The 72089-nt window shown below is 42.2% G+C and overlaps 1 protein-coding gene across 4 annotated transcripts; it reads right to left on the bottom strand.

The window, feature by feature from the left end:
- Window positions 1-38267: 38267 nt before the first annotated feature.
- LOC133834863 (oligouridylate-binding protein 1-like) lies at window positions 38268-68347 on the bottom strand. 4 transcript variants are annotated; one of them, XM_062264633.1, is made up of 5 exons: window positions 68094-68347; window positions 67703-67805; window positions 66923-66997; window positions 65634-65690; window positions 38268-38567 (listed from the first exon to the last, which is right to left on the bottom strand). In XM_062264633.1, exons 1-4 carry the CDS (start codon window positions 68138-68140, stop codon window positions 65676-65678), a joined length of 240 nt encoding a protein of 79 aa, XP_062120617.1. In that variant the 5' UTR covers window positions 68141-68347; the 3' UTR covers window positions 38268-38567; window positions 65634-65675. The 4 variants fall into 4 exon arrangements, with proteins under 4 accessions (XP_062120617.1, XP_062120615.1, XP_062120614.1 ...); XM_062264631.1 differs by lacking the exon at window positions 38268-38567 and adding an exon at window positions 48944-49167; XM_062264630.1 differs by lacking the exon at window positions 38268-38567 and adding an exon at window positions 58188-59383 and having other exon boundaries at window positions 68094-68345.
- Between the last annotated feature and the right edge of the window lie 3742 nt (window positions 68348-72089).

Here is a 72089-nt window from a genome sequence, read left to right as displayed (position 1 = left end):
GGGTCTAATTCTTGTGAGTTTGCTCTCCATATATCGCTATTGCCATGGGTTCCCGTGGTTTGGCAATTGTTTGAAGGGAGGTGTTGTATGTAATGACCCAAATTTGCTAATAAGGCTTAAGGGCCTTGATTAGTGTGCCTAGAGGGCATAATGGGAAATTATGTGTGACTTTAATGACTAAGATGCATGATTATGATTTAAAGCATGTTATATGACTATTTGAATATTTGAGATGTATGACTATGTATATTAGTATGCATGTAGGCCCTGATTAGGTTAGAAGGGCATAATTGTAATTTTGGCCATTATGGGTGTTGACGGTGAAATCTCGTCAACGAAATTAGATCGGAAAACTCAAAGGTAAGTTATGTGATGTTTATATAAGAACTAAGAATAAACTTTAAGGAAAAGTAAACACAGATAAATGATGGAGCAAGTCCTGGTATATTTCTCAATAGCCTCTCCTTACAATGAATTTTCCAACCCCTCATTCTGAGGGGTCAAGCCCCTTTTATAGCTGGGCTCTAATGGCCCCTTATACATGGTGGTCCCGTGAGACAAAATAGTACAAAAGTACCCTGTCAGGGTAATAGCACAGGTGGCAGTGGTGTGGGAAGAGTGGTGGAGCAGAGGATCATAGTGTCAGCCTGGTACATAGTTAGAGGCGTGCATATAGTGCCTCCACTCTCTGGACTGATCCGTACCTCCACTACCTGTGTGGTACAGGTGTCAGGGTCATGCTCCTGTCCTCCCCATGGTTGTGCGTCATGCACCCGTACACGTACGGGTACCATGTACCCAATGGTTATTCCTCGTCCTACTAAGGGTAGGGAAGCTAAGGAAAAGAGATAAGGCTTCTTCAACGGGGCCTGCTGCGTGTGTGAGGAGGCATGATGCCTACAAATGAGATGAGGGGCTTTTCTTGGGAAACCATAACTTTGCATCCCCCATACTACGAGGCTCCTGATACATGGCCGAAGGGTGTTTAGTGGAGGCTATGTCTCTTGAGGCCTTTGACGTGGCCAGTGAGCGAAGCGAGGCACACGTGGCCCTTGGACGAGGCCTTTGGGGGCGAGGTGAGGTGACCTTACTGCGAGCCCTTGGTGCGCGCAGGCGCGAGGCGCGCGGGGCACGCGAGCGCGAGGCGAGCGGGACGCGAGGCGCGAGGCGCGCGGGCGAGAGGCGTGCGTCGCGAGGCGCGCGGGCGCGAGGCGCGCGGGCGCGAGGCGCGCGGGCACGAGGCGCGAGGCGCGCGGGCGCGAGGCGCGAGGCGCGCGGGCGCGAGGCGCGAGGCGCGCGGGGCGCGCGAGGCGGCGTGCGCGCGAGGCGGCGTGCGCGCGGGCGCGAGGCGGCGTGCGCGTGGGGTGCGCGCGCAGGCAGCGTGCGCGAGACGCTTGGGTCATTTTGGTCAATTTGAGCAGGGTCATTTTGAGCAATAATTTGAGGGTTCAAATGGACTTCAAACATGGTTGCCTTGGACCTTCCGGAGACCTTAGGCATTAGATGTGGGTTCTTTACCGGTGTTGAATTTTGAGCATCCACACTTGCCCCCCAGTCTAGGAGAGGACCTTTAGGTGCTCTGGTAGACTATTCTCTTTAATTCTTATATCTCCATGCGAGGCTTATACTGTGGCTCAGCGATTTGCCGACTCAGCTCTTAACCTTTCCATGTCTAATGCCGAGAGGGACCGTCTTGCGGTTCGGGTCTAGGAGCTTGCTGAAACCAGGTCTATGTTAGAAAGGGCCTTGGCGAAAATTTCTTCCTCATCGAAAAAGTAGGAGAGGGAAATTGCCAAGGCCACGATGTTGCTGGAATAGGTCACCAGCCTAGCAGCCGAACTCCAGGGTGCCGAACTCAGGGCCCTTAGAATGTCTCGCAATGCTAGGCGACCCTTTGGGATCTATGTTTGGATGCGTGAGTCTATGCATGCCGGACACGAGAAGTTTAGCGAGGCCGCCCCCATGCGATTACTTGGAGGCAGGGCGCGATGTCTCGCATAGAGACGATGCGCGTAGGAGGCCAGTCGTGAGCCTTGCGTAGCGAGGGTTGCTCTCTTGGATGGAATTCACAAAAGAAGAATTCCTACATTCACAGCTCTGGTGCCCTCGACATCTCTTAGCGTCAAGATAAGCGGGGCCTCGCCATGGGAGGGCCTCGTGCCCCTGTCCTCTCGTGATGCGTAGTTTGGCCTCTTAGCCTAGCTAGGCCATACTTCACGGCTCGTAAGGTGATGCTTTCCTTGGGACAATCTTCCAGTTTCACAAGACTTACATGTCAGAGCCTGATAATGTGACTAAGCGACCTTTAGTCTTGTATTTTAACCATGCACTGGAGATTTTTTATTTATTTATTTTTTTTTTATATATTTGTCATGCTCGAGGTCCTTTGGAGGCCATGCGAAAGGTGGTTCGATAGGTCTCTCTTTGGTGGACCTTGATCGTATCTATAAGGATATATTGACCCCTTGGGTTCTAGTTATCCTTTTATATGTTTTTGCGCGCGCTTATTATATCTTGCGAGAAGCGTCCTTCTCGTCATTAGGCATAGTACTATTTTTGCAAGCGTCTTCTTTGAAACCCTTTTTGCAAGCGTCTTCTTTGAGACCCTTTTTGCAGGCGTCTACTTTGGAGACCCTTTTTGCAAGCATTTACTTTGGAGACCTTTTTTGCAAGCGTCTACTTTGGAGACCATTTTTGCAAGCGTCTACTTTGGAGACCCTTTTTGAATTTTTGAGGTGATCTCCCCTCGGGTCGGGACTTTTCATGGCTAGATGGTCTTCGTTCAATCTCAAGCTTGGTTAGCGCCCCCTCTAGCACAACGCCCCCTTCTATATGGAATCTTCAGACGTATTGGTAGTAGGGCAACTGAAGGAAGGTTCGCTTTCTTCCACATATAAGTTCTTATGGCCCTCTTCCACACGTATGTACTTCTGTGCTCTTTCGAAGAAGTCTTCCAAATTCGAAACTTCTCTTTTGAGCATGCTACCCCACAACTTGCTTTCTGGACGAACTCCGGCTGTAATAGCCATCTTGTGCTCCGCTTTGGTTAAACCTCTCACCTTTGTAGCTTCTATACTGAACCTATGGATGTAGTCCTTCAGACTTTCATTCTCGCCTTGTTTTATGTTAGCGAGGCTGGTAGTTGGCATGACATAATCACAGGCTGCATGGTGTTGTTGGAGAAATTCATCAGAGAATTGTTGCCATGATTTGATTGTTCCTGGCCTTAGCCTCTTGAACCACTTATACGCCACTCCTTTAAGCGTAACGACGAAGCAATGACACTTTGCCCTGTTATTGACCCCCCTTAACCTCATCAGACTATTGAAGGAGTCTAAATGATATTTAGGGTCAACAGTACCCTCGTACGGAGTCATGCGAGGCTCTCTGAAGCCAGTGGGCATTCGCTCAACCTGAATCTCCCTTGTGAAGGGTGACTCACAGTCAAATTCTTCATCATCCATGTACCCCCCAAGTGCAGTGGTGATCTTGCCCCGAGGGCTTCGCATTTTGGTGTCTAGTCCCCTCCTCTTTTTGCATAAGGAGTTTTGCGTGTTCTCGGGCTGATCCCTTGCCTTGGTTGTGGCCCTCGGGGGAACCGCGGGGGGTACGTCTCTTACTTCTGACCTCTCTCCATGGGGCTCTTTTCTTAGGCCAGGGGGTGCTTCTTGTGAGGGGACTTCGGCCTCGTTCCTACGACCATCATCTTCCCTCCGCCTTGGCTCCTGGGGACATTTCATTGGCCTAGGTCCCTCCTGGTACTTTGTCTGGGGGGTTTTACTGGTGGAAAGTTTGGTTCCCCATTTGTCTACGGGGACAGTGCTTTCCCCTTTTTCATACTCCTTCCCTTTACGCTTAGGGAGGGGTATGCTTGACTTCCCTTGTAGTAGGTCATTTAAAACCTCCTGCATGTTCTCTATCATGGTTTCCAGCCTTCGAGTCTTTTTACGCAACTCGTGAATCTCGCCCTTGTAGAAGTGCTTCCTTGAGTAGGAACTTACCGGGCGTACCCCGGGACCCTTGCCTAGCCAGTGTGTCGAGGGACCGGGGTCCTGGTGGCCTGAGCGTGGGGTCAACCGGGGCCGATTAAGTGGATGCACTAGTGGTTCTGAATGACCTCCGTTGGGCTGGATAGCTGGGGACGATGCTTCCCTCTCCTCCCCTGGGGGAAGAGGTTCTTCCGGCCCACCTCCATGCCCGGGCGGAGGGGAGTCTTTCTTGGAGGCCCTTCGCTCTACTTCGTCTCGGTGAGCCTCAACCTCTTGTATTTGCCGTAGGCGTTTTGAACGTCTTAGCATCTTTCTTTTTTGGAAGTGATGGAAGAACACTGGCTTGATCCTTGTTCTTCCCACAGACGGCGCCAAACTGTTGACGGTGAAATCTCGTCAACGAAATTAGATCGGAAAACTCAAAGGTAAGTTATGTGATGTTTATATAAGAACTAAGAATAAACTTTAAGGAAAAGTAAACACAGATAAATGATGGAGCAAGTCCTGGTATATTTCTCAATAGCCTCTCCTTACAATAAATTTTCCAACCCCTCATTCTGAGGGGTCAAGCCCCTTTTATAGCTGGGCTCTAATGGCCCCTTATACATGGTGGTCCCGTGAGACAAAATAGTACAAAAGTACCCTGTCAGGGTAATAGCACAGGTGGCAGTGGTGTGGGAAGAGTGGTGGAGCAGAGGATCATAGTGTCAGCCTGGTACATAGTTAGAGGCGTGCATATAGTGCCTCCACTCTCTGGACTGATCCGTACCTCCACTACCTGTGTGGTACAGGTGTCAGGGTCATGCTCCTGTCCTCCCCATGGTTGTGCGTCATGCACCCGTACACGTACGGGTACCATGTACCCAATGGTTATTCCTCGTCCTACTAAGGGTAGGGAAGCTAAGGAAAAGAGATAAGGCTTCTTCAACGGGGCCTGCTGCGTGTGTGAGGAGGCATGACGCCTACAAATGAGATGAGGGGCTTTTCTTGGGAAACCATAACTTTGCATCCCCCATACTACGAGGCTCCTGATACATGGCCGAAGGGTGTTTAGTGGAGGTTATGTCTCTTGAGGCCTTTGACGTGGCCAGTGAGCGAAGCGAGGCACATGTGGCCCTTGGACGAGGCCTTTGGGGGCGAGGTGAGGTGACCTTACTGCGAGCCCTTGGTGCGCGCGGGGCGCGCGGGGCGCGCAGGCGCGAGGCGCGCGGGGCACGCGAGCGCAAGGCGAGCGGGACGCGAGGCGCGAGGCGCGCGGGCGCGAGGCGCGCGGGCGCGCGGGCGCGCGGACGCGAGGCGCGCGGGCTGGAGGCGCGCGGGCACGAGGCGCGAGGCGCGCGGGCGCGAGGCGCTCGGGCGCGGGGCGCGCGGGCGCGAGGCGCGCGGGCGCGGGGCGCGAGGCGCGCGGGCGCGAGGCGTGCGGGCGCGGGGCGCGAGGCGCGCGAGGCGCGGGGCGCGCGGGCGCGAGGCGCGAGGCGCGCGGGCGCGAGACGCTTGGGTCATTTTGGTCAATTTGAGCAGGGTCATTTTGAGCAATAATTTGAGGGTTCAAATGGACTTCAAACATGGTTGCCTTGGACCTTCCGGAGACCTTAGGCATTAGATGTGGGTTCTTTACCGGTGTTGAATTTTGAGCATCCACAATGGGCATAACTGTATTGATATATGTGATAATTGTCGAGACCACATTATTATGTGGATATATTTGTGATCTGTGACTCGAGACGATCCTAGTGAGCAAAGTAGCAGAAAAGTCATGGCGGGGATTTATACCCGACTCGAGGTGAGCTCAGGGGTATAAATGAGAATTTAGTGAATATACTGGAGTCTATCTTGACATTGAGGAATATTATTGGTGGTTAACTAGGTATCGGGAGTTAAGCGGGAAATATTAGAGACACTCGAGGAGTTAGCGGGAATCGGATAAAATGACCAGAATGCCCTTAAGTGGACTAAAGGATTAGAAACAAAGGGGAGGGCATTAAGGTCATTTGGCATGTGAGGGATAGATATGTTGAGGCTTTATGTTAGTGGGAATTGTAGAAAGTTATAGAAGTCTGAAAGAGAGAAAAGAAGGAAAAAAGAAAGAAAAGAGAAAAGGAAGGGAAAAACAGAGTTGCACTCTCTTGGGTTGGTTTGTGGTTCTCTCACCAATTTTCTGGGATTTTCTTGGAGCAAAGCTCAGAGGAGAGCTGGGATAGACTGAGCATCAAGGATCCTAAGCTAGGTTTGAGGAATTGGCAGAGGTTTAGCAAGAGGTCATCAACACTTGAGGTAAAATTCTGTAAGTTCCTTCAGTTCTGGTTTTGGTATTTAGCAAAGATATCTAAGCTGTGTTGATGGGGAATTCTAGGGAAGTTGGAGCCAAGGTTTGAGGAGAATCAATTCAAGGAGGTCTAGAGACAACTTGGGGTCGAAGTTCCATCAAAGGTATAAATTCCAAGCTCTAACTTTGATGTTCTACTGGTTTCTGCTGAGTTTTAATGTCTAGAAGTGGCTATGGTGAATTTTGAGTTTGGGGATGCATGTGCTTGAGTTCTAGGTATTTGGGGTGCTTGGGATGAGTGGAGTATGTTCATAAGGTTTTTTTTAAGGTTGGGAAAGATTTGGAAGAGTTTTGGTTGAGGTTGGATCGAGGAAATCGCATGAAGGGAAACCTCGGAGTTGGCCTATCTGTGACTAGCGCTACAGTGCTAGCCTTTGGGCGCTGTAGCACTAGGCCAAGCATGCTGAGGGGATTTTGCTTCTGTTTGTAGCGCTGTAGCGCCCTCCCATGAGCGTTGTAGCGCTACCCCGCCTTCTAAAGAGGATTTTAGGGTTAATTGCAAGGGTATTTGACCAAGGGTTTGGGGTTTGTTTCCACCACCTTGTTTGGTGGAACTAGGACTTTCTGGGGGCTCGGGATTAGCCCCGAGGCTAGGTTTTGGACTTGAGGTTTGATGATGACTTTGGCCTATGGTTGTGTTTAGGTAAGCGCTAGGGCTCGAGGGGGATCGTGCTCAAGGAGTCGAGTGATCAAAGCTAGCGTATCGAAAGGTAAGAAAACTGCACCTGGTTATATGTTTGTGATGGGACTAAGTGCTCCCGATATTTGTATCGTGTCAATGATGGTATTACGCCATGGGACATGTAAAAGCGGCCTAAGAGTGTCGTACATAATATTTGCGCACAGGGCGCGGCTTGGCCACTGGTAGCCGAGGACAGCTTAATATTCACTGAGTTCGGTTTAAGCGGGCCGGAGTCAGTGGGATAACGGAGGGAGCAGCCTGAGAGTGCTAGCCCTAGTTGTCATTTGTGAAGTGATATATGATATGAGTAGATGTGTTTAGTATGTTGAATACTTGATTATACTGAATGATTATATGATTGAGAACTCATGATGCAACGTGAGATATTGATTTGTCTGTTGATTGCTTATGCTCTGTTGTTGTGTTTTCTTGCTGGGCCTTGGCTCACGGGTGCTACGTGGTGCAGGTCAAGGCAAGGGCAAGTTGGACCAATCCTGAGGTGGAGAGCTGCGGGGTTGAATGTACATAGCCAACTATTCGATCACCATGGTCGAGGAGTGGATCAGGACAGGGATTGCCTAACTATTCGTTTTGCCTTAATATGGCTTGTTATTGTATCTAAACTTTATGACTTTTGTATACAGTCTTTAAACTTGATCCTTTTGGGGATCCCGTGTAATTAAGAAATGCTTCTTAATGAAAATGTGGCTTTTGAGACCAAAACATTTTTAACCCTAGTTCCTTTATAGTTTCAGCAACATGTTTTAAATAAAATGACTTGATTAGCAATTCTGGCACTTTATAAACACACAGTGTAACGGTCTTGGCTATCCAGGGCGTTACATTGTAACACTCTCTTGCTTCTCTTTGTTCTCCTTTCAAGCTTGCCACTCCTCCTGGTGTTGGGAACTTAATGGACAGGTGATAAATTGAGGTCACTGCTTTCAATTCCATCAAGGAATGTCTCGCTAATAACACATTGAATGTCGAGGCATAATCGACTACGATGAAATTTGACATAATAGTTGTTTTTCTGGGTTGCTATCCCTATGTGAGGGCTAGCTTGATCGTCCCCAGAGGTTGTATCGAGTCTATAGTGAATCCATACAGGGACGTGCTGCATGGTTTCAGATTCCTAATACCTAGGCCCATCTTCTCTTAGGCAGCGCGATATAATATATCTATAGAATTTCCATTGTCCACTTGGACCCGGTGTACTCTCATGTTGGCTAAATGGATGGTCAACACCAAGGGATCGTTGTGAGGGAAGTGCTCTCCTCAGGCATCTTCCTCTATTAAAGTTATCAAATAATTTTCCCTCTAAAGCTCTTTGGGGGACGTAGCTCTACGCTCATTGTGCAAGGAAGCGGGCTTTTCCTGACCTCTTGAGCATACCGATCACTTCCTTTTCTTGAATCTCCACTGAATCAAAGGCATCTGAATATTGTTCTAACTTCCACTTGTAACTTTGGGGCTCGTTCTTGAGCTCGTGGCAAGACTGGCCGATCCTCTGGTCTAGGGTTACCTCTCCTGACATATATGCCCAGGTTCCCCTAGCGTATGAGCTCCTCATTTTCACTTTTAAATGAGTACACTCAGTAGTTATATGGCCTAGACTTTGTGGTATTGATAATACTTGTTTGGGTCCCTTTTGGACTGAATTTCCTCATTGGTGGAGGTCTCTTGAATAGGACCTTATTTTTATTTGTGAGGAAGATGTGTTCCCTGGTATCCATCAGGTTTGTATAGAAGGTATACGGTGGATGTCTGGGCTCAGCTTTGTGTGTGTGCTTCCTTTGTTGGTCATCTTTCTGCCATTCCTATGCTATTTTCTTCTTTGCAACGATCGAACCATCATGGGTAGAGGGTTTTGATAAAGTCTCACTTCCTCCTACCTTGAGGTTCTCATGACCATCTTCGATTCGGATATACTTTTGTGCTCTCTCATAGAAGTCGTCTAGGTCTACGACCTCTCTCTTGAGCATATTGTCCCCTAACTTACTTCTTTGATGTACCCCGACCGTGATGGCCTTCTAGAATTCTCGTCTAGTGAGGCACCCTACCATGGCTACTTCCATATTGAACCTATGGATATAGCTTTTTAGGCTTTGGATTTCGTCTTGCTTTATGTAAGTGAGGGTTGTACCACACATAGCATATTTGCAAGCTGCGTGGTTCTGCTGGAGAAATTCATCAGAAAACAGCTGCCATGACCTGATGGTTCCTAGCCTTAGCCTCTTGAATAATTTATATGTAGCTACTTTTGTGTAACGATGAAGTAGTGAAATCTTGATTTGTTGTTGACCCCCCCTCAACTTCATTAAATCATTGAAGGCATCTAGGTGATACTTAGGGTCCGTAGTGCCCTCGTAAGGGGTCATGTGAGGGTCTTTGAAGTTGGTAGGGAGTAGCTCAACTTGAATTCCTCTAGTGAAGGGTGACTCACAGACGAACTTCTCCTCACTTATGTGCCCACCAAATGCAGTGTCTAACTTGCTCCGAAGGCTTTGTATTTCAGTGTCTAGTTCCATCATTCTCTTGTTCAATGAGTCTCAGAGGTGCTCAGGCTGAATATTTTTCTTTGGTTACATTCTTTGGAGGAGTCCCGAGGGGTGTCATTCTCATCTTCGACCCCTTTCAATTGAGCGTCTCACTTACGTCAGTTGGAGCTTCTTTGGAAGTGGTTTTGGGGTTGTATCTTCTGTAGGAGGGCTTCATGCTAGGTCATTGTTTTCTTTCTCTTGGTTGTACCATTGGCGTCAAACCCTCCTTATGCATGGAGCATGGGGTATTACTAGTGGAGAGTCGTGTTTTTCCATCATCCATGGGTATGGTGGTTTCCCTTCGTGCCTGACTTTCCCTTTGTGTTTAGGGAGGGGTGCATCTAACCTTCCATGTAGTAGGTCATAGAGGACTTCTTGCATGTTTTTCAACGTAGTCTCCAACCTCTGGTTTTTTAGGTGTAAGTAACATATTTAATCATTGTAAAAATGAGTTCGGGAGCTTGAGCTCACCGAGAGCATTCGTTGACTCTTCCCATGCCTACGCTTGGATGGGCCAGGGTCATAGTGGTTCGAACGTGCATCCACCAGAAGTCTTGGCATAAGGGGGGTTGTACGACCCTTTGCTAGAACAGTGGGTGGCACTGTAGGGTCCGTGGTTGGGCGAACGGCTGGGGATGACACTTCTTCCTCCTCATTGTTTGCCCTAGACAACTCTCTCATGCCTGCATTTACTGGTGCAAGGGGGTGTCTCATTAATGCTCTCAATTGAGCTCTATCTAAGTGAAATTCTACTTCTTGGTGGTCTTGTAAGCGTTTAGAATTCATTGCCATGATTTCTTTCTAAAATCAAGGGAGAATTAGGGCTTGTCGATCATTCTTCACAGAGACGATGCTAAACTATTGACTGTAAAAACTCGTGAACGAATTAAGGTTAGAAATCTCAAAGAATTAGTGAGAAACTTATAAACTTAGATGAACTTAGAAAAACTTAAAGAAAAATTTCAGAACAACAATCGAAGAAGACATGTATATTGCTATTAGAATAGTCTTATGCTACAAGAATTTTCCCAACCCCCTCCTTGGTGAAATGAGGTTCCTTTTATAGGTGAGCACTAGTGGCTCTTAATACATAATAGTCCAAAGGGGAGAAAAGGGTGCAGCGGCAGGCTGCATGTGATCGTGGTGTAGGTGGTAGTTGTGCTGGAGGAGTGGTGGTCAGACCCGGTACATATCAAATGCCAGCAAGTAATACCCCAGTCTTTGTACTAATTTGTATCACCACTACTTGTCTCGTACGGATGTTAGGAGACTGGTAGTGGAGCTTTCACCATGTACAATCTTTGACTCATCTTGGTCGATACGTACATTACGTACCTATACGTGTACCATGCACCTAATGGGTATTCTCATATTTCCACCATATGCATGTGCTTCAAGCCTCTTTGTATTTTGCTAAGTATTGTATGACTTATGGTCATGATTGGGATACATATGTGAGGTGCGCCCCGCTGGTGACACCTACCATAGAAAATAGGGTACGACCTCGTTAGCAAGGTGCACGTTTCCAAGAGGCTTGGGAGGCAATGACCACATGTGATGGTCTATGGAGGGAAGACGTTAGGGGCCTATAGGGACCATAGGTGTGAGACCATGTTGTTGGAGCCTCGGTGCGAGGCCGTGTGGTCAGATGCGAGGTGCATTCCTCATGAGATCCTCGGTGTCACTGGAGCCTTATCGTGAGGCACAAGACTGGTTGCAAGGCGTGTGACTCACGAGATTCTCGGCATCGCTAGAGCCTCGACGCGTGGCGCAAGACCAGATGTGAGGTGTATGACTCACAAGATTCATGGCATCGCTAGATCCTTGACACGACGTGCGAGACCGGATGCGAGGCATGTGCCTCACAATATTCTCGGTGTGTGACTCACAAGATCCTCGGCGTCACTAGAGCCTCGACGTGAGACTAGATATGAGGCGTGTTACTCGTGAGATCCTCAACACGAGGTACGAGACCAGATGCGAGGCATGTGACACATTAGATCCTCGACACAAGACCAGATGCGAGGCGTGTGCCCTGCGAGACCCTCAGCGTGGGGTGGGAGGAAGGCTTAGGATTTTGTAACGTCACAAATTACCCTATAAGGCTTAGGGCCTTGATTAGGGGGCCAAGATGGCAAACTATGGAAAATTATGTATGTATGTGATATTTATGTGCATCATTGTATGATTATGTGAGTTATATTATAATATGACTTAATATTCATGTTTTGGTGTATTAAATATGATTGTGGGCCCGTTTCTTATCAGAAAGGCAATTTTCGTAATTTGGCCCGTTATGGGTATATTTGGCATATATGTGATATATGTGCGGGACCATATTATTATGAGGATATACCTGCGTTACTCAGGAATATAATTATGTGGGACCATGTTACTCAAAAGTTACAACCTGCTGACCTAAGCGACAAAAATAGGGTTTTACCCTAGTTCCTCTAAGAAACATTGGCCGGGTGGTCAAGCGGCCGCAGATGTACACGTCGCTACCTAAGTCCTCCAACTCATGGCTGGTCCAACTTCCCTTTCCCCTTACCTGCACCACATAGCACTCATGATCCAAGGCCCAACAGGAAAACATAACACATGCTCACAATCAGCTAATTATACATTACCAAACTATAATAAGCATACCTAGCAGTAATAACCCTACTCATGCATGCATACCATTCATATAAATTACAACAGCGTCATATGGGGGCCAGTTACCCTAATTTGATGATTAGTGAATCATATTAGGGCCCGTTTCCCAAAATACATGATTAATGAATAATACTGGGGCTCAGTGCCCTAGGATATGGGACTAATAAGTCACCCCGGGGCCCCTTTCCCTATCCTCTGTATAACCAGCCTTGGAGCTGGCCCAACGTACCTGGCGCTTAATTTTCCACGACCATTGGGTCAGACAAGTGTATGATGTGCTCTTGATTAGATCTAACCAAAATGACCAGCACTCAGCGTGATATTTCCACCCTTGACTCATAAGTCAATGCTTTTTTACTAGTGCTCAACACTATTGCTGTCCTTGACTCATAAGCCAATGCTTTTTTTCCAGCACTCAACGCTATTGCCGTACATGACTCATACGTTAACCTTGTCTTAATTATATAATGCTAACAAGAATTCATCATATAACAAATATCTATATACAGAGCATTCAATATGCTTAATCAATCATTCACATGCATAATCATAATCATGCACATTTATAGGGGCCCATGCCCAATCAAGACTATATTCAATGTTTGCGCTAAGCCCTAATCATGTACATCACATATTGGGTGTAGTTTTCTTAGCTTAGGTCCGAGTGTAAAGTAAAATAAGAACAACCCTCAAGCACGATCCTGATCCTGAGCCCCTAGCGATAATCTAGTCACAAACAAGTATAGAATCCCATCCAAAACGAGTAAATAAAGGCTTCCGGATAGAGTCCTAGCCTCCGGGACGTCGAATTCTACTAAACCGGGTAGCAGGATCTGTAACGTCCTGCTAATTAGGGTCCATTACCAGGTGTGTTTTGAAACCAGTGCTGGACTTGCTAAAAAAGTCATTTGGACTAAACATGTGATTAAGCCACTATGGTTTGGGTATTAAAACTTTTGATCAACGTATAAGTATTTTCATTAAGATAGAAACACATTCTTTACATGGGATCCCAAAAACATTAGTTTAAAAGCTTATTACAAAACTCAGATTACACAATAAGCTGACCTAGGCGGCAAAAGCTGGGTTTAACCCTAGTTCCTCTGAGCATCTCGTCCGTGGTGGACGAGCGGACTGAATATGTACATACCACTGCTAATTCCCTCCGACTCATGGCTGATTGAGCTTCTCTTTACCTTTACTTGCACCACAAAGCACCTGTGAGCCAGAAGACTCAGCAAGAAAACATATTCAACAAATCACTGAATAAAACAACCATTGAACAGTAATAACTGAAGTCAGTGCATTCATTAAACCCCATTGGAGACCATAGAGTCACACAAGTGCATGTTGCACTTTCTTTCAAGTTGTTGGCATCCGAGCCAGTCAAGTGCATGTTGCACTCCCAGGGTGGCCCAGCCATGGTGGTCTGCACTACACGTGCATTACGCCAATCTTAGCTTATAAACTAAGTTCTTTAAACCCTTGACTTATAAGTCAAGCCACCACGTGCCTCCAACTTATAAGTTGAAACTTTGGGACGCTCAACTTATAAGGCGAGTCGCCCAGAGTCCATCATATTCTCAACTAATAAGTTGATCCCCACTCAACACTCTAATAATACTCTAGTTTATAAACTAAGCTTCACAGTCATAATAGACAGTCACATGTTTCATATAACATACTTATCAACAATTACAATGCATTATAATACATTCACATAGCAGTCATAATCATAATCATAATTATGCACGTTACAACGTACCTAATCTGATATTCACAAACATAATTATAATCATGTTCATCACCTTGACTAAGCTCTAAACATGCATTCACATAGCAGGAGCAGTTTTCTTACCTTTGGTCCGTATTCGAGTTACTAACGATGGCCCTTTGAGTACGATCCCCGATTCAAGCCTTTAGTGTAAACCTAGTCACAACTGTAATAAGGAAGTTCCATCAATAACAGGTAGATAAAAGCTTCCAGACCAAATCTTAGCCTCTGGGACATCGAATTCCACTTAGCAAGGAAGTAGAATCGAACCCGAGCCCAAATGGTTAGGTTCCCAATCTAAAAATCCCATTTAAGCCAAATTTCCCCGTAGGGGATGCGGCCCCTCACACCCGAGTCGTGGCCCACCTCTAAATCGAGAGGCTCGACCTCCCTGGAATCCAACGCGCACCGCGGTGCGCCCCTGAGGCACCGCGGCCTGCCCCTGCCTCCGAGTACTGCTGGCTCGAAATTCCTCTCGCAGGCCGCGGCTCACCACCACGAACCCAGAAATTCCTGGGTTTCTCTTGAACTGAACCTAGACAAAACTTAACCAAATTCATCCCACACCTCCAATTCAATTACCACAACTTATACACTCATTCTCACCAATAAAACTCAACTAAGTATCACAGTAAAACTCATCAAACTTACTGTACGCCCTGTTTTTCTCACGGGCTGATTAGCGAGCCGAGCTGCGGCCTAATCATAGTTATCTCGCAGACGTCCCGTAGACCGGAGCTTCTGTCATTAGGTCGTACCTACTTAGCTCAAGGAAACTCAAGGGTTCGCCAAGATTGCACAAGACTTGACCCCGGATTCTAAAGGCCTATGGTCGAGTTAAGTATCCAGCTCGTGGTACGAACTGGGTATGAAGGCTATGACCCTTTGTAAAGTCAACACACGCAAGGTAAACGTGCATATATCAGACATCACGTGTCTGATATGCCCCTGAGTTCTCGGACACGCAGCAGGAACGTGCGTATTCAGACACCCACGACTGGGTTGGGCCTTGCGGCCCATTATCTCCTTACCTATCGATTTGACCATACTAATGTGTCAGGTTTAGGAATTAATCATGAATGTCACAGAGTTGATGTGATAGATAAGAGGGTCACGGGATGACCTTCTTACCAACTCCCAGGTGCCTTCTCCTATAAATATGGAGACCCTGGGACTTAATAAGGGTTGGATTCTCTATTGTAAAAAAGACCCTGTAATCAAATATCCAGTATAGAGCAATAATACTGACTAGTGGAGTAGAAGGATTTTAACCTTTGAACCACTCAAAAACGTGTCTTGTGTCACCTCTTTCCTTTTCTAAGATCTTATATCTGTTTCGGTTCACACTTAGCACTAATCCCTTTCTCTTCATTTCTTAATTACCTGTTGGCGAAGAACCGCGTCAACAGTTTGGTGCTTTCATTGAGAGCAAGTCTAATTCAGTGCTGTCGCAAACATCCGACTATGGTGACAACTCGATCCAGGCACGGTAACGAAACAGAGCAACATGGTGGGCAGGAGGCTCATCATACTGCCATCCCTGGTGAACAAGTTCCTGAAGTCCAACAGCAGCCAGGAAAGCAGCCGGCGGGCCAAGATGATCCTGGTAGTTCGGCGCCTCGACCGCCTAATCCGAACCCCTGTTACTATACTGCGGTGGAGATGGAGAACGCTCAGCTGAGGAGCCAGTTAGCAACAGCTAGTCAGCAGATTAAGGATATGTTGGCCCGACTACCCCCTCTCACAACCAACGCTAACGTCGGAGAGAGGCAAGGTGAGGCTCCTAAGTCTCGCCAGGGTAATCGGTCCAGGCATAGCCATTCGGACAGACTTCCAGCAGCCAACTCCACCCCTTCATCACACCATCGAGAGGCAGACTTCGGAGGAATGCCTAGAGCCGAACAACAGCAATACAGCCGTTCGGTCAGGACGTCGACTCCTAGCTCCCAACCATCCTCGAGGACGCCCAGAGGAGCTCCAGGAAATTCTCGAAGGAGATACAGAGCGGGCTCACGACATCAGCCCGTTCCCAACAACCATCTTGCGCCTCGTCCAGATCGCCAGGTGGGCAGGGCCGAAAGGCCCCCACCAAACTTGATCCGTCCTGACGGAACTAGGATAGCCTCTCCAATCAGGCATCCTCCTTCTCCAATCAGATATCCGTCTCCTCCTCGGCCCGTCCGAGACATCCCAGCCTATGGGAGTAGTAGGAGAAATCTGCCATCGGCAGGACCTTCCCGGCGTAGCAGGGCACCGAGGGAAAGCCCAGATCCTCAGCACCATAGGCGGACTACAAGCCTATCTAGCAGGAGCCATTGGACCGGCAGTCGCCGGAGTGATCTCTCTGGGGGAGACCTGCGCCAGCATCTAAGTTCGGCGCAAAGTCATCAAACCACCCAGGGAGGCGACCTACGAGATCGCCTCAACTCTCATAGAGGGGAGCAAGTAGGAGGGGATGACCATGCTCGATCAAGGGGGGCTCTGTTCGAAGTACGTAACGGAGGGAATGTCCCAAATAACCTATCTCAAGATAGGAGGGGCAATAACCCACCAAATATGTATAATGGGCCCGGAGCTGTTGAACAGCCCCGGAATAACCAAGGACTTTAGGACCAAACCCTCGAGTGCTTGACTCAGATGGAGGAGCTGATGAGGAAGCTCCTATCAGAAAAAGAAAAAGACGAATATGATTCAGGGGACGAGATGGAACTCTTCGCCCCCAGTATAGCAGCAACGGCGTATCCATCTGGTTTCCGTATGCCCCACTTGTCAAAGTTCAATGGGGACGGAGACCCATCAGACCATCTAGGGATGTTCAACACCCTGATGATGGCCCACAACATTGGCCCCGAGCTGAGATGTTTAATCTTCCCTTCCACACTGACTGGGCCTGCCAGGCAGTGGTTCAAGAAAAGTAAAAGATAGTCAATCAGTTCCTGGAAGACCTTCTCAGCTGACTTCAAAAGGGCATTCTGAGCCTCTCAGGTCGCCCGTGTTCAGGCCGACTCCCTGGCTAACATGAGGCAGCAGCCCGGTGAGACTCTGAAGGCCTATCTGAGCAGATTCATGAACGTTGCTGCTCGAGCCAGGGGCGCGGATGATAGCTCCAAGCTCATGGCCATGAGAACTGGAATCCTCGTCGGAGGAGATCTCTGGAAGGATATACAAAGGAAGGGAGTCAGCTCGGTTAACGAATTCCTTAACAGAGCCCAAGAATGGATCAACTTGGAAGAAGCCGAAGCTTCAGCTGCGAGAACCAGCCAGGTCCCCGAGCAGCCCGCTGGATTGGGGACGGAGGTCGTGACAGCGACCCAAAATGCCACACAGAACAACCTGCCCGGTGGAGGCAAAAGAAAGGGAAATGGCGAAAACAGTCTGCACGGCCAAAAGAAGAACAAATTCATAGACAAGTTTAAGCCCATCTTCGCGAATTATACCGAGCTAACCCAGTCTAGGGAGAATATCTTCCTAGCCAACTCTACTCGAGTCCCTTGGAAGAGGCCGGAGCCATTAAAGCACCACAAGGGGAAGAGAGACACTTCTAAGTTTTGCCATTTTCATAACGACTTCGGCCACAATACCGACGATTGCAGACACCTAAAAGACGAGATCGAGACTTTCATCCGAGTCGGCCCCTTGGCTCAATACGCACGGAACAGGGTTCCAGCAAACCGACCTGCTCCGGATGTCCCGGCCAGTCAGCCCGGGTCTCGATTAGATCAGGATATCCCTCCCCCTGTTGTAGGGGGGGAGATATCCACCATCTCTAGAGGTCCGCACATGGCTGGCACGAGTAGAGGCGCTCAGAAGAGATACGTGAACGAACTAAAGGCTCATAACGGAGTGGAGTTCATTCCGGAACAGCGTCAGTCAAAGCAACAGCGATTGGAAAGGCAACCAATCATTTTTACGGAGGAAGATGCGGGCCATGTCCAGTTCCCTCACAATGATCCTCTGGTCGTAGCAGTCCAGCTCGCCAACCGGAGGGTGAGGAGGGTATTGATAGACAATGGGAGTTCGGTGAACCTTTTATTCCGATCCACCTTAGAGAAGATGGGTTTTACTGTCACCGAGCTGAAGGCAACCTCCATGATGTTGTATGGTTTTTCTAGAGAAGGATCAGCAGCGATTGGGACGATCGAGGTAGTGATCACCCTAGGTGAAGGGTCTCGGACAGTCTCCAAACTCCTCGAGTTCGTGGTCATTGACTGCTCTGCTGCCTACAACGCCATTTTGGGCCGACCTACACTCATAGCCTTCGAGGCCGTCACGTCCATTCGCCACCTCGCAATGAAATTCCCTACTTCAACGGGAATCTGCACTGTCCATGGCGATCAGCTCGCTGCCAGGGAATGCTACAGCATTTCCATGAAGGGAAAGTCTAAACCCGGGCAGCTGGCAATGGCCATTCAAGGTGAAGAGGAATCTCGGGAACCCTTAGCGGATCCAGAGATTGAAAAACCTCAAAACGCCGACGGGGAAAATGTCGTCTTAAGTGAGGATATTGACCCCCGAATAGGCGAGGACAGATCCGAGCTCCAGGAAATAGAGGAGCTCGAGGAAGTGAGCATTGATCCACAGAATCCGTCACGAATGGTCAGGCTGGGGAAAAACCTCTGTAGCCAGAGGAAGGCGGAGCTGACTATGTTTCTGCAGGATAACTTGGACGTATTCGCATGGTCGCACGAGGACATGGTGGGAATTAGCCTGAGTGTCATCATGCACACACTTCATCTGGATAAAAGCGTTCCTACCATGTCCCAGAAGCAAAGGTGTTTAGGAACCACTCGAGCTGAAGCCCTAGAGGAAGAGGTATCCCAGCTCAAGAAATGCGGCTTTATCCGTGAATCCAAGTTTCCAATATGGGTTGCCAACCCCGTGCTAGTTCCAAAGCCTAACGGGAAATGGCGGACCTGCATCGATTTCTCCGACCTGAATAAAGCCTGCCCCAAGGATTGCTTCCCATTGCCCAGGATCGACCAGTTGGTGGATGCCATGGCGGGGCACGAGCTCATGTCCTTTATAGACGCGTACTCGGGCTACAATCAGATCGAGATGAATCCGGCGGACCAGGAGCACACCAGCTTCATGACCCCAACTAACGTCTATTATTACAAAGTCATGCCGTTCGGTCTGAAGAACACCGGAGCTACCTACCAAAGGCTAGTAAATAGAATGTTCGCAGACCAGATCGGAAAAAACATGGAAGTGTACGTTGATGACATGCTAGTCAAGTCAAAGATTGCTAATAACCATGTTTCCGACCTGGAAGAATGTTTTAAGATACTACGGGAATATGGCATGAGGCTAAATCCACAGAAATGCACTTTTGGAGTCGCGTCAGGGAAATTCCTGGGGTTCATAGTCAATACCCGAGGAATCGAGGCAAACCCGGACAAGATCAGATAGCTGCTCGAACTTCCTTCTCCCAGGTCGCGAAAAGATGTCCAAGGCCTGACAGGAAGGGTGGCGGCCCTCAACCGGTTCATTTCCAAGTCCACTGATAAGTGTTTGCCCTTCTACAACCTGCTCCGAGGTAACAAGAAGTTCGAATGGTCAATAGAGTGCGAAAGCGCATTCCTCGACCTGAAAGCACATCTGGCTGAGCCGCCCGTGCTATTCAAACCAAAGGCAGGAGAGCCTCTTTTTCTCTATCTGGCTGTCACTGAGGACGCAGCCAGTGCTGTACTGGTATGAGAGGAGGACCAAGTTCAGAAACTAGTCTACTACATCAGCAAGAGAATTCTCGGGGCTGAGTCCCGATACCCGCTGATGGAGAAATTGGCGTTCTGCCTTATCACGGCTTTGCGAAAGCTCAGGCCGTACTTCCAGTCCCACTCGATTCACGTCATGACCGATCAACCTTTAAGGCAGGTTTTGCAAAAACCTGAAGCATCGGGACGTTTGTTAAAGTGGGCCGTCGAGCTTAGTCAGTTCGAAATTCTGTACACTCCGCGAACTGCTATAAAAAGTCAGGCCCTGGCCAATTTTATGGCAGAATGCACGGGATTCCAGGAGGATCCCGCAGAGAACTCACCCCAAATCAGCTCGCCCCAGGCTTCGTGGAGGATCTTTGTAGACGGTTCATCCAACGAGAATGGCTCCGGGGTTGGAATCATTCTGATATCCCCTGAGGGACATAGATTCCACTCGGCGCTAAGATTCGGATTCAAAGCCTCCAACAATGAGGCTGAGTACGAAACTTTGCTGGCAGGACTAAGGATAGCCCAGGAGTTAAAGGCGAGCTTCGTCCAGTGCTTCAGTGACTCCCAGCTTGTGGTTAACCAGGTTCTGGGCGAATATCAAGCACGGGGACCCAAGATGGCCGCCTATCTGGCAAAGGTAAAAGTTGAGTTGTCCGCGTTTGAGCGAGGCTCGATCGAACAAATACCTCGAGAGCAGAACGCTAACGCAAACGCTCTCACCAAGCTCGCCACCTCTGCAGAAACGGAGACCTTGGGGCTAGTACCAGTCGAATTCTTGGAGAAACCAAGCCTAGAAGATATCAGGATGGAGGTCGAGATGATCGATGCCAGGCCGACCTGGATGACCCCCATCCTTGAGTATCTCACCGAAGGCAAGCTGCCTGAAGGGCGTAACGATGCACAGCGAGTCATGTACCAAGCTCCTAGGTACACGATAATCGATGGGGTGTTGTACCGGCATGGGCACTCCCTACCTCTCCTCCAGTGTGTTCTTCCAGGCGAGGCAAAGGCCATCCTACAGGAAGTGCACGAAGGATTTTGCGGAGACCACACTGGGGGGCAGAGCTTGGCCTTAAAAGTCCTGAGGCAGGGGTACTACTGGCCAACTCTATCCAAGGACTCGATCTCATACGTGAAGAAGTGCGACAGGTGCCAGTGATTCGCCGCAGTTGCCCGAGCTCCTCCAGTCGAGCTGAAGATGATCTCATCCCCATGGCCGTTTGCCGTTTGGGGGATAGACTTGGTTGGCGCCCTGCCCACTGGAAAAGGCGGGGTCCGTTACGCCGTGGTAGCCATCGACTACTTCACTAAGTTGGCTGAGGCAGAACCTTTGGCAATGATAACGTCCAAAAAGGTGCTGGACTTCGTGGTTAAAAGCATCATCTATCGATTCGGCCTACCCAAGAAGATCGTTTTCGACAACGGCACCCAGTTCGACAGCGACCTGTTCACCGAGTTTTGTGAGAGGCACGGAATTGTGAAAAGTTTCTCCTCCATGGCCTATCCTCAGGCGAATGGCCAGGTCGAAGCTATCAACAAGACCCTAAAGGCGAGCCTCAAGAAGAGATTAGACGAAGCAAAGGGGGTCTGGCCAGAACAGCTCCCCCAAGTCCTATGGGCATACCGGACCTCACATCGGACTTCTACAGGTCATACTCCCTTTTCCCTAACCTTTGGGAGTGAGGCAGTCCTCCCCGTGGAAATTAAGGTGCTTCCGCATAGAGTCCAGTCTTACAACCAAGATCAAAACCACGAGCTCCTGTGCAATTCCCTCGATCTAGTTGATGAAAGGCGAGAGGATTCGCAACTCCAGCTCGCCCATTATCAGCAGAAAATCACTCGCTACTTCAACGCCAATGTCAAAAAGCGCGCCTTCGGCGTTGGCGACCTGGTCCTAAGGAGAGTTTTCCTGGCCGGGAAAGATCCCAAAGATGGAGTTTTGGGACCAAACTGGGAAGGACCATACCAGGTCATCTAAATCATTAAGGAGGGAACTTATAAGTTAGCTCGGCTTAATGGAGGGGCAGTCCCGTGCACTTGGAATGCCATCCACTTAAAGAAATATTATCAGTAATTCACTTGTAAGGCTTGGAAGGCCACTTTTTATGTATTAATGAGAATCAGTTTTTATGTATGTTTGCAAGTGTAATCTAAAGTAACCACGAAAGACCCTTTCCCAGTTACTTGGGGGGCATATGGTACCTGGATATAACCAGGTCTCCTTAATGACTTAGAAGTTGATTCATATCGATTGACCGTTGTTTTTCTTAAAAAACACGAGATATTGATAAGGATTAACGCTAACTAAGTCCTATCCTGGTCTTAACCGGGTCATAATACTTAGAAGTTGATTTAAATCTATTGATCGCTGTTCTTCTTAAAGAGCTCGAGATATGGACAAAAGTTAACGCGAACTAAGTTTTCAAATTAAGTTCCTGGTCTTAACCGGGTCATAATACTTAGAAGTTGATTTACATCTATTGATCGCTGTTCTTCTTAAAGAGCTCGAGATATGGATAAAAGTTAACGCGAACTAAGTTTTCAAATTAAGTTCCTGGTCTTAATCGGGTCATAAAACTTAGAAGTTGATTTAAATCTATTGATCGATGTTCTTCTTAAAGAGCTCGAGATATGGATAAAAGTTAACGCGAACTAAGTTTTCAAATTAAGTTCCTGGTCTTAACCGGGTCATAAAACTTAGAAGTTGATTTAAATCTATTGATCGCTATTCTTCTTAAAGAGCTCGAGATATGGATAAAAGTTAACTCGAACTAAGTTTTCAAATTAAGTTCCTGGTCTTAACCGGGTCATAAAACTTAGAAGTTGATTTAAATCTATTGATCGCTGTTCTTCTTAAAGAACTCGAGATATGGATAAAAGTTAACGCGAACTAAGTTTTCAAATTAAGTTCCTGGTCTTAACCAAGTCATAAAACTTAGAAGTTGATTTAAATCTATTGATCGTTTTTCTTCTTAAAGAGCTCGAGATATGGATAAAAGTTAACGCGAACTAAGTTTTCAAATTAAGTTCCTGGTCTTAACCGGGTCATAAAACTTAGAAGTTGATTTAAATCTACTGATCGCTGTTCTTCTTAAAGAGCTCGAGATATGGATAAAAGTTAACTCAAACTAAGTTTTCAAATTAAGTTCCTGGTCTTAACCGGGTCATAAAACTTAGAAGCTGATTTAAATCTATTGATCGCTGTTCTTCTTAAAGAGCTCGAGATATGGATAAAAGTTAACGCGAACTAAGTTTTCAAATTAAGTTCCTGGTCTTAACCGGGTCATAAAACTTAGAAGTTGATTTAAATCTATTGATCGCTGTTCTTCTTAAAGAGCTCGAGATATGGATAAAAGTTAACGCGAACTAAGTTTTCAAATTAAGTTCCTGGTCTTAACCGGGTCATAAAACTTAGAAATTGATTTAAATCTATTGATCGCTGTTCTTCTTAAAGAGCTCGAGATATGGATAAAAGTTAACGCGAACTAAGTTTTCAAATTAAATTCCTGGTCTTAACCGGGTCATAAAACTTAGAAGCTGATTTAAATCTATTGATCGTTGTTCTTCTTAAAGAGCTCGAGATATGGATAAAAGTTAACGCGAACTAAGTTTTCAAATTAAGTTGCTGGTCTTAACCGGGTCATAAAACTTAGAAGCTGATTTAAATCTATTGATCGCTGTTCTTCTTAAAGAGCTCGAGATATGGATAAAAGTTAACGCGAACTAAGTTTTCAAATTAAGTTCCTGGTCCTAACCGGGTCATAAAACTTAGAAGTTGGTTCAAGTCTATGGATCGTTGTTCTCCCTAAAGAGCTCGAGATATGGAAAAATATCAGCATAAACTAAGTTTTTCAAGAAATTGTAGCCGAAGTGCGTAAAGGCAAAAAAGAGGTGATCAATTAAAAGCATTAAAGCAAATTGTCTCGAGGTGAAAGAACCTCATGCAAAGGTTACATAAAAATTATTTAAAAAATATTGGGGGGCACAAGAAAAGAAATGCCCTAAGCTCTGCCAGGTGGGCCCTTGGAGGTCGCCGTCTCGCCTCGCTCAGCTGTGCCAGAACCATCCCCGGTCTCCGAGGGCGCCTCTTTATCAAGACGAGCTTGGAACTTCACTAGCAAGCTCTCCCAGAGGCTCGCTGACATGAAGGAGAAGTCCGTATCCGGATTTTAGGCCCAGCAGTGGTAGAACAGATCTTCCATGGACTTTTCCGAAGTTGTTCGCTCGGCCTCTAGGGCAGCCTGGGCTGCCTGGACCTCAGTCTTTGCGGCGTCTAGGTCCGTCCTCGAGGTGGCAAGGGAGGTCTCAAGCTCTTCGACCTTCAAACGAGTTTTCTCCAGCTCGACCTGCGAGGCCGCCAGGGCATCCTTGGCCGCCTGCAGGGTAGTCTGATGCTCGTCCCTCATGTCCCCGAGCTGAGTTTTGGTCCTGATGATGCTCCGGTGAAGGGCGACAACGCTCTGCGAAGATGGAAAGACGATTGCCTTAGAAGAAAAATAAAAAACAGGGCAAAATATAACAATGTAAAAAACCACAAAAAGGTTAAGGTTAGCTTACCGTCATGGCCATGCCTAGTGAAGATTCCAGCACGCCCACCGGGCTCATTGTCTCGATGGCCCGGAGCTCCTTCTCGATGAACTTGTATATGTGGCTGACGACGTAGTTCGCCGACTCATACACCATTCCCCGAAAGGCCTCGGGGATCTTCTCCAGGTCCTGGGGATTGACTGGGATGCGTACATCGGAAGGTACGATGGCCGATGTCCCGACCTCCGTTCCCACATCCCGGGCAACAAGTGGAGTTCGCGGAGCCGGTGGAGGCATATTGCTTCCCCCTGCAGCAGGAAGGACTGCTCCCGCGACCTGTGCAGCTAGGGCTTGATCCTTCTCCTTCGCAGGGGACTTGGTGGGTGTCGCGGCGACGTTCTTGGATGTCCGGAGCCTCTTCGCTCTTGGCCCCGCGGCGGCATTCCCTCCGAAAACCGCACCTCGCAGGCTCTCCTCGGGCTGAGACATATCTTCTGCCAAGGCACAAACATGGTTAGTACGAGAATTAACGATCATGCAAAAACAAAAGCGAAGAGATTCGGAAAAATTTCAAATGAAAGGGTGGCCCGTGCGTAGGGTGGCCACCCTTTTTTATATATGTGAAGGGTCACGTGTAGAGGGCCGTTGGATGGCCGTGATGAGGGATCCGAGGCCCTCCACTCGAAATACGGAACTACGGCTGAGCATAGGCTAGGCCATTTAATGCGGTTCTCGTAAGGCATACCGTCACCAACCACGATGTTCCACGTATCAGGCGCCTACGTAAGAGGTGGAATATGAAGAGTTCATGGGGAAGCCTAAAAGCCCCTACTGCAGTCTTACCCGACGTGGCATACCACGAGCAGGGGCTTGGGGGGCAGATGTACGCCCTGTTTTTCCCACGGGCTGATTAGCGAGCCGAGCTGCGGCCTAATCATAGTTATCTCGCAGACGTCCCGTAGACCGGAGCTTCTGTCATTAGGTCGTACCTACTTAGCTCGAGGAAACTCAAGGGTTCGCCAAGATTGCACAAGACTTGACCCAGATTCTGAAGGCCTATGGTCGAGTTAAGTATCCAGCTCGCGGTACGAACTGGGTATGAAGGTTGTGACCCTTTGTAAAGTCAACACACGCAAGGTAAACGTGCATATATCAGACATCACGTGTCTGATATGCCCCTGAGTTCTCGGACACGCAGCAGGAACGTGCGTATTCAGACACCCACAACTGGGTTGGGCCTTGCGGCCCATTATCTCCTTACCTATTGATTTGACCATACTAATGTGTCAGGTTTAGGAATTAATCATGAATGTCACAGAGTTGATGTGATAGATAAGAGGGTCACGGGATGACCTTCTTACCAACTCCCAGGTGCCTTCTCCTATAAATATGGAGACCCTGGGACTTAATAAGGGTTGGATTCTCTATTGTAAAAAAGACCCTGTAATCAAATATCCAGTATAGAGCAATAATACTGACTAGTGGAGTAGAAGGATTTTAACCTTTGAACCACTCAAAAACGTGTCTTGTGTCACCTCTTTCCTTTTCTAAGATCTTATATCTGTTTCGGTTCACACTTAGCACTAATCCCTTTCTCTTCATTTCTTAATTACCTGTTGGCGAAGAACCGCGTCAACACTTACCAAACCCATCCTCTCAATTATCAAGCATGCATAGACACCTTTACTCCAAATATTCAGCAAAGCTAACCAAACAATTTCAGTTCAGAACTCTGACCTTAGCTGTGATGAAACCCTTGAACCTAGCCTCTGATTTTCCCCAAGCCTAACACCTTGATTCCCCAAGCTTTACTCTTCAATTTTTCCAAAAACCACTCAAACATTCATGAAGCATAAAGAGAACGTGAGAGAGCAAGAGTGAGCTGCTGAATCCATTTCTTTTCAATTCCCTTAAGCTTCTCAAACATTCCCAGCTCACCTTACATCATACTTAAAGAGAAAATGACCATCTTACTCCTTGCCCTTAGCTTATACCTCAAATATTCACAAGGGAAATTTTGTCCTTTGCCTCAAACCCCGCTATCCACAATTTGCATCCTATAATTCTCGCTACTTCCAATATTCTCACTCAGTTACCAATAAATTCCCATTACCCCCTAATTCCCAGTAATGTACTAAATTACTAAAATTCCCTTAAGCTCACCCCGAGCCGGGTATTTAGACCCCGTTGTGACTTTTCCGCTAACTTGCTCATCGGGATCGCCTTTCGTCAAGTAACCCAAATATATCCACATAATAATGTGGTCTCAATCACACAAACACATATTTGCATTTATACCCCCAAACGGTTCAAATTACTAATATACCCTTCTTATAAGAAACGGGCCCACATACACATATTTAATATCTCTAACATACAAGCATGATTATATTATAATATAATTCACATAATAACTCAATTATTTCCTCCCAGACCCCTAATCCAGGCACTAAGCCATATTAGGAAATTTGGGATGTTACAGGATCGATCTCGAGCCCTTAGATTTGAGTTCCCGAAAGATTAGAAGCTTGATAGATGGAGGATTTGGCTGGAAAACAACTTAATCATAGGTAATTTCAGCTCTGAATTTTTGAGATTTTGTTTCCTTAAGTTTCTTGAGTATTGAATTGGATTTTGCAATTTGGTGAGTTTTTTATCCTTCAAAAACGCGGGTTTTGTTGCTTAGGAGGTTCTAGGGATGTTGTGAGATTGAATGGTGAGTTTGGTACGAGTTTGAGGTGAATTTTGAGAGGATATGGAGCTGTAAAATCTTGATTGGCAGGGTCGCGCCGCGGCCCTCCTAAACCCAGTAGTAGTGGACAGTTTCATGGTGCGGGGTTCCGTCGAAGTGCCTGTTGGGCTATACCGTGGCCCATGTTCTGTGAAAGGAGAGGCTGGGCCTCTGACATGGGCGGGCCATGACTCAAATGCTTGGGGGCCGCAACTCTTAAGGTATTTTTGGCCATGGAAGGGTTTTGAGTGCGGGAACTCAAACCTAAGGGATCGGGATCAATCCTACCTAGTTTAGTAGAATTCGACATCCCAGAGGCTAGGACTCGGTCCGGAAGCCTTTATTTACTCATTTTGGATGGGATTCTATACTTGGTTGTGACTAGGTTATCTCTAGGGTCTCGAGATCAGGATCGTGCTTGAGGGTTGTTCTTATTTTACTTTACACTCGGACTTGAGTTAAGAAAAATGAACCCAATATGTGATGTGCATGAGACGGGCTTGGCCTGAACATTGAATATATTCTTGATTGGGCGTGGCCCCCTATAAATGTGCATGATTATGATTATGCCCGTGAATAATTGATTAAGCATGTTGAGTGCTTTGTACATAGATATTTGTTATTTGACGAATGCATGTTAGCATATATAATTGAGAAAGGCTTATCTTATGAGTCAAGGACAACAATATCGCTGAGCGCTGGTCGAAAAGCATTGGCTTATGAGTCAAGGATGGCAATAGCACTGGGCGCTGGTCGAAAAACATTGGCTTATGAGTCAAGGACAAAAATAGTGCTGAGCGCTAGTCGAAAAGCATTGAGTTATGAGTAAAGGGTGGGAATAGTGCGCTCAGCACTGGTCATTTTGGTTAGATCTAATCAAGAGAGCATCATATGCTTGTCTGATCCAATGGTCATGGAAAATTAAGGGTCAGGTACGGTGGGCCAGCTCCAAGGCTGGTTGTACAGAGGATAGGGCAATGGGCCCCGGGGTGACTTATTACTCATATATCCTAGGGCGCTAAGCCCCAGTATGATTCATTAATCATGTATTTTGGGCAACGGGCCCTGTTATGATTCACTAATCATCTAATTAGGGCACCAGACCCCCATATGACATTGTAGTCATTTATATGAATGGTATGCATGCATGAGTATGGTTATTACTGCTAGGCATGCTTATGATTTGGTAACATATAATTAACTGCTTGTGAGCATGTTTAAGTTTTCTTGCTTGGCCTTGGCTCACGAGTGCTATGTGGTGCAGGTAATGGGAAAGGGAAGCTGGACCAACCATGAGCTGGAGAGCTTAGGTGGCGACGTGTACATATGCGACTGCTTGACCACCACAACCAAGGTTTCTTGGAGGAACTAGGGTTAAACCCTATTTTTACCTCTTAGATCGGCGGGTTGTAACTTTTGAGTTGTAATTCCTCTTTTGGAATTGTAAACAACTTGTAAACATTTTCATGAAATATCCATTCCTTTTGACCAGAATTTTTAACCCTGGGCCGTTAATAACATTTAGTTGCACGGTTATGGAAAAATTAATCGTTTAGCGAGTCTAGCACTATTTAAAATACATAGTGTTATGGTCTTGGCTAACCAGGGCATTACAACTTTTTTCCATCCCGAGTCGATGCTTTAAGAGACCAATGGGCTGCAGACACGAGGTGGAGATCCTTATCAGTTTGGATTTTTGACATAATGATATAAGCAAAGACATCAGTTAGAGGTATGTTTAGTGGTTTTTTACTAGGTTGCTAAGATTCATGAAGAAGGTGAGCGTTTTCTTGAAGTAAACAAAACAAGAACAAGTTTTTTGTCATGGAAAGTATGTAATACTTTTTATGAGCTTCTAGAAGAGATTCCATCTCCAAAACTTTCCTTAGGACGTCTTACGATAGAATGGGGTGGAGTGACTCCTTATTGAGAATTTTGGCTTGCACACTATAAATCAATAATGGATAATAGAAATTAATTTAATAAGACAAATCCTTGAGACTAATTAATAATCGCACGCATATATGAAGGCAAATCATAAAATTCAAATATTAAAGCAAGATCTAGAAAATGGTATAAATGGAATTGTTATCCCCAAAATTTTGTTCGATGACATGGCAATCAGATGGGACAAGTGGCAATGCATGGTCTGTAAATGACACATTAATAGTAAATAAATGTGTTGACTAAAGACGTGTAAAGGTTTGAAGTTGACTTGCAGAGTTGTGATATTACTAGTCAGGAAATAGATTTACCTGGTCAGGAAGTGATTTGCCCAACCAGGTAAGTTTTTTGACCGACCAGTGAAGCATTCTACCCAACCAGTAATGTGTCTTGGCTGACTAGTAATGTATCTTGGTCGATCAGTAATGTGTTTTGGCCGACCAGTCACTTTAGTAAGATGTTGTGCCCGACCAGCTACATCGGAGAATATTTTTGTCTGGTTAGGGAGAAGTCTCACCCGACCAAACGCACGGATAGGCCAACCAGTTATCTCCGAGAGGGACTCACCTAACCGGACACGTAGTTCATTCGACCAAACATCTTAGAAATGGGTTCATCCGACTAGTCATCTTAGAAACGGGTTTCATTCGACCAGGTATGACAAATTGAAGGAGTATCCAACCAAATGTGTCAGAATCTCAGGAGTTAACTGCCTAGTGACTTCTTTACAGAACCTCGGTAAAAACTTCAACCTGAATCACTCGCAACTATCACACGAATCTCTCAAATATCCTGAAGTAATAGCTATATTGTTGTAATTTAATTTTTTTTTATAATTTATTAATTAAAGATGGTTGAAACATCCAAGTACCCCGTCAAAATGGGATATTTTTCATGTACGATCCATGAGCCTATAAATAAATGGCTCATGGCATCATGGGGAAGATCTAATCTTTTAAACTCTCTAGTTTGGAGACATTGGGGCATTCTGGGAGCATTTTCTGAGAGTTTAGAGAGAGAAACATTGTACTTTTATACTTACACTTGAGAAACTCAGTTGGCTCAGGTTCATTTGATCTTAAGTGTAGGCTATCTCATCTATTCAAGGTTTATTGTCGTTTTTGCGTCTACTCGCAGTTGGCCAAAATCGTGGTCAACATTTTTGGTGCTATCATTGATAGCCTGAATAGAAGAAATACACTACTATCCTACAAATATGGCACTCAGGAAGCTAGGTACATCCAAAGAGCCTGCTAGATCAGAATGTATTGGAACTCAGAACCCTAAGACTAAGCCCAGGGTCTTTCTCGAAGAGACAACTCCAGAAGTCGAACAACTCCAAGACGCAATGGGCTTTTTCCCAGAGGAGATGATGTAATTCAATTCTCGGAAGGAGTCTTTTGCTGAGGAAATGGCCAAGCAGAAAGCTGCACTCGAGCAGTAAAGGCGTGATATGGAGGCCAGAAGTGAAGAGATCAGACAACGACAGAAGGAAGTCGAATGGAGACATCGTGAAGCAGCACTTGCTCTAGAAGTGGCTACCCAATTAGCCCAAGCCAATGCTCAAGCCACGACACGAGTAGCCGCCTAGGGAGCACGAAAGAACAACGCTAGTCAGAAGTCCCCTGTTGGAAGGTCGAACTCTCGGGGACCTGACCAGAATCAAAGTAATCAGATTGGTTGGGCAGATGACGGAGTCCGCTCTAGAACTGCATCAACACAAAGGGAGAACTCTTGAACCCCTTCTAGAAGTCACCGGTCGGAAACCTCCCGATCAGAGAGTTACCGGTCAGATAGTAAACACACTCCGCTCAGAAACAACCAAACCAAAGCTCCTCAAGATAAAAAGACTCCTAGCTACAAAGATGGACATGGTCGAGACAAGGCTAACAGTCATCATATTGACCAATCAAAAGAAAAAGAAAAGGAGAGCACTGACTAGTAAGGAGGAAAAAACATCTCGGGTCATTCCAAAAAACCAACACTATATCCTAGCCAGCAGCGTAGTGGAGAGAGAAGATCCCTCGCAATAAGCCCTCTGAAAAATCTAAGAGCAGGGTGTTTGACCGGTTAGGAGGACATGCTTCCCAGAAGGATCTAAGAAGACGTTATCGACAACAAGAGGAGGACCATCCTGGTCGATGGGCAAGACCTGAACTGCCCTGCCGATCAAGAAGAAATACTTGACGACAGTGCACCAGATGGAAATGCCCGACCAGGAGGTCAAACCTTGGGAGCCCTGTCGATTGCACCAACCTTCCAAGCCCAGCTTGACGCGCTAACGGATGTAGTGCAAGGTTTATCAAAACGACCTTCCAGAATGGATCCGGTAGACCACATGAGTGGTAGTCCATTTTGTGCCTGAATTAGAGCAGCTCAACCACCGAAAAAATATAAAGCACTAGTACTGCCACTACATACAGAAAAAGCAGACCTCATCAGACATGTTGAGAAATTTGAGGACCAGATGGAACTTCTCAGGGTAAGTGACGAATATCAGTGTAGATTTTTCCCAACTACATTGTTTGATACTGCCTAGGAATGGTATTGGAAGTTCAAGCCGAATTCCATTATCTCTTGGGAAACATTCAGGAAGGAGTTTTGCAGACAATTCAGTGCTGCTCGGACTCCACCAGTTTATGCCAATCACTAGGAAAATATCAAACAAGGAAAGGATGACTCTCTAAAGAATTATATACAAAGGTTCATGAGAGAAGCCAATTGAGCAACTGCTATCAGAGACGAGGGGAATATCATTTCCATATCTTCTAGAATTACTTATCGAAGCCCTTTGTGGGATATTATACACAGAAATCCAATTTCAACACTTCAACAATTTCTTGACCTAGAGGAAAAGTATATGAAGTTGGACGACGCGATCGAGAAAGAGGAGAAGGGCATAAATAATCTGGGCGGATCAGCTGACCCTCCTAAGAATGGTGAAAAAGGTCAAAATGGTGGAAAGAAACGTGGGATTAATGGGTCTGACTGCCATGAAGAAAAGAAAGCTAAATCGAGTTCAAACGACAAGCCAACCAAGTATGAGCCTCAGTTCACTAATTACACCACTCTCTCGGCCAGCCGGGCGGAAATATATCTTGCTAGTCATGAGGAGGTTCCCTACAAAAAACCTCCACCTATTAGGAAAGAGATGAGTAAGAGAGACATGAATAAGTTTTTTCGTTTCCATGGAGATTATGGTCACGTCAAAAATGAATGCAATCACCTCAAGGATGAGATAGAATTTCTTCTCTGGTAGGGCAAGTTGAAAAAGTACTAGGTAGAGAAACCCCAAGGAGAAGGAGGCAACAACAATCCTGAGTTCAAGCGACAACGATCTCCACCCTTGCAACCTGAGCTTGTGGACTTTACCTTAGACACTATATGTGGAGGTCCACACTTGGCTGGGGATAGCAACAAAGCAAGGGAGAGGTATGCCCAGACACTTCGACATGAGCTGGAGTGCTAGGCTCAGATTGGGTGAATGGAGCTTGATCGGGAACCACTGGAAGGGCGAGCATCTATGGAAATATTATCACTAAATACTGCTTTTTTGAGTGGTAGCTTAATTTCAAGTTGTTTAACTTGTTATTTAAGTTTGGTTTATGAGCTAGTTATTTGCTGACCAGTCATTTATTTTTGAACAATTTTTGTTGTTTAAGACTCATTATTAGACTCTTTTTGTCCTTTTTAATTTTTGAGTAATAAAAGAGACTATGCGCAGCATGGTCGATTCTTGCTACAAATATGTATGTGTGTTAATTTTTCAAATAGTGTTCCACTTGTCAGTAAAATCAGACAGTGTTCAACTGCTCGGTATGCTCAACCAGTGTTAAATTACTCGAATATTTTCCATATATTCTATGTGTTTCACGAGTAATTAACTGATCGAACATATTCAGTGAAGTAGCAAGTGACCAAGGATCTTTCAACCCTCGATCATTTGGGGGGCACATGGGGTATACTGGTATATAATTTAACACAGGCAATAAGAGCATGAGTTAAGATCTTTGTTTTAAGGCTGACTTGTAAATTTTCGAAGTCAAAAAAGGCCATCAAGCTAACTTGTTTGAAAAAGCTTAAGTAACTTGGAATTTTTCAAAATTACAAGTTAGAAGCAAATATTCGTGTGACAAAACATTATGCTCATAAAATGTTAGATTAATAAGAGTGTGAGAAAGTATACTTAGTAGAGACTTATGAAATTTCTAGAATTTCTAAGTTAGAAAACTAAATACTCATGCAAAAATATAAGGCATACTCAGAGTGACTTTACTATTCACAAAAAAACTTATAATGTTTTAAGTCTAAAAAGACTTAGAATGTTTCAAGTTAGCAAAGAAAAGTAAAGTATAAATGCCAACAGCTCAGCCGTACGAGAAAAATATAATAGCAACTGAGCAGTAATTTTCTTCACAAAAGTATGAGAAAAAGTTTTCACTAGTTAAGTTGAGCATGCTCTCTGGTCGGCCCAAAATGCCCACTGGTTGGGTAGACTGTTGCTTGGTTGCTCAACACTTTCCTCAGCACCAGGGGCCTCTTCTTGTCGGAAGGATAAAACACGAGAGGCATGCATAGTGCCAGCTGGGAGAGCTGCCTCCTCGACATCCTTGGCTTCACATTTAGCGAGCTCCTCGACCTTTGCTTCTTCAGAAAGAAAGTCAAGGTTAAGAGGTTTGTTGAACTTCCAAATCTAGTAGAAGCAGTTGAAACAGATTTCTTCATAACAAGCCAGATCAGCTTCCTTGTCCTGTTTCAGCTCTTCAATCTCTTGAATATTTTTCTCCTACTGATCGATTAATGTCTTGATGGTTTGGATGTGCTTGTTGTTTTCATCAGTCAACTCCTTCAAGGTTCTATCTCGGTCAACAATTGTTTTCTATGCCTGCTCCGTCTTCTCTTGAAGATCTTTCTCAAACTTGGTCAGGTTTCTAATCTTCACTTGAGATTCTACCAATTGATCATTCAAGACTTTAATCATCTCCTTATAGTCTACTGCTCGGTGTTGAGCATGAATGATAGTTATAAGTCCCTGAAATAAATACAGAAAACTATTTAGAATAAGAACGATTAATAGGAAAGTGTGAGCTCTTGATGATAATATGCTTACACTCATTATTTGAGCAAGACCTCTCTACTTGACAACTTCAACACTGTGTCGGGGTAAAGTCTCAAAGATTTGAGTTATTGTTGCATGATGAAGAGTGTGGTCTAATAACTCCTTTCCATATTCACCAGCAATGCGAAGGGGCTCACTTAAGTCAGTAAGTCTGGTAGTTGTTAAGCTAGCTGAAGGAGGAATAGATGAAGGAGTCAATCATGGAAAAGCGATAGGCTAGTCAGATGATCTCCCCTGGCTGGTCAGTAAAATCTTCGTAACCTTGCTCGAAGGGTTTGAGCTACTACCTTCACCGGGTTTCCTCTTTTGGGCAGAGGGAGTGTTGAATTGCTTAAACATGTCTGGATCTGCAAAGAAGTGAAGCGCAACACTGGTCAGTGGAAATGAGATATAAATATAAGTAAATGAAATGTTACTATGACCACATGACTCTACAGATTTCACACAATCATTCTCAAAAAAGTTATTTGTAACAAGAAAAACTATGGTTACTATTAGTAGAAAAACCTGACATCATAATTTCATCGAGAATGGCGTCTTCATCTTCAGACGATGAGCTATCTTCTCTAAGGAGTTCAATGTTTTTTCCTTTCCCAGGCCTGGTAGGAAAGGCATGTCTACGAGGATCTAGAGGAACCCGTTCCCTAATAATTAGATCACCTGGTCGGCTTGACTAGGGAGATGGTTCAGGAGAGAACTGGTGAGTCACTATTTCAGTATTAGCATTTGACTAGTTGGTTGTGTTTGATGTTTCAGTAGTACTACCTTCTATGATGTTTTGATTATTTTGTAACAACCCCACCAATTGAAGATTTTCCAAGTTGACCAACTCCTTGACATCTTTCTCTTCTGTGGCCATGTTAGCAAGTTCTTCTGCTCGGGAATACATTTCCCTGGTCGGTAAAGGTTGATGGAAAGGGCTACATGCGTAAAAGCCAAGTTGTTGGCCCTAATATCTGAAGTAAGAAAGTATTCCATGTAATATTTCCAGGATTCAATTTATGAGCGATACCATGGAGGTATTTGATCCCTTTGTGCCTATGGAAGAGGTGGAAAAAACTTGTATTCTTGTGGCTGGGGTTGGTCCTAAAGTCGAAAAGGTAATGCACTTCATAAGGAGTAGGTGGATTCCAACCCTAGAAGATATAGAGAATATATAGAGCAGAAAGTGCTTGAATTCTGTTTGGAGCAATATGGAAGGGAGAAACATTGAAGTAATTTGCTACTGACCGAAAGAAAGAATGTAGAGGGATAATAGCTCCTGCATAAACATGGTATCTAGACTAGGCGCAATAAGCTCCACTAGGATTATTAGCTGTCTGGTGAGGTTGCGGACATATCACATTCACTCCTTCAAGACCCAAAGTCTGAATATGCTTATCAAATATTTTGGAGTCTAGCTTAGAAGGTTTAGCTACAAACCAGGAAGGCACACAATCTTCTTCTTTCCTCAGCTTAAGTGTAGCTAATTGTTGAATGTCATTTGTAAGAGTCTGGGTAGCCTTTCTCCTGGGTTTACCAGCTTTCCGGATCTGGTGAGGAGTCCTTGAAGAAGCTTCAGTTTTAGCTTCTTTTACAAAGTATTCTCTATCTACTGGATCACGTTCCACTACCTTTTGTGTTGCTTTACGAGCAACTTGGGGATCTTGTTCTTGAGGGAGTCGATTAGACTTCTTCACCCTCATCAGTTGGTGCTGGTGTTGTTGCTTAAGGAACTGATCTTCGTGAAGAAAATATAGAGCTGACCGCGAAAGGATTTTCATAAGATGACGAGGACGGTCTTCAGGAGTTCATTTGTTGGGGGATTTGGAAGAAGAATCATTGCTCGGAAGAGTGCCACTTGAAATGGGAACTGAGCAATCAGAGTCTGTTTGGTTGTCACCTCCCCTGTAGTCGAAGCGATTCATCTACAAAAAATAAGGGGAGGTAAGTAAACCAAACAGAAAGTGAATGAAAAACAAAAATATTCACTACTCAGTGAAAAATTTTCTTTGAGAAGTGAAATTAACTTACCCCAGATAAAGAAATTTTTTTGGAATTAATAATAATTTCGAGCGATTCACAGAGAAAACAAGTGAATTTGCTTTGAAATATCTTGGAGAGACACGAAATCTTGGAGAAGAGGCTGGCCATGGCAAGAGGAGCTTTTTATGGTGCTTGTTTTGGTATAAGAGAATGGGGCAAGAATGAGGTTATTTATAGGAAAAGAGGGAGTCCTTAACTCCTCATTTTCGTGTATCCCATTATCCCATTATCCTACTTTCTGGTAAATTAGTAACTGCCCTTTTAGTGGACTGAAAAATTTAATTATACCTTTATTTGAAAAAGACGGGAGAATGCCAAAGGTCATTTATGGAATTTTAAGACACAATAATTATTAAATTCACTGTGAATGTTTGCAAAGATTTAGAAGAAAAGTTTATCATATGAGAAAATCATATAAAAAACTTGGGGGGAAAATTGTGTCCCCAAAATTTTGTTCGATGACATGACAATCGGATGGGACAAGTGGCAATGCATGATCAGTAAATGACACATTAATAGTCAATAAATGTGTTGACTAAAGACGTGCAAATGTTGGAAGTTGACTTCCAGAGTTGAGATATTACTGGTAAGGAAATAGATTTACCTAGTCAGGAAGTGATTCGCCTGACCAGGTAAGGTTTTTGACTGACCAGTGAGGTATTCTACCCGACCAGTAATGTGTCTTGGCCGACTAGTAATGTGTCTTGGTCGACCAATAATGTGTTTTGGCCAACCAGTCACTTCAGTAAGATATTGTGCCCAACCAGCTACATCAGAGAATATTTTTGTCTGGTCAGGGAGAAGTCTCACCCGACCAGACACACGGATTGGTCGACCGATCATCTCTGAGAGGGACTCACCCGACCGGACATGTAGTTCATCCTACAAGTCATCTTAGAAATGAGTTCATCCGACTAGTCATCTTAGAAATGGGTTTCATCCGACCAGCTATGTCAAATTGAAGGAGTAGCCAATCGGATGTGTCAAAATCTCAGGAGTTAACTGCCCAATGACTTCTTTATAGAACCTCAGTAACAACTTCAACCCGAATCACTTGCAACTATCGTGAGAATCTCTCAAATATCTCGAAGTAATAGCTACATTGTTGTAATTTAAATTTGTTTATTATTTATTAATTAAAGTTGGTTGAAACAACCAAGGAACCCGTCAAAACGAGATATTTTTCATGTACGATCCATGAGCCTATAAATAAATGGCTCATGGCATCATGGGGAAGATATGATATTTTAAACTCTCTAGTTTGGAGACTTTGGGACCGTTACTTGGGGCATTCTGAGAGTATTTTCTGAGAGTTTAGAGAGAGAAACATTGGTTTTTTCTACTTACACTTGAGATACTCAGTTGGCTCAGGTTTATCTGATTTTAAGTGTAGGCTATATATATCACAACTCCAAGTGGATTAGGCTATTACCGACAAATTGGGGCTAAACCACTATAAAATTACTTGAGTTATTTATTTTCTATTCAAGATTTATTGTCGTTTTTGCGTCTACTCGCAGTTGGCCAAAATCGTGGTCAACAGGAATCCTCACATAAAATATAATATAACTATCAAAGGTGAAAACACAAAATATAATGGGATGCTAAAAAAAAATCAAAATAGTCTACATAAAATAGTTAGGGTTTTAGAGAGATACAACATTTGAATTGAACAATTAATTCTTTAAACTTGAGGGAACATTAAAATGCTTATACATGAGAAGTATCATTATCCAAAATATCTATCCACTACAGCATGGGAGGTTTTATGACTCTATTTGGGAGACAATAAAAGTCTACCATCTCTCCCATAATAGGAGAATTTGTAGGGGTAGTCATTGTAAGTGTAGAATTAACGTCTCCCATATGGAGGCATATGAGACTTTTAATGTCTCCACATCTGAGACGTTATAGAGTTTCAAAATACAAAGGGGCTATAACGTCTCCCCTAGGGAGTTGTAATTTTTTTTAATTTTTAAATAATATATATTTGTATTATTAATATCTTTGAAATATATATTTATTAATAAAACGTAATAGTATATATTTATTAATTAATATATTTATTTATAATTATCAAATAATTAATAAAATATTTCAGTAAATTAAATTAAAACATGAAACTAAACAAAAATTAAAAAAATTTAATTCCAATTTTTTTTAAATCCTCTCTTCCTCATATTTCTCTGATTTGAAGATAACAATAATCACAAAACACAAATACCCTTAATAAAATAAGCAAGCAAACTAAATTAATCCAATTAATTTGAGAAAGAAGTTGAAAGAACAAACAAAATCCATAGCTTGAATGCCAAATGAACTAGAAGGGCACAAAAATCCCAAATATATCATTAAAAAATTACACATTCTCCCTATCTCTTATTTGTAAAAAAATCTCAACCACGCAATAGATAGTCCCCATACTCAGCCTATCCCTGCACCTAGCCTCGATGCAATGCTCCGATGGTTGTTGCACTCAGCCTCGCCTTTGCGCCCCGACCACCGTTGCGCCCATCCTCGTCGGATGCTAGTCCACACCCACACCTATATAAGAAACAAAGAGTGTGTGAGAGAAAAATATACATAGAGAGAAGGAATGAATGAAGAAAATTTAAGGGAAAAAAATAGAATTTCAAAAGAAATAAAGAGAGAGAAAGAGAGAGGGGCAACAAATAGTATGATAAAAAGAGAGATTCTGGTTTCTTTTATTAATTCATTTATTATTATTTTTTAATATAAAAAAAATTGTAAATTAGATATGATGAGAGAAGAGAGAGAAACATGGGTAGATAAATAATGTGAGAATGAGAGAGTAACGAGGGAGAGAGTGAGGATTTGGAGGCATTTTATTTATAATAACGATAACAGAGGACGAGAACATGGGAGAGAGAGTGATTTGTAAAGAAGTGATTTCATAGATTTTTTTTACATATAAAGTCTCAGAATGAGAGACGTGAGAATCCTATCACGTCTTCCCATGGAAGACAAGCATTCTATGTGTGATTTTTTCACTCTTCACTTACAACGTCTCCCACTATTGTTTATGTCTTACACTGTTAGTCATAAACATAAACTTTCAATGAATTCAAAATAAGACATAAAAGACCCCCCTCCAACTTTTACTGTCTTACACCTATATTGTAAGACATTGTAGGGAGTCATTAAGAGTCAATTTTTTAGTAGTGATTCCAAGCCTCCCCAAATTTACTTGAAGCTTCACCAAGATGGAATGAGAAGTGGGATTTAACAATCCTTTGAAATAGAGTTTCAAGGAGAAAATAAGTGTTCTTATAAAGCTAAAGGGAAAGGGGGTGAAATGTTGGTATAAAAAGTGTAAATCAGAGATACTGTAACACTGTAATGACCCAAAAATGCTAATGGGTTTAGTGTCATGATTAGCGTGTCGGGAGGGCATAATTGGATATGTGTGTGATTAATTGATTAAATACGTGATTATGTGGCATGCATGATTTATATGATAATATGAATATATTTATATGCATGTTTATGAGTATTAAATATGCATGTGAGCTCATTATTATTTATAAGGGCATATATGTAAATTTAGCACGTTAAGGGCATAAATGTGGTTATATGTGTTTAATGATTGAGACCACATTATTATGTGGATATATTCGCAGTATCGGCTTGAGGCGATCCTAGTGAGCAGATTAGCGGAATAGTCACAACAGGGTATAATACCAAGCTCGGGGTGAGCTTAGGGGTATTTCGGAAAGTTTAATGTATACATAAGGTTTATCGAGTAATGAGTAAGTATTAGGTGATTAATTGGGCATGTCAGGATTAACTAGGAATTGGTAGGATGACTCGAGAAATTAGTGGGAATTGGGATTAATGACCATTTTTCCCTTAAAGGGCAACCAGGAGGCTAGGTTAGTATAAGGGGAAATATGGCCCTTTTTAATTAAGAGATACACTCATTGAGATTCTAGGAAGTAGCCAGAACCCACCAGAATTTCTTAAACACTCACACTCTCTCTCTCTCCCTTACACGTTTTTTCCCACTCCCTCTCTTGGGCTTGAAGGTCTGGAGTGCTGAAGGAGGAACCTGAGAATTGAGCTCGAAGCCAGGGGGAAATTAAGCTAGGAACAACTAAGTAATCTATGAGGATTAAAGCTTCTAACTGAGGTATGATTTTTGGTTCTGAGCTGCTGATTTTCTGGCTAGTTTTGTTCATGTTGGGGGTTAATGGAGGGAGGGTTCTGAATTTTGTATTTTAGGGAGGATTAAGCTAATCATTTAGGCTACATGGGTTTTTTTTGAAGTGATATTAAGAATTCTAGACCTAGTTTTGGTTTGGGTGTATAGTTAGGTTGAATTTTGGGGATGTAGCTGGGAAAAAGGTTGGAGAAACCCAGAGAATTATGGGTTCACGTGGGCGCGCCGCAACTCAGTTCAAGGGCGCAGCGGTCCGCGTGTCCAGAAGGCCTTGGGGGCTTGCTGACTTATGGGCGCGCCGTGACCCTAGGGGGCAAGTTGTGGCCCGCCTCCCCATGGAGCATCAGGCCGGCGCATCTGACTTGAGGTGCGCTGCGACCCATAGAATTAAGTCGTGACCCGCCTAGGCAACCATAGCCTAGGTTGGTTTTTAGGCTCAGAGACTTAAACCTAAGCACTCGGGACGAATTCTACTATTTGGTTTAGTAGAATTCGAGGTGCTAGAAGCAAGTATTTGTTTCCAAAGAATTTAATTTGATTAGAATTTGATAGTTATCCATTGTCGCTTGTGAATATGGTTATCGTTAAGGGTAAGGAGTGAGGATCATGCTCAAGACCACTTTTTATCCTTCGCTTGGGACTTGAGGTAAGAAAACTGTACCCAAGTTGTGAATGGAACTGAGATTCCTTGTAAATGAACATATGTGTTCTGTAACTTGTATATCTGCTATGTGTGACATGAAAGTACGGCCTAAGGGAGCTGAGGTTGATGATAATCGTACTGAATGCAGCTCGGTCTAAGCGAGTCGGGATTAGCTAAATAACCAGAAGGCTCGGCCTAAGGGCCCCGACACCTAAATATTTCATTAAATATTGAATTATATGTTTGGAAGTACTTGTGTTTATCATTGCCTAGCTTGATACTTGTATTTTGCTGATTAGTTGAACTGATTGGACTAAAGTTTGTTATATACACTTGTTGTTGTCTATGCTTGTTGATTATGGTTTTCTTGTTGAGCCTTGTCTCACGGGTGCTACGTGGCACATGTAAAGGCAAAGGAAAGTTGGACCAGCCATGAGTTTGAGAACTTTGGGGGTGGTGTGTACATTGGCAGGTGCTCGACCGCCACGACCGAGGGATTTACAGGGATTAGAGCTCAAAACTGTATTTTTCCATTTAGATTGGCTATTGTTGTATTGACTTTTGAGGGTTGTATCTGCCATGTAAACACTATTTTTGGGATCCCATGTATCAAACACTTGTTCTAATGAAAGCCAACAATTCTATGATCAAAATCTTTTAACCCTAACTTATCAAGTTGACTTTAGAAACACATTTATGTTCAAATGACTTGATTAACAAGTATTGCACTATTTTAAACACACAGTGTAATGATCTTGGTTACCTAGGGCATTACAACTTGGTATCATAGCGGTCTAGGTTTAAGGGTTCTTGAAGACTGACTGGGCATGTACACTCACCGCAAAAGACAAGCTCGACTCAGGGTTCGGTAACCATATATGTGATTATATGTATAAATGTTTAAATGAAATATAAACACTTTGTCTGCACGATTAATAGAGAGCATGAGATATAGTGATAGGGCCTGGCCCTTGACTGCTATGTGAATATGTTAGGGTGTGCTTATTAGCATTGCTACTGTATGTGAATAATTGTTTAAATGCATGTTGTTTGCATCGTGATTGTGCTTTATGGCTTGGATATTGATGTTAGATCGTGGAATGAATATAAACCTGCTATCATTACCTGACCAGTCAAGATGTTGATTGTAGATAAACTTGGATATTTATGCGTCCAAGGCGATCCATTCGTTTAGCCGGCACCGAGGTCAAGAATAGAGATGATGAGAAGGGTCAGAACCCTTTGCCAGTCCCTGAGAACTGGCAGCAGTTTCTTGCTTATATGTAAGCTAGACTTCATAGTCAGGAAGAAGAGATTCGCCTTCTAGGCAGTAGACTCTGTCAGGGAGTGTTGGACCTAATTTGCCATCTGTTGTGGCACCAGCAGTAGATTCGCCTGAGATTGGGAACAGGTGGGAGCCACTTTATGAAAGATTCAGAAGACAGCATCCTCCAATCTTTGAGGGAGGACCAGTTCCACTGAAAGCTGAACAATGGATGAGTATGATTACCTCCATCCTGGATTTTATGAGGGTGGAAGGTAGTGATAGGGTGGCATGTGCCACCTATATGCTTAGAGAGGATGCCTGTATCTGGTGGGAGGTAGCATTACAGACTCAAGATGTCTCTGCTATGAGTTGGGATGGATTTAGAGATTTGTTTAACCAGAAATATTACAACATTGCCGTCAGGGCGGCAAAGGTGAATGACTTCACTGGGTTGGTTGAGGGCACCATGACAGTTACTGAGTATGCCCTGAAATTTGACTGGCTAGCGAAGTTTGCACCAGATCTAGAGCCTGCAGATGCAGCTAGACAGGACATATTTGTTCGAGGGCTTAATGCTATGATACCCTAAGATGTGAGGATCACATCAGTACCTAGGGAGACGACTTATGCCTAGGTGGTTGAGAAGGCCCTCACTGCTGAGGAGGCGGAGAACAAGATTTGGAGGGAGAACACTGCGAGATGGGATGTTGGCAGGGCAATGCCTCCATTTATAGGGTCTGGTAGGGGCGGAGACCCCAGTGATCAAAAGAGGAAGACCCCTGACACCTCAACTACTGCTAGTCTTGATAGGAGGGGCCGAGGTGTCAGGGTGGTCGCCAGGGAGGCAGTGAGACATAGAGGAGCTATCCAGAGTGCACTAGATGCAGGAAGTGCCATTTGGGTGAATGTCAGGCTAAGGCCTATTACTTGTGCAGGGTGGTTGGACACTTGAAGAAAGTTTGCACGAAATTGAAGAAGGAGGATCCAGGGAAGACAGACAGCTTGACTCTAGCTTGAGTGTTTGCCTTGACACAAGCAGAGGCTGAGGCTAATCCCTCGGTAGTGACTGGTCAGCTTTCTAGTGCTAGCTCTTCATATACTGTATTGATTGACTCTGGTGCTACACATTCATTTGTTTTTAATAAAATGATTGATATATTGTGTAGGCCTAGTGAGTTTTATACTGCGGGGTTTAGGACTATACTGCCTACAGTGGTGCTGGTAGTTTCTAGGAGATGGATTAGAGCACTGCCAGTGATGATGGATAGTAGGAAACTATCAGAAGATTTGATTGAGTTGGGTATGGATGATTTTGGGGATGGATTGGCTAGTCAGATACGGGGCCACTATAGATTGCAGGAAGAAGATGGTGACTTTTGAGCTTGAGGGTGAGGACCCCTTTATTTTTTTTGGGTACTATGCATGGGCCCCGCATTCCTATGATATCGACATTAAGAGCTAGGGACCTATTACAAGGAGGTTGTATAGGTTTTATAGCTAGTGTAGTGGATACCACTAGAGTTATGCCAATGGGGCCGGGAGAGACTATATTGGTATGCGAGTTCTTGGGTGTGTTTCTTGAGGATTTACCGGGACTGCCACTGCACATGGAAATTCAGTTTGTCATTGACTTAGCGTCGTACGAAGCTAGTGTCGAAGGCACTGTATAGGATGGCTTCGGTCGAGCTAAAATAATTGAAGATACAATTGCAGGAATGATTGGATTTGGGATTCATCAGACCTAGCTACTCGCCATGGGGTGCTCTGGTTTTATTTGTGAAGAAGAAAGATGGTACATTGAGAATGTGTATAGACTAGAGGGAGTTGAACAAGTTGACTTTCAAGAACAAGTACCCCTTACCAAGGATAGATGACCTGTTTGATCAGCTACAGGGTAAGACGATATTCTCGAAGATTGATCTTCGATCTGGTTATCACCAGCTGAGGATCACAAAGGATGATATCACAAAGACGACCTTCCGTACGAGGTATGGGCATTATGAGTTCTTGGTCATGTTGTTCGATTTGACCAATACCCTAGTAGCGTTTATGGATCTGATTAACAGGGTGTTCAAGGATTTCTTAGATCAATTTGTGATTGTCTTCATCGACAATATCCTGGTTTACTCTCGTTCAGAGGCAGAGCATGAGCAATATCTCTGACTGGTATTGCAGAGGTTAAGGGAGTATCAGTTGTATGCTAAGTTTAAGAGGTTTCAGTTATGGCTACCAGTAGTGACATTCCTTCGACACATTGTTAGTGGAGATGGGATTAAGGTAGAACTGGCCAAGGTAGAGGCAGTTAGGGATTGGCCGAGGCCAAGGTATGCCTCGAAGGTTAAGAGCTTCCTTGAACTAGAAGGATATTACAGACGGTTCGTGGAAGGGTTTTCAAAGATTTCCACACCATTGACTGAGTTGACACGGAAGAATCTGAAGTTCACTTGGTTAGACAAGTGTGAGGGTAACTTTCAGGAGTTGAAGAAACGATTGATTACTGCTCCTATGTTGAGCCTCCCTTCGAAGGGAGGGAAATTTGTAGTGTCTTATGACGCATTGAGACTGGGATTGGGATGCGTGTTGATGCAAAATGAGAAGGTTATTGCCTATGCGTCGCGGTAGCTGAAGGATTATGAACAACAGTACCCTACCCATGATTTGGAACTAGCAACGGTGGTATTCGGACTAAAAGTATGGCGACATTATTTGTATGGAGAGAAGTGCGAGATATACACCAATCATAAGAGTTTGAAGTATTTCTTCACCCTGAAGGACTTAAACATGAGACAGAGACGTTCACTTGAATTGGTGAAGGACTACGACTGTGACATCTTTTACCAGCCAAGAAAAGCCAATGTAGTGGCAGATGCATTGAGTCGAAGGGGCCCAGGATAGTTGTTTAGTTCGAAGCAATTATCAAAGGAATTTGCAGAGGAGATGGATAGAGCGAGGATAGAATTGGTTGTGGGCCAGTTGGTCAATATTAATTTACAGTCTACCCTCCTGGAGAGGATAAGAGAGGGGCAGATAGGTGATGCACAATTGCAAGAGGTTAGAGGAAATGTCCTAGCTAGAGTGGCTAAGGATTATTCTATTTCAAAGACTGGTTTACTGCAATATAAGGATCAGATCTGTGTTCTGATGGATATGGGTATTATACGAGAGATACTTGATGAATCCCATACTACACCATACTCACTCCATCCAGGCACCACGATGATGTACCAGGATCTACATACTTTATATTGGTGGCCTGGGATGAAGAAGGACATGGTTGAATATGTAGATAGGTGTTTGACCTATTAGCAGGTAAAGGCTGAACACCAGCGACCAACGGGGTTGTTACGAACTTTAGGTATTCCCGAGTGGAAGTGGGAAGATATTACTATGGATTTCGTGGGAGGTTTACCCAGGACAGTGGGGCAACACGACTCGGTGTGGATGATATTAGACAGATACACCAAGTTAGCTCACTTTCTGCTAGTGAGGATGACCTATACTGTTGATCAATACACGGAGTTATATGTGAGGGAGATTGTACGTCTCCATGGGTTCCTAAATCTATAGTATCGGACCGGGATCCCATATTTACCTCCAAGATTTGGGGTGGTTTGTAGATGGCTATGGGAGCTCAGTTGAAGTTAAGTACAACCTTTCATCCTCAGATAGACGGACAATATGATAGGACAATTCAGATATTGGTGGACATGCTTAGAGCATATGTGCTAGCGTTCGAGGGGTCTTGGAGTAAGTACTTTCCATTGATTGAGTTTTCGTACAACAACAGTTATCAATCAACAATTGGAGTAGCTCCATATGAGATGTTATATGGAAGGAAGTGTAGATCGGCCATCCATTGGCATGAGATGGGGGAGAGGAGGTATTTGGGACCGGAGATGGTTCAGAAGACTAATGAAGCTATTGAGAAGATCCAAGCTCGAATGCTCGCTTCACAGAGCAAATAGAAAAACTAAGCTGATCCTAAGTGTAGGCATGTGGAGTTCCAGGTAGGGGACCACGTATTTCTGCGAGTTTTACCATTGCGAGGGGTGAGGAGATTCAGGAAAAAAGGCAAGTTGAGCTCTAGATTCATAGGACCTTTTAAGATCCTACCACCGTTGTTATCAGGACCTTTTGAGGATTGGGCAGGTAGCCTCTAGATTGGCTCTGCCATCATCGTTATCAGGTGTTCACGATGTATTCCATATTTCAATGCTTTAGAAATATGTCTCAGATACGACTCATTTATTGGGATATGAGGATCTAGATCTTCCGACCGATTTATCGTATGAGGAGCGACCAGTTCAGATCCTAGATAGGAAGGATAATGTTTTCAGGAACAAGACGATTCCTCTAGTCAAAGTCTTATGGAGGAATAGCAAGGTCGAGGAAGCAACCTAGGAGCTAGAATCAACTATGTGGGATCAATATCCTGAGTTATTCAGGTAAATTTCAAGGACAAAATTCTCAGTACGAGGGGATAGTTGTAACGACCCAAAAATACTAATGGGTTTAGAGCCTTGATTAGCGTGCTGGGAGGGCATAATTGGATATGTGTGTGATTAATTGATTAAATGCATGATTATGTGGCATGCATGATTTATATGATAATATTAATATATTTATATGCATGTTTATGAGTATTAAATATGCATGTGGGCCCGTTATTGTTTATAAGGACATATCTGTAATTTTGGCCTGTTAAGGGCATAAATGTGATTATATGCGTTTAATAATTGAGACCACATTGTAATCTGGATATATTCGCAGTATACGGCTCGAGGAAATCCTAGTGAGCGAATTAGCGGAATAGTCACAGCAAGGTATAGTACCCCGCTCGAGGTGAACTTAGGGGTATTTTGGGAAGTTTAATGTATACTTAAGGTTTATTGAGTAATGAGTAAGTATTTGGTGATTAGTTGGGCATGTCGGGATTAACTGGGAATTGGTAGGATGACTCGAGAAATTAGCAGTAATCAGGATTAATGACCATTTTGCCCTTAAAGGGCAACTAGGTTGCTGGGTTAGTAGAAAGGGGAATTTGGTCCTTTTTAATTAAGAGATACACTCAGTGAGATTCTAGGAAGTAGCTAGAACCCACCATAATTTCTCAAACACTCACCCTCTTTCTCCCTTACACGTTTTTTTCTCTCTCCCTCTCTTGGGCTTGAAGGTCTATAGTGATGAAGGAGGAACCTAAGAATTAAGCAGAAAACAAGGGGGAAATTAAGCTAGGAACAACTAAGTAACCTCTGAGGATTAAAGCTTCTAACTGAGGTATGATATTATGTTCTATGCTGCTAATATTCTTGCTAGTTTTGATCATGTTGGGGGTTAATGGAGGGAGGGTTATGAATTTGGTATTTTAGGGAGGATTAGACTAGTGATATAGGCTATATGTGTTGTTTTTGAAGTGATATTAAGAATTATGGACCTGGTTTTGGTTTGGGTGTATAGTTAGGTTGAATTTTGGGGATGTAGCTGGGAAAAGGTTGGAGAAACCTAGGAAATTTTGGGTTCACGAGGGTGCGCCGTGGCGCGCGTGCCCTAGCAGGCCCTTGGGGCTTGTTAACTTATGGGCCTGCCTCCCCCCCCCCCCCCCCTAGAGTATCAGGTTGGCGTGTGTGACTTGAGGCGCGCTGCAAACCTAAGGGTTAGGTTGCGGCTCGCCTATGCAACCATAGCCTAGGTTGGTTTTTAGGCTTGAGGATTTATACCTATGCGCTCGGGATAGATTCTACAACCCGGTTTAGTAGAATTCGAGGTCCTGGAAGCTAGTATTTGTTTCCAAACCATTTAATTGGTTTAGAATTTGATAGTTATCCATTGTTGCTTGAGACTGGGGTTAACGTTGAGGTTCAGGACTGAGGATTGGGCTGGAGACCGCTTTTTATCCTTCGCTTGAGACTTGAGGTAAGAAAACTGCACCCAAGTTGTGAATGGAACTGAGATTCCTTGTAAATGAACATATGTGTTCTGTAACTTGTATATTTGTTATGTGTGACATGAAAGTACGACCTAAGGGGGCCGGGACCGGGGTTGATGATAATCGTACTGAACACAACTTGGCCTAAGCGAGTTGGGATTAGCTAAATAACCAGAGGGCTCGGCGTAAGGGAGCCGACACCTAAATATTGTATTAAAGATTGAATTATATGTTTGGAAGTACTTGTGTTTATCGTTGCCTAGCTTGATACTTGTATTCTGCTAATTAGTTGAACTGATTGGACTAAAGTTTGTTATATACACTTGTTGTTGTCTATGCTTGTTGATTATGGTTTTCTTGCTGAGCCTTGCCTCACGAATGCTACATGGTGCAGGTAAAGGTAAAAGAAAGCTGGACCAACCATGAGTTTGAGAACTTTGGGGGCAGTGTGTACAATAGCAGCTGCTCGACCGCCTCAACCGAGGGATTTACAGGGATTAGAGCTCAAAACTGTATTTTTCCATTTAGATTGGCTATTGTTGTATCAACTTTTGAGGGTTGTATCTGCCATTTAAACACTATTTTTGGGATCCCATGTATCAAACACTTGTTCTAATGAAAGTCAACCATTCTACAATCAAAATCTTTTAACTCTAACTTATCAAGTTGACTTTAGAAACACATTTATGTTTAAATGAATTGATTAGCAAGTCTTGCACTATTTTAAACACACAGTATAACGATCTTTTTTACCCAAGGCGTTACAAACACCCTACTATCCTAGAGCCGTTACCATGTGGTTTGAAAATGTGCATTTGACTCGCTAATCGAGGTGGTAGACCCAAAATTGTGATTTAATTAAAGTAAGGACTCATTTAATAAAAATTCAATATAAAAGGTTTGGACATTCATTAAGATCATAAATGAGTTACATTGGAATCCTAAGACATTGCTTAAAACATATTTACAACTCGTAAGTCAATATACAGTCGACCTAGGCGACAAAATCAGACATTTACATAGCTATCATCAAAACTACCCATGTCATGGCGGCTAGGAAGGCCAAACATGTCCGCACCGCTCCATGCCCTCCAACTCATGCATGGTCGGCCTTTCCCTTGCCCTTACCTGCACCATAGAGCACCCGTGATCCAAGGCCCAACAAGAAAACTCCACAAACATAGCATATAACAATTCATTTCAATAAATTCATAACTAAGTAAACCCAACAGACAATTCACATGCATCCATCACAATTCACAACAACTGCCTAAGTTGATCAAGGTGCGTTACCAGGCACCAGGTTCATGGTCCTAACTGAGCGGGTGAATACAACACCCTAAATGGCCATGCCATGGTGGCTTGCATCCAACGTGCTTATTTTTATTTTCTGGCCCTTGCCGATCCCGGCCCTTGCCGCTCAATCTCAACATATATATGACATAATAGTTGCAGACATATACACATAACACTAAACATAATATAAGAACAGATAATCGGGCCATGCCCTGCTCTACGGGAACAAACAATTTTCTTCCCTCGAGTCTTGAGTTGACTGTATAAGGTGATCCCGAGTATGATCCCTAATCCCGAGCCTTAGTTGTAAAACCTAGTCACAACGCAATAATAAATAACCATCAAAACCTAAATCAATTAAAAGCTTCAAATAGTATACTAGCCGCCGGGAGCTGGAATTCTACTAAACCAAGCAGTAGAATCCCTCTTAAGCCCTTAGGTTTGAGTTCCTGAGCTTAAAACCTATTTTGGCTATTTCCTTAAAAAGAGTTGCGACTCAGCCCATAGGGCCACGACACGCTACAAGTCAGAGAGATCAAGGCTCTCTCCTGGGAGACACGGACAACGACGCGCCCTAACCCATGCCACGACACTTCGGCAATTTAGAGAATCGCCAAGGCCCTTTCACGCACACGAGCCGCAGAGCTTGAAGTACAACACCGCGACTCAAGCTCGAAACCCATAATATTCCCCTACGTTTTCTCGAGCCAAAATCACCAAAATTCGTCCTAATCAACAACTAAACCAAGAATTACATCTAGAACTCCCAATCACACAACATAAAATTATAATTACCCTAACATATAACCAAGAATCCTATTTTACCCTAAAAATTAGCATGAGTTTAATCACTCAGGTAAGGGTACGGTTGGTAGATGACTATATGGAAAAACCAGATGAGTAGAACATTTAGCTAATGATGATGTGACCAGCTAGAGTTAGGACTTGACAGCACGACATTCAAGTAATTAGCAGGTGGCCTCTTAGGATGACAGTCCAGTTCGAGACATGTAGCGGCCGGTTCCAATGTAGGGTGTTGTAAATATGTTCAGCTAGTGGAAACCTGGTCATGATGTATACTGAAGGATCTCGAGTGATTCAGAGGTAGTCTATACGCTCATTAATGCCTAGGCTATATTGGACATTTATTATTTACTGTCCGAGATAACAGGAGTATATTATGTTAGGCAATCATATCCCTATGTAAATGAGAATTATTTGTATTAAATGTATACCATATTTATGCACACGGTTACCCAAACCTGTCCATGAAATTATAGTATATAATCAGGGATAATGGACAGGAAAAGTGACTGCCTTTTTATAATACTGAATCTCTGCAGAAATTGTGTGAGAGAAATAATATTGTCTCGTGGACTAGGTGGATTTTAACCATTGAACCACGTAAAATTGTGTGTGTACGAAAGTGTTCATATAAGTTCATTACAATTTGCAAATAAGCACTAATACTTTTATTGGATTTCTAAATCTACTGTTAGTGAAAAACCGCGTCAACAGTTTGGTGCTTTCATTGAGAGTAAATTAGTTCTTAATCCTTTACAAGTTTCATTCGACGTTCAACATGGTGGTTACTCGATCATTGCTTGAAAAAAAAATGGAATAGACTAGTGGGAAAGACGTGCATCATATAGTCTTTCCCACTCAGATGTTCAGCAACATCCTGGGAAACAATTGGTGGGCAAAGACGACACTGAGAGTTCAGCGTCATGCCCACCAAATCCTAATCCGGGATATCTAAAAACCCTCGAGATGGAGAATGCCCAATTAAGGAGCCATCTCGCTAGGGAAAACAGACAGATCGAAGAGGTCTTGGTTCTGTTACCCCCTCTTGCAATCGATGCTAATGTCAGAAAGAGGCAAAGTGGGTCTCATAAGTCCCACAGAAATAACCGGTCCAATCCCAGTCATTCTGTCAGGACTACCACTCCAAGCTCTGTACCTTCAGAGCGAAGTAAAAGAAGTGCTCAACCCACTAGTCATCACAGGAACCATCATACGCATGTCAGTCGGTCGGTCAGAACTGTGACCCCCAGCTCCGTGCCTTTCCGTACATATTCCCAGGAATACGCATCACAACCCACCAGGGCGAGCTGGGAAAAATTCCTGGAGACATAACATCCCAGTGAATCCTCCTGCACCGCGATCAAAACCCCAGGCACAGAGAACTCAGGACATTGGGGTAGAACTGAGGTGGGTTAATTTAGTTCGTCCTGATGGAACAAGGATAGCCTCACCGATAAGACATCCTCCATCACCGGTTAGACATCCTACACCACCGCACCAACAAGGAGACGCTCCATCTCATGGAAATAGTAGGAGAAATCCTCCCCCATTAGTAGACACTTACGTCCCACAGGCACGTGCTGATAATCCAGGTCCTCGACATCTGCCACGGAATGTAAGTTTCGCAAATGGAAGTTACTGGACGGGGAGCCAGCTTGGAGGCAAGTCTGAGAGCGACCTATGGAATCACCTCAGTCCAGCACAAAGTCCTCGTTTCGATCCACATCCTGACCTGTGTGATCATCTGAATTCAAAAATAGGTATCCAAATTGTAATGCCCTACTACCCTAGAGCCATTACTAAGTGAGTTTAAAACGTGATAATCACTCGCTAATCGAGGTTTTAGGTTAAAAATGTAGCTAAGTTGAGATAAAACCCGTTCTAGTCAATAAATACAAAATATTGAATACTCATTGAGAATGTCAGAAAGTTTTACAGTTGGGATCCCAAAATACCGTTAAGAAAATATTTGCAACTCAAAATACACTTCAGGTTGACTAGGCAACAAAATTCAAGCTAATACATAACATTTCCCAAAAATATCCCTGGCTGTGGTAGTGTAGAGTCCAAGAACTTTACTTAGCTAAGATAGATAATAGTATGATAGTATTTATAGCATTATCTTTGTAACTGTGGATTTTTGGTTTAGACCGGGAATTATTTGGACACTCATAGTAGTACTTATAGATTTTCTAAGTTTAATCTATAGTTTAAGAATATTAAGTTAACCTAAGGTTTGATTAATGTGACTGATATTAAGGATTATATTTATTATACTATAAGGTTTAGATATCAACCAATAGAATTTTAAGCACATGTTATGAATGGTGATTAAGGATTAAGTATTTTTTAGGATTAAATTTAATATGGAGTAAAGTTTGAATGTTATAGGGTCAGTCAGCAGCTTTGAATACGTTTAGGGCTTAGTCAAGGTTGTTTACCCCATTCAAACTTAGCTAAAATTGTGTAATTTCATGTTTAAATATTCAGCGTATGCCGATATATCGCAGCTATAGGGGGCGATATATCGCAGCACGTAGATACGGAAAACACGAATCGATGCACGGTCGCCTCGGGAACAGTGGTCCAGGCGATATATCGCCTCCACTAGCATGTTTTCAAACACTTTTGAATTCTTTTCCTTTCAGCCATTCAAACTCCTTCAACAGTCCAGCATCTTTTGAACAAGTCTTCAGCCTCTGCTGAACGATTATTCAAATGATTATCACCTAAAAAGCCATTATTTTTATTCAAGTAAAATCAAGATACTTTCATTCCCAAACTCTATAAATAGGACCTAGTACCCAGCCATTATTCACCTTTTACTCTAAGTTCAGAAGTTGCAAGTGTTAGGAGAGTGTGAGAGTTAAACACCTGAGTTTGGGAAATCATAAGCTTAAACATCATAAGCTTATCAAACACTTTGGGAAGTGAGGTTCTTTAGTATTTCGGTTGTGGTTAAATTGGTCTTGCAAAACTTTGAGGTAAACCCGAAACTCTATTTCATTGTTTCATGTTATGTTTCCCTTCTCTTAGTCTTCTACTCAGTCCCCTAACCTCATTCTTATTGTGGTTAGGGAATCCAAGTTCTTAAGCACATAAGTTGTGGTAAGCATATTTCTCAATGGTTTAGTCTTCCTATTCATTTTTCATTTCTTCTTCTTCATAAGACTCACTCTTTCTCATATGGTTTTAGGAGTTTTCCAAAAGTCCCAACTCAGTCCATCATATCCCGGTAACTTTGGTAAGGAAAATAGGATAGAATCTATATGTGTATTGTTTATGTGTTATGTTATGAAATATGATATGTTATGAATACGTTATGAATGTGTATGTTTGTAGGCTTGGGCTTATGCCCTATTTGACTAACAAGACCCCAAAAAGATTATGGGCATATGCCTACTTAGCTAGTAGGACCCCACTAATCTCATGGGCATAAGCTTGTTTAGTCTATGGGACCCCAAGTAATAATGGCCATTATAATAAGTGTATGTATTAAGTGTTATGATATGTCTATACGTTTATTATGAAATTTATGTGTATGACTATGTGTTAGATTTTCCTTACTGGGCATTAGGCTCATTCCTTTCTGTTTTATGTGCAGGAAAATAGCTTTAAGAGGCGGTAAGATTCGTGGACGCTTAGAGGATGTGTATCGATGGTGAATGGAGTCAAGGAGCCGAGCGTTATTCGATTCGAGGATGTAGTCTTGTTTTACTTTTTATGGTGTTACATGTATTTTCCGCATTTTCTATGTAACTCTTTTCACTTAAGTTATTTTTGTTTTAAAGACAATGGGTACCCATATCCTACTTAATTTTATGAAAGTAACCTTTGTTTCTACAAGTTTATAATAAATTATGGTATTTTCGCAAATGTATGTTTTAGTAAGAATTTGTATGTATAGTTCGATAATGGTCCAAGAGTCTAGATTAGTGGGTCATTACAGGTAGCCAGGTACACCGAACACGTACACATCGCTTCACGCTCTCCGTACTCATGGTTGGTCGACCTTTCTTTTGCCCTTACCTGCACCATAGATCACCCGTGAGCCGAAGCCCCGCAAGAATACTCAACATAAAACAATCAACATATGCATATCTATCAATCAACATATAACCTAGTAGCCAACATGCTAAACACATAGTGGCCACGCCGTCCCAGGCGCTTTACCAAGCCCTGGGTTCGCGGTCTGCACCGTGAGGATGACTCAAGCATCCGAGATGGGTATCACCCTAACGGCTTGCACTCCGCATGCTCAATGTTGCTCTCGACCCATTGCCATACTCGGCCTTGCACTCCACATTCTTAATGCCATTCCTGGCCCCTTGCTGTACCCGACTTCTTGCCGTTCTCGGCCTTCGCCGTTCCCAGCCTTCGCCGTTCATTCACAAGTATGCAATACATAGCATATAATCAACAAATACTTAAACAAATACAAAATAGAAATAAAATGGCAATGCCCTGCAATTCAACCACATAGGGCCATGCCCTGCAATACAAACTATAAGGTCGCGCCCTACTCTACGGGTACAACAGTTTTCTTACTTGTGTCCCAAGCTTCCCGATCACCGAAATTCCGAGCACAACCCTCTAGTCTGAGCCTCACTGAAAACCTAGTCACAACACATTGATAAAAGCTATCCATTAAATTACTTTAGGTTATAATTCTAGTCTTCGGGACCTTGGATTCTGCCAATCCGGGTGGTAAAATCCTTCTCGAGCCCTAACTTTTGGGTTCCCAAGCCAAGAACCTACAAACAACCAACACTTTGAATTAGGGACGCGACCCTGCCTGTAACGACCCAAAGTCACTAATATGGCTTAAGGGTCTTGATTAATGTGCCGGGAGGGCATAATTGGTTTATGTGTGAATTTATTAATTTAATGTGTGATTATATAATAAGCATGCTTGTATGGTTATATGAATGTAAATGTGATTATATGTTATATTTGTGAGAACCACATTATTATGTGGATAAATCTGCAGCATGCGATTTGAGGCAATCCTAGGGAGCTAGTTAGCAGGAAAGTCACAACAGGGCTTAATACTTGACTTAGGGCAAGTCAAGGGGTATTTCAGGTATTATGGTTATTTAGGTTATCGGGTTATGGAAATAAATAATTGGAGATATATTTGAGGTTAGGAAGCTTAGGTGGGAATACTGGGAAATTTTACCATTTTTCCCTCGGGGACATTTCCGGTACCCCGAGCCTCGGGATTGACTTAATTGCCTAAGAATAGACTAAGTAAAACACAGAATTCGGTGGAACATTAGGAACCGACCTTCCCTCCTCTTCTCTTCTTTTCTCTCAAGGGAAACCACTAGAACTTAAGGAAAATTCAACTGGAATTCAGTGGATTGAGCTTAAGTCAGGATTAATCTAGTGTTCAGCTAAGGAGTTCAACCAGAATTAAGGTAAGTCATAAGCTTTATGCATGGTGATTAAATTCTGTGTCTATGGCTGGGTTTTGAGGTGTTTATGGATTTTGACATTGAAGGACTGAATTGAAGCTTGGAACGTGGGAGTTAGCTCAAAAATCTTTTAGAAAGTTGGTTCATCAGAGAAGGTAAGCTTCAATTCATGATTTAGTGTTTGAATTCTGAGTTTATATGACTGATTTTAGTGTTCTTGAGTATGTGAGTTTCAGAAATTGAAAAGGTGTTTTGATGAGTTTTTAGCTTAGGTTTTTGCTGGCTTGTGCTTCTGAAATCATGCAGGAATGTTTGTGATAACTGTGGTATCTTATTGGGATGGTTTTGGATGGTTTTGAGTGAGGTTTGAGAGTTAAAAATGGAGGTTTTTCTGGGTTCGAAGGGGTCGGGCCGCGGCCCTCTGAGGCTGATGAATGCTGAGGAAGGAGGGTAGGCCGTGACATGGGGCTTGTAGGGCCGTGGCCCGTGTCTGGTTCTGAGCGTGGATGGGCTCTGTTTGGGGGCCATGCCGCGAAACAGGAGGCTTGAGCCGCAACCCTTAAGGAAATTTGGGTTTTTGGGATTTTAAGCATGGGAATTTAACCTAGGGTGCTCGGGATCGAATCTACTACCGTGCTTGGTAAATGTCGATGTTCCGGAGACTGGAACCTTATCTAGAAGCCCTTTTACAATTATTAATAGTATCCCTTATCTTGGTTGTGACTAGGTATAAGCTAGGGGCTCGGGAAACGGATCGTGCTCAAGAGGCATCTCGCGTAACCAGTACACTTGGAAACTAAAGGTAAGAAAACGGCACCCGGTTGTGAATTTGTAATGGGACTAAGGGTTCCCTATCTTGTATGTTTCATTAAGGGTGGTATTATACCATGTGAATAGTAGACAAATGGCGTAAGAGTGCCAGAGTTTACATTGGCGCACAGGGCGCGGCTCAGCCATTGGTAGCTGAGGATAACTTATTATTCACTGAGCTCGGTTTAAGCGGACCGGAGTCAGTGGGATTAAACAGAGGGTGCGACCTAAGGGAGTCGACCCTAATTATCATTTGATTTATTATCTTTATTGATTGATGAATTTGTTGTGTTGATTAGCTGAGTGTTGGTTTGTTGATTCTCTGATTATGTCTGTGAATTATATGACCCACGTGGTATGTTAAGTATATGAACATGCACTAAAGATTATTCAACTATTATCATTGTTTGCACTATAATGTTATGTTTTCTTGTTGGCCCTTGGCTCACGAGTGCTACGTGGTGCAGGTAAAGGCAAGAGAAAACTGGATCAGCCCTGAATCGGAGAGCTCTAAAGGCGAAATGTACTTGAACAGCTACTCAACCGCCACAATTGAGGGGAGACAGGAACAAGAGGACCACAAATGTCTATTTTGCCTTAGAGTGGCTAGTGGTTGTTTGAACTCTGGAAATTTTGTAAACTAAATTTTTAAACGTTGTTTCTTTTGGGATCCCTTGTGTAAAATGTTGATTATATGAAAAGTATCTTTCGAGACTCAAACCTTTTAACCCTAGCGCATTAATGATTTTAGCAACACATTTTTAGTTAAACGACTTGATTAGCAAGTCCTGCACCTTTATAAGTACACAGTGTAACGGTCTTGGTTATCCAGGGTGTTACACTGCCCCTTAAGGGCCACGACATGCCCCAAAACAAAGGCAAAATGCCTCCCTGCTGGGAAGACACAGGCCCCGACATACTCTTCCTAGGGCAGCGGCGTGCCTCAAGAACAGAGGCCTCCCCAGGCCTTCACACACACAAGGGCCGCGACATTACCAGCCTTGGGTCGTGCCTCGAACCCCCAAACCAAGAAAACCTCCATTTTTCCTGCATTTTCCTAGAGCCTAAACATTAATTCTCATATTCAAACATCAATTAAACCCATAATTAAGTTTGGATTCTTCATCTACGCGTCCTGGGCATCACATCCACCTGAGAACAGCTCCCTAATCCTTACTAACACCATAATGAAAATTCAAACATAGCTAACCAAACCAAACCTCAAGCAAGCTTGAGTTCTCAAGAAAACCAACAGAAATCAACAGCTTAATTCAATTTAAAACCTTCCCTCTACACTTAAGTCAGTTCCTAAACTGATTCCCTAAGCTTTAAGCTTCCCAATCCTCAAAGAACTCACTCAAAATCCTCCAACTAATCCAAAGCCTTCAAACACCAAGAAGAGAAAGGAGAACCGAAGGAGAGAGAGAGAGACTTGAGAGTTCTATGCCATATCTTCTTCTGAGTTCCAGTGATTTCCTAAGCCTCTAAGTGTATATCCCTTCCCAAATGACCAAACTGTCCCTTGAACTTATCCGCAACTCTTAAGTAACCCAAGGGCAATTTAGTCATTTACCAAATCACATTAAGTCCCTGAGTATTCCTATAAATTCCCTTTTAACCCCAACATGTCCAAATGATTCCCAAACTACTACCCGTTACTCGATAATTCCCGAGCACATATTATATCCCCAAAATACCCCCAAGCTCCTCCCGAGCTGGGCATTTGACCCCGTTGTGACTTTCTAGCTAAACAGCTCCCTAGGACTGTCTCAAATCATGCATCACAAATATATCACCACTCACACATGGCACCATTCACAATATACGCAAATATTGCATTTATGGCCCTTAGCGGGCTAAAATTACAAGCATGCCCCTAACAGCCAAAAGGGACCCACATGCATATTTAATTCACCTAAACATGCATTTCTAATCACATACTCATCAAATTCACAAATTAACATAATAAATCAGTTATTGCCCTCCAGACACGCTAATCAAGGCCGTAAGCCTTATTAGCAAATTTGAGACACTACACAAATCGTAATGATAATATGAGTTATACTCAACATGAGGGAGGTCCGTCTATCGTGCGTGACAATGGGAATGTACCACCTAACTAAGCTCGAACATGGAGGAAAAATAACCCATCAAACATGTACAATAAGATGGGAACTGGTGAACGACTCCCAACTAACCTAGAGCCCAAAGACCCAATTCTCAAGCAACTGGCCTTAATGGATGAGCAAATGAAGAAGCTCTTATCTGAAAAAGGGATTGATGATTGTGACTCCGATGAAGAGCTCAAACCTTTCACCCCGAACATTGCAACAACTGCGTATCCTATTGGCTTCAGGATGTCGAGCATGCTAACATGTGATGGAAACGCAGATCCATCCGACAACCTCGAGATGTTCAATATGTTGATGATGGCCCACAATGTTGGGTTTGACCTAAGATGTATTTTGTTCCCCACAACTCTGACCGGACCTGCCATACAGTGGTTCAAAAAGTACAAAAAACATTCAATAAGCTCTTGGAAGAAGTTACCTTCTGAGTTCAAGAAAGCCTTTTGAGCATCAAAGGAAACTCGCGTAGACGCCAACTCATTCGCCAACATAAAACAGCAGCCTGGTGAGTCCTTGAAAGCATATCTGTAGCGCCCTAGATAACCAAGACCGTTACACTGTGTTTGAAGTAGTACAAGACTTGCTAATCAAGTCATTTGAATCAAAATGTGTAACTAATGTCATAAACAAATTAGGTTAAAAAGAATTTTGGTTATAAACAATTAAATTTTACTAAAATACATGTTTGATACATGGGATCTCAAAACAGGGTTTAAAATAACGTAAATACAAAATTCTCACTAATAAATAAATAACCAAGCCACTCTAATGACAAAATTTATGATTTAGGTTCCTGTCCCTGTACAATCCCTCGACCGTGGTGGCCGAGCAGCTGACAATGTACATCTTGCCCCCAGAGCTCTCCAACCCATGGCCAACTAGCATTACCTGCACCACGTAGCACCCGTGAGCCAAGGCCCAGCAAGAAAACATAACATAACAGTAATAGCAGCTAAACAGTTCGTTGAGCATAATCCAAATAATTACAAGGCATTAATCAGTTACTAGCAAATCATAAAATACACTCAAAGCAGCACACCGGTCAATAACCAATAATTCAACTCCAGACACTCTTCAAGTCACACACCATAATCAACAATAGAATCTATGTCAAGCAATAACTAGGGTTAATGCCCGTGGCCGCACTCTCTGTTTAATTCACTGTTTTTGGCTCCCTTAGGCCAAGCCCAGTGACATACCCACTGACTCCGGCCAGCTTAACCGAGCTCAGTGATTAATAAGCTGTCCTCGGATACCAGTGTCCGAGCCGCGCCATGTGTGCAAGTATTGATTTCTGCACCCTTAGGCCGCTTATCACATGTCCCAGTGGCATAATACCACCTCATGACATTCATATAATTATAGAGAACTCTTAGTCCCAACATATTCACATAGCAACACAATAAAATATAGGGAACACTTAGTCCCATCCTATCCACCTACAGAGGTGCAGTTTTCTTACCTTAATTCCAAGTGTCTTGATTAGAAAGGACGACCCCCGAGCACGATCCATTTCCCGAGCCCTAACTTATCACCTAGTCACAACCAAGATAATGGATTTCATTAATATTCAAATATAGGTTTTCGTGCACAAAACCAGCTTCCGGGAAATCGAATCCCACCAAGCACGGTGGTGAGATTGATCACGAGCACCCTAGACTCGATCCCCGTACTTTAAAACCTTGAATGCCCAAGTATGCATCTAAGGGCTGCGGCCCTTAAAGCTTAGTCGCGGCCCTGCCCTCAAAACAGAACCAAGGCCCTCCCTGAGAGAAGACACGCGCCGCGGCCCTTGCTTGGGCGCTGCGGCGCTTGCTCCTGGCCGAGCCTCCCTGGCTCATCTTCAACCTAGGGCCGCAGCGCTCTAGAACAGAGCCGCGACCCTTCCCTTCGAACCCAGAATTTCCCCCATTTCTAACATCCAAACCCATTTTAAACAATCTTAATAACACAACTCAATTATCCCAACACTCTAGCATGCTTCCAACAGTAAAACCCAGTAGAGATCTAGGCTAAAAACCCCTCAACACATCATTTTTATTTATGAAACTCTCACACCCAAGAACTTCAAAACCAGCCAGAAAATCTCAGAAATTCAAACATTAAAACCTTAATTTCAAACTCACCTTTGCTGCAGAATCAATCCCCCAAGTAAAACTGAGCTAACTCCCAAGCTCCAAGCCTCAATTCAACCCTTAAATGTCAAAATCCACAATCTCTTCAAAACCCAACATAATCACAGAATTTAACCATCAGGAACAAACTTATAGCTTACTTTTTCTCTTGCTGGAATCCTCAGCTAATCCCTGAGTTAAGCTCCTAAATCATAGCTTCAAATTCTCTGAATTTCAATCAAATTCCCCTTAATTTTTCATAGTTCTTCTTGAGAGAAAGAGAAAAGGAAGAAGACAAGAGGGAAGGCTGAGGCTAAGTCGGTTTCTCTAAGTTTCCAAATCATTCCTTTGTTTTGTATTATTAACTTAAGTTTTAAGGTTACCTCAAGGCTCAGGGTACCAAAAATGTCCCCGAGGGCAAAAATGGTAAAATCCACCAGTATTCCCACCTAGACTTCCTAACCTCAAATATATTTCTCCATATATTTATTTCCATAACCCGGTAGTCTAAATAACTACTCGATACCTAAAATACCCCTGACTTATCCAAAGTCAAGTATCGGGTCCCGTTGTGACTTTTCCCGCTACCTGCTCCCTAAGATTGCCTGGTGCCGAAAGTTACAAATACACACACATGTACACGCATATATATTTGTCTATCTATCCACATAATAATGTGGTCTCAACAACTTATCACACACACAATCACGTTTACACCCTAACGGGCCAAAATTACAATTATGCCCTTACCAGCCAAACAGGGCCCACATACTTATCCAATACCCATATTCATGCTTTCTTACCATTAGTTCTCTTAACCTCCAATTATGCCCTCCCGGCACACTAATCAAGGCCCTTAAGCCTTACTAGTAATTTTGGGTCGTTACAATATCTGAGCAGATTCGCCAATGTTGTAGCATGAGCTAGAGACGTTGATAAACTTGGAGGCGATCTATGGCAGGAACTATAATAAGAAGGGGTTAAAAGTGGAGATGAGTTCTTGGCTCGAGCTCAAGAGCGGATAAACTTTGAGGTGGCATGATCTTTTGTCGCAAGATCCAGCCAGGTCCATATTCAATTCGCTGGAGCGGTTATAGGCGGTGGAGCTATGGCTCAACCTGTTACCAAGAATAACTAAGCGGGAAACAATAAGAGGAAGGGGAATCGTGAGGGCGACCAGAAAACACAAAGAAAAACAAGTCCGGGAAAAACTTCAAGCCCATTTATGCCTCGTACACTGACTTGAAGGATACACGGGAACATAACTTCCTGGCAAACTCTAATCACCTTCTGTGGAAGAAACTAGAACCATTAAGGCATCAGAGGGTGAAGAGAGATCTCTCAAACACTACTACAAAAATGTTTTTTAGGACTAGCATTGCGAGTTCTCTATTTGAAAGTCTTAAGAACTGAGGTTTTTTAGGACTCGCAATGCGAGTTCTAAAAGAATGTTTTTAAGACTTGCGTTGCGAGTCCTAAAAAATCGGGTTAAGTGCCTTCAAGTAATTTTGCGAGTCCTAAAAGATCTCGTTGAGTGTCTTTTAAAAATATTTTTAGGACCCGCTTTGCATGCCCTTAAAAGTAATTTTAAAAAAAAAAAAATGCAGCTACAATTTTCATTTTGATTTAAAAAAAATATATCCCTTTGAAAGTAAAAAATGTATTATATATGTTAGATTTCTAAAATTTTCAAAAGAAAATACAACAAAATATTTTTTTATTAATTACTCAAAATATAATTTCAATATTTAGTCTACTCAGCTTACAAAATCATATTACATGATAGTTTATACTACAGTCAAATTCTATCGTCACAAAATATTAAACAATAAATGTATACAAAGTTAGTGAACTATATTTTTTATTGTAAAAACTTCAACTACCAATGTTGTCTAGTATTGGGCCAAAGAAATGCATCTCAATATAGACCTGGACATTATAAAAAAGTTATTTAATTATTAGGTTCATCAAACTTTTCAAAAGTTTGCTTAAAAACAATCAATCCATTGCAAGCTGATAATTAATATTAGAATATTGTATTTATAAAAAAATATATACCTTTAGAAAATAAGCACGTCCAAAAGATCAAGGAAATTTGGGATAAGAAATAATTATCGTCAAAGAATTAATTAGAGAACAGTGGTAAGAACGTAAAGAATAATGATCACCAAAGCAAAAGAGTACAATAAACTAAAAAATTAATAAAAAGCTTCTCCAATGGAAATAAAAACTTCTTAAAATGTTGACCACTAGAAATAAAAAAACAATCCACACATACTTTTATTATATTAAGTTACCACACTTATTCGATGTACTCCCAAAAAATAAAATATCTCACACGATAAAGACCAAACTCATACATTGCAAACGAAAAGAATTATAAAACTCAATATAATGCTCTCCCCTACTTTTGTTCTTCACAAACTGAACTATAAGAGACAACAAAAACATTTGAGCAACCAGAGAAGTAAGAAGTTTAATAGTCATAATAAATATAAATTATATAACTTAAACTTGTTCTCAGTGTTACATAAAGACATTGCTATATATTATATTACATTCAAAATAATAAAATAAATATGTAACAATCGAACATATATGATAAAAGAAAACCCTTCAAACACTTTCCTGAAGAAGCTTTTGCCTCCATTATAGATCCAACAAGCAATCAATATATCTTTCAAAAAGCATGCATTAAAGACTAAAAAAAATGTGCATGGTTCTTAATTAAATACAAAGTTAGTAGTTGTTATAACTGTTACTTGTAAATTGCATGATGCAAAAATAACTTTTAAGTAGTTTCGACGAAACATATTAAACACAAAAGGAAGAAAAAGATGGGCAAACGTGTTAGAATATCAGTTTCTACAACATTGGACCCCACACAAATGATGGTGGTTATAAAACATGCTTAAATGTGTCTCAAGCCTTTAGATTTTGGAGCCTAATGATTATAGGATAAAACTTTGGACTTTCATCAAACATGTGCTATGCAAGAAAATTGTAGAACATGCATAAATTACTATAATGATATAATCACACAACATAATCTGACTGAGTAAACCACAACATCAATTCACAGAAATATATTACATGAAAATTTAACAAAAAAATAGGTTACAAAAATAACATAGTAAAGTACACATCTTGCACTGAAAATAGAAGAAAAAGAGAAAAGCCAAACATATTAAAATACACATCTTGCACTGAAAATAGAAGAAAAAGAGAAAAGCCAACATGTCACCATCTATAGAAAATCGGACAGCATATCCCCAAATTTACTAGCCTAGCCATCTATCACATTCAACACCAACATGTCAAACAAATCAAACAACACACAAGTTTTCATCCATATATCACCGCAGCACACAAAATTCTTAGAACCTACTTCACTAAGACATGCAAGTTCGCAATCTTCCGTTATCACCGCAGCACATAGAATTCTCATAACATACTTCACTACGGATGAATTTCTATAATAACCGCTTTTTCTTAGCAAAGAAGGCAAATAATTCTCTACCTAAAACAGAGAACATGGATGGTCATCAGGATGTGATAATTTCCATTGGTCATCAGGATGTGATCATTTTGATTTAAAGGTATTACCCTGATCCTTCAATGAAGATGATAAGAAACTGGCCAGGTTATTGTTTCCTAAGCTAGCATCAACCCATCACAGATAATCATCACTAACAACCAAATATATATATATATATGTATGCATGTATGTGTGTACGTGTTTGGATATAGACATTCAATAATTCACGCCATTGTTCCAAATCTTCTTAATTAATGACAGTCAATACTCCTGTCATTATTTTACTAAACGATAATCAACTTCCACATTCTCAAGTCTTCGTATCATAGCGCATTAACTTCCACATGCAATAAATCTATGTCTACACAGTATAAACACAGAGGGAAAAAAACTGACCTTAACGGTAAGCTCTACTATTGAAATGACATCTTGGAACAACCTTCTCCGAAGGCCATTCAATAATAGAGCCAACAGCTTCTTAAAATTTTAAGAAAAACAATTTTAAGACTAGAGTTGAATGTTGTACGGAGTTTTTGGCCTAAATAGAAGTACTTTGACAACATATACATATTTGAGTTATTGACTTCCTTATTTCAAATAACTAGTTGTTTTTGTTTTTAATTTTAGAAGTTTTATGATATTTCTAATACATTTATAATGATAGTAACACCCTTTCATCTTTTCATTAATCAATAACACCCTTTCATAGTAAATATACACACAAGGTTGAAATAAACTTAGTGCATTACAAATATACACCCTTTCATAAGATTTGAACAATAGATACATACATATGTTTAAATACCAAATCAGAACACTTCATGTTTAACCTCAAAAATTATTTGTATATAATCAATTATTTCTAGCTAAATTTTCTGATTTGACCCCGTCAAAGCAGGGGAACGAAATATATTGACTAAGAAAACCAGTAACACACCAAACTATCCTTCAACACATAGAAAAACGAAACTATCAAAGCAAAATGACACCAAAAATGATGTCCAAAGTTGGTAATAAGAGCCTATATATCTTCCTTTTTGAAACCTTTCTTCTGTGAGAAAGGACAAGAAGAAAACTAACATATATAAAACAAGAAGTACAAAAGGCTATGCTATGTGTATGCCAACACGCAATAAGTACATTCATACAAGTATATGTTATAATTAAATCAATCAAACAAACAAACACAATTCAATTATAGGATAATCATAGACAAGTCTACATAAAATCAAAAAACATTTTCCCTACACTAGCAACCAACCATCAGCCAATATCAATTCAAACAACACACAAGTTTTCTTCCTTATCTCCGCAGCACACAAATTTCTCAGATCCTATTTCACTAAAACACACAAGTTCTCAACCTTCCATTATCACCGCATCACACAATAATAATCCCAGAACCTACTACACTATGGATGAATATTTAAGATATTCAAACTCCTCTAACATTTGCATAGTATTAAAATAAAAGTTAGAGACATACCTCTTGCAAACTGTTGCCAAAAAAGTTTCTTTGAAGTTCGTCTCAGCACATAAATACCTTTACAATGTAATAAGATATAACGAAATAGAGTCAAATCTTAATTAAATAATTAAATAATAATGGAAAGAGGGAAAAATAAAATATAACTAAGGTATGAATGGTAATATTAAAAGTTTATATACATTTTGTTTTTCCAATTGAAAGTTGATATAAAAATATGAATAATATTAACTTTACTTGTTGAACGTTGTTGAGTGTTTGACTTCTTTTTTATTCTTTGAGGAAAGTAGAGTATTTAACTTTCACACCTTAAAAAAAAAAAAATATGAGTTACTTAAAATCGATTCAATTAAATAAAAATATGAAAAACTTATTCAATTAATAAGTGACATATATATATGTATGAATAGTATTTAAAAATACATAAATGGCATTTGAATATATCATGCCACGTTTAGGCCCAGCTTGATAGAGTAACTTATTCAATAGTTAACACTAATTAATTCTGCTATTGTAAAAAGTATATAGCTGAAACATATATAAAAGTTTTATGTGCTTCCTAAATTATAATTTGAAAACAATGTAATAATATGTCTAGCTAGAGAATATACGAGACTAGCTATATATTAAACTGCACCAATAAAAAAGTAATGTCAAAGATTACCTTATAACAATAATTCTTGATATAATATAATGATAATCTTGTAGCTTGAATCTACCACAGCTATATTTATATATTAACTAATATTTAAAATGGCAGTATTCTGTTTTAGTATCTATTTATGTTTTATGACCGAGTACATATTAGTTATATCCCCTTTTCAAATATTGGCTAGCTTTTCTTCTTCTTACTATTAGTAAATTTAAACCATAGATTGGATCTCAGCCAACAATAATAAGCAAGTCACAACTCATAAAATGGTAGTTGGACCATATGAAGGCCATAAAACAACGGTAGTTGAACTTTGTTGAGTGTTTAACTTCTTTTTTCTTCTTTGAGGAAAGTAGATTATTTAACTTTCACACCTTAAAAAAAATATGAGTTACTTAAAATCGACTCAAGTAAATGAAAATATGAAAAACTAAAAATAAATTCAATACTATTGGTAACAAGAAAAGCCACTCAAGTAAATGATATGAAAGATCTTAAGCAAATCATACACTAACAATTACGTAGGATTTTGGATACAAAAGAAATACCTGGTCACAATGGTTGGAAAGTGTTTTTTAATTAATTGTGTAAGAAAGTATTAGATCAAATCTCATCAACAAAAAAATAAAAGACAAACCTGTGCACAAAAAGTAGCTTGAATTATTGAAAAAGCATGGTGGCGTCCAATCTCTGATTGTAGTCCAATATAAACCTGAAACAAGGAAGTCATTGCATGAAGATAATTAAATTACTATGTCCAATATAAATATTGATTCATCTATTAGAACGAGATATTAAAAAAATTGATAAACACATGAAAGTGTCTAAATACAATTTATGAAACAAATAGTGGGCAAGACTAAACTTTCAAAAAAACATTAAAAATTAAGTAACACCAATGAACATTTCATCGAACAAATTGCAGGCAACACTCATACATACACATATAAATATACATGTATATATTATAAAACATCATATAACTACCTTAGTTCCTATAATCATTTCATATCATTTTTAAAGGGGAGACAAATAAAAGTGAAAATAAATCTCTAACATGGTGACAATTTACGACCATTTATCTTCAATTGAGGAGACCAAAATTGAAAAACATTTGATCTTTGCGTAGAGAACTACTTGCCACTCTTGAAGCTGCGTGAATCCTATATAAATATAAAGTAATGGTAATTGCTTGAGTAGAAGCTCAAGAACGCAGAACCACAGCAAGCACAAACTCAGAAAACTGAATCTGAAAATCTATCAAAACAGAGGAGAATGAGAACATAGACACTGCAACTTGGGCAGCTAAGAATCTTCCATTTTACTGCTAGATTTGTACATATATTCATCATAGCCATACAATTGTTGTTATAAATCAATCAATCAAGAAAGAAGATCCAAGCACAAACAACGTCACCTTATCTTTCCGGATAAGCTTGCATCCTTCCAACGGACCAGCAGTAGAAAATACTTGCTGAAGATCAGTGTCAGTGACGTGTGGGTGGATGTTACCTACATACCTACAATTTCATAAATTTAACACATGAAAATGAAAGCCAAACTGAAATATATGGGAATTGGGGAAATGTCGATGATTTAAAAACTAGTGATTTTTAAAAAATAAGCAAAAAAGTTGTAAATGTATGAACTTGAGCATCCATGTTTGGTGGTTAGTTTAAGGAACCATACTTATTTTTTGAGTCTAAATAAACTAACTACTTCACAACAACACGCTCCTAGGAAGAACACCCATTTCCTAAATAAAAACATAAAAAAAAATAGAAAGAAAATGTCTATACAACACTCACACTGCGGCATTGACTTGAATCAAACCCAGGAGGCAGATTTCCACCATTTTCTCGGCTAACAAACACAACCCTGAACTCCCCTATTTCCAAAACTTCGTTTCAAAATTAAGATAAAAAAATGAGGATCAGATCGCAGGGAACTCAAATAAGATTCAACTTGAGATCAATCGAACTAAAAATGGATGATTAAACAGATTTGATGACTGATTCAAAGAGATTAAAGAAAGCGAAAGGAAAATCAGATATTATAATATTACCAATTATAATATATATATATATATATAAATAGCTACATATATACTTATATAAGGAAAGAAATAAAAAATAAATTAAAAACAAGACCAGTAAACAACCTGCCGGAAACGTGAGCAACCACCAGACCCCACACCGAGAAGCACGCCGCCATCGAGAGTGCTGGAGGCGAGAACCCGCGCTGTCGGCAAGACTGCTGGAGCCGAGAACTGTAACGCCCTAAACTCCAGGGACCATTACGGTGTGCCTTATAAACAGTGTTAAACTCGCTAATCGAGTCATTTGACCAAAATCGTGTAACTAAGTATGATTAGCGGTTTAGGGATTAAAAAATTTGGTTAAGATATAACGTTTCATTCAAACGTTTATTATATACATTGGAATCCCAAAAATATAATTTAAAGGTCTATTACAAGAAAATATTTACAATCAGCCAATCTAAGCAGCAAAATAGGATTTAACCCTAGTTCCTCTTTTCACCTTAGGTTGTGGTGGTCGAGCAACCGCATATGTACACATCGCCACCTAAGCTCTCCAACTCAAGAATGGTCCAGTTTTCTTTTGTCTTTACCTGCACCACGTAGCACCCGTGAGCCAAAGCCCAGTAAGAAAACTCAATATGCTCATGAACAGTAATAACATGTCATCAAATCATAAGGCACACGCCTAGCAGATATAGCCATAGTCAAGCAAGCAAATGAATTCACGTATTGTTGAGTATAACACATCAACCAATGATCATAATAATCATCCAAGACTTTTAGCCCTAAATAGAAGAGTGACAGTTGTAATAGTCACTAAGGTGGGTTTATTCCCAATAGCCATGTGACGATAGGGTCACCGGGGCTTTATAGATAAGTGAACATTTCACTAGCTTAAATAGGATATATGCATGATGACTAGTCACCAACATAACCTTCCTCATGACCATAGAGTCATAACCATGTGTTGACTGCGTTTTTAGCCAACGACGTGAGCACGTCAATAACGACAAGCCTTCAAGAGAAATCAAAACGACAACAAACGGTATAAACAAGAAAAGTAAAGAACACAGGAGATTTTTATAGTGGTTCAGCCCCGATTGTTGGTAATAGCCTAATCCACTTAGAGTTGTGATTTATAAATCTATACTCAAGATCAGATGGACTATGCCAACTGAGTTTCTTCAGTATAAATTGTGAAAATACAAGAATTCTCTCTAATTTCAGCACTTTCTCTTTCTAGAATAGACAGACCCAATTTTATCTCTCTAGAAAGAATAAGCAGAAGGAAGGACCCCTCTCTCATCTCATAAGCTCTCTATTTATAGAGATGGGATCCTCAACTGATATCCCCTTATAATAGAGATATTTTATTATATTTATTACATTTATATTACAAATAAACATTCAAAATTCAAAATGTAACAAACTCCCCATTTGTGGGAAGAATGAGAGATTCCCGCGCATGTTGTTGAAGTTGTGTCTGACTTAGTCTCCTCTAGCTAGTTGGTCCACCTCCTACTCACTACCCATGCAAGTGCTGGTTGAACATGCATGGTGGTAGGATATGCATGGTGGCAGGACATGCTTTTGGTGGGTTGAACGTGCATGGTTCTCCTCGGACATGTACTCTCCTCTAGCATGCCATGTTCCTTCTTGAACCAATCTCCTTGGCTTCTCCTCGGACCAAGGTGGTCCGAGGCAACCTCCTTGGCACCTCACCTTGGACAACATTGAGGGAACCTCACCTTGGACAACATTGAGGGAACCTCACCTTGGACAACATTGAGGCAACCTCCTTTAGCATCTCCCAAACATGTCCGATCGAACATTGTATAGGCTCTCCTTATCAAAATCTAAGTCTCCATTCTCTTGCATGAGACTCCTCCTCCTTAGCTACTTACCTTGGACACGTTCGAGCCAACACTTAGAAAACCTTGGGAGGCTTACCTCCTACACACCCTTGGGGTCTCCTTGGACCACATCCTCCTTGGGGTCTCCTAGGACCACATCCTCCTTGGAGTCTCCTAGGACCACTCCCCTTAGCTCTCCTAGGAGGCACTCTCCTAGATGCATTCTCCTTAGCCTCCTAGGATGCATTCTCCAATTTTTGGGTATAACACCATGGAACTCTGTTCCCTAGCCATGTGACAAGTAGTCACCTAGGCCTTAGGCCCTGACTCTGAGTAACTAGCTTAGACTAGTCAGGCGCTTATAAGATTCATCGACCTTAGGGTCGGTCCAGCATTAATGCCCTAGAGTCATTTGTTGTGAAAATTAATATACGCAAGTATACGCAGTCACACAAGTAATAAAGTGATAAGTAAGATCGTCTCCACAGGGATTGCAAGTAAAATTTAATGCAAAATCAATTATTTAACAATTTGGATTTTAAGAAAATAAATTGATTGGATGTTGTGAACTAGAATAAAATTGATTGAACTGGAATTAAGATTGAAATACTGCTACAAATGCTGGAAAATTAACTGCAAGGAAAAGTAATCAAAGGACAAGCAGACTTGAATAGCTAAATCCCCCCTATGTTTTATCTGCCCAGTTGTTACAGCATTACTTCAGCAAAAACGCACAGAGTTAACTAGAATTCCTTACAAACCCATGAGATTTTTCCAAAACTCATGAAATAAGTTCTATCATCTAACCCAATATATTCCTATATTAAATCAGATTCAAGAACATAATTTAAGCATCAATTCTCAAAGTTATGCAAGGTAGTAAAATATTCCTATTTCACTTACTAAGAATAACCTAGAAATGGGTATTCTCTTGCATCATTCAAGTACCAACTACTAGAATTAACCTTTCCAGTATTAAATCTAGCTTAATAACCTGCCATTGATTTCCAAACAACAACAGTAAATAAACATGAAGCTCACTTGAATGAACAATGACAATTTAGCTTAAGTAATGCATTCAAATTTAAAATACATGACAAAAGGGGTTTTTAACCATTCAAATCTCAAAAGTTTAGCTCATAACTAAAGTAGCAAACATAAACCAAAATAGAAAATTAATATCCATGAGTGCTAGAATAGCTATGCAAAATAAGAAAATACAAAATAGAGAAGAAAGGAAGAAATGAGAACAAAGCCTAGATTGATGGTGTTGTAGGTTGGATCTTCTTGTCCTTATCTTCCTCATTCAATTCCTTGTGTTTCCTTCTTTTTCTTCTTCTTCTTCATGCTCTTTTTTTTCTGCAACTTTTCTCTAACAATGGCAGCCCCCTTTTTTGTGTATTCAATGTGATGGTGGCTGGTACTTCTTTTTCTCTATTCCCCCCTTTATGTATTACGGCTGGGTCCTTTTCTTTAGGGTCCTTTCTTTACCCTACTTAGAAAGCCCATTTCCTTCTTTGGTCCCTCTTTTGCCACCTCAGCCAGCTGACTTATTTCATTAAAATGGATGCCACATAGGCGCTGAGGTCATTACTTAAGTGCAGCTGGCTTTTGTCCACGCCATCCTTCTTTTTCCAGAATTGCTACGAGTCTGGCTAACAGCATCCGAGCAACAATGCTAACTTTCTGTCCCCTTTTTCTTTTGATTCCCTTGGCGAGTTTAAGGTTCCTTTCCTAGATAACAAAACACACATATTTACATAAATATTTACAATTACTACCAACAAATCACAAGACTCTTGAATTGACACACTAATTAGAAAATAAAGGTAAAAACTAAACAAACTTACAATTAATAACACCCTCATTACTCTTTTCAACCAAAAACAAGTTCAAAGTTCATGAAAATA

This window comes from Humulus lupulus, chromosome 5, assembly GCF_963169125.1.
Source record: "Humulus lupulus chromosome 5, drHumLupu1.1, whole genome shotgun sequence".
NCBI lineage: Eukaryota > Viridiplantae > Streptophyta > Magnoliopsida > Rosales > Cannabaceae > Humulus > Humulus lupulus.
The sequence above is the reverse complement of the archived record's forward strand: the minus strand, read 5'-3'. Positions and strand labels throughout refer to the sequence as shown.

What these genes read in the sequence shown, in the direction of transcription:
- LOC133834863 (XM_062264633.1), bottom strand. Translation starts at nt 68,140, where the DNA reads ATGGTGGAAATCTGCCTCCTGGGTTTGATTCAAGTCAATGCCGCAGT. An exon ending in ATTCAAGTCAATGCCGCAGT is followed by an intron (nt 67,806 to 68,093) that starts GTGAGTGTTGTA and finishes ATGAAATTGTAG; the next exon opens with GTATGTAGGTAACATCCACC. An exon ending in AGCTTATCCGGAAAGATAAG is followed by an intron (nt 66,998 to 67,702) that starts GTGACGTTGTTT and finishes TCCTTGTTTCAG; the next exon opens with GTTTATATTGGACTACAATC.